Raw genomic sequence first — 71,729 nt, 5'->3', positions numbered from 1 at the left:
TTGATACCAATGCATACATATGTAGTATAGCTCCTTGCTTGCGAGTACTTTGGATGAGTACTCACGGTTGCTTTCTCCCTCTTTCCCCCCTATCCCTTCTACCTGGTTGTCGCAACCAGATGTTGGAGCCCAGGAGCCAGACGCCACCTTCGACGACGACTCCTACTACACCGGAGGTGCCTGCTACTACGTGATGCCCGCTGACGACGACCAGGAGTAGTTAGGAGGATCCCAGGCAGGAGGCCTGCGCCTCTTTCAATCTGTATCCTAGTTTGTGCTAGCCTTCTTAAGGCATACTTGTTTAACTTATGTCTGTACTCAGATATTGTTGCTTCCGCTGATTCGTCTATGATCGAGCTCTTGTATTCGAGCCCTCGAGGCCCCTGGCTCGTAATATGATCCTTGTATGACTTATTTTATTTGTAGAGTTGTGCTGTGATATCTTCCCGTGAGTCCCTGATCTTGATCGTACACGTTTGCGTGTATGATTAGTGTACGATTAAATCGGGGGCGTCACACTCGTTCTCCCTGTGCCGCCACAAACACGCAAGAGCCCCGTGCTCGGTCCCGATCCCGCATCCCCCGCTCGCGCCGCTGCAGCGCCCGACCTCCCTTCCCCTGCTCGTAAGCACCTCCAGCCGCCTCCCATGGCGCCCTCACCTGTGCCGTGAGATCTCCCCGTCGCCGGCACCGCTGCCCTGCCGCGCCTAAGTCTCCTTGTGCACCTCCCTGCTTCGTCCGGCCGCCGCGCCGCCAAGCACCTCCACCAGGCCCCGCCCTCAACCTCGGATTCTGCGCCCCATGGCCACGAGCGCCACCAGCAGCAGTTCAGGCGTCCCCGTCGCCGAGCCCCTCGCCGCCCTTCTACACCTCGTCTCCGGCCCTGCCCGTCGAAGCCCCGCCTCCCGGTGCCCGCAACTGAGTCGCGCCCGTTGACTAGCGACGCTCCGGCCGCTTTCGCCGGAGTACCACCAGGGAGCCGGGCCCCTATGCGCCAGCGCCGCGACTCCCTCCTATGCTCGCGAGCCTTGCTTCGCTACTCCACCTCCCTGGCCTCGCTGCCTCCGCAAGGCACCAGTAGCTCGTCCACTTCGCCGTTCAAAGCCGCTGCGCCTTCGGCCTGTCACATGGTGAAGGAAACGAGCAGGAGCAAGCCCCATCAAGCTCCTTCAAAAGTTGCCCGAGTCCTGGACAAAAACCGCCCAAGTCGTCGCCTCCTTGCACCATGCAGTGTCACCGTGGACGCATGCACCACTGGATCGGAACCGCGAGCACCAAGTACCACTACAAACCCGAGGAATTCAGAAGCATCAAGTCCCCGAGAAGACCCGTTTTTCGTCAAGTTCGACTACCCCGCAAGACCCGGAGTGCCAAGTACCTCTACCGCCTTCTTCGGAATCCTAAGAATGCCAAGTACTTCGTCACCCGGCACCTAAAACGACTCCCGACGCCGAAGACCCATAAACCAAAAACCGTCAAGTTTGACTACCGTCGACCTCCGAAGAACAAGGTTTTGCCAAGTACCCCTTCGTTTTGTCAAGACCATCAAGTCCCTCGATGACAAGTGCACGACTACGCGGATTGTACCAAGTACACCTTCATTTCGACAAGACCAGCAAGTCCGAAGAATGCCAAGTTCGACGACGCTCTCCGCCCGAACGACTACCGCCGACGTGTACCTCTCTGTCGCCGTGGGTTTCATCAAGTTCAACGGTGAACCCCGAAGCCCTCGGATTCGTCAAGTCCGAAGGTGCAAGTACCTCTCCGAACCATGTACGACGACCATCGCCGAAGACCTGTGTAACGCGAATGTCAAGTTCGACTACCGTCGCGTGAACCGCTACTTCCTATGACGACCCCGTGAACAACTACTTCCCCTTCGACACGTGTACCCCTACCGCCGAACTCGATCCGTTCCGATAATTCACGCTTCGAAGGTATAACCCTGAGACGACCACCCGTGGACCGTGTGCAAAAGTTGTATGAGATGCATGTTTGTTGTTGTAATCCGCCCGTGAACGTTAGTTGTTCCCTCGTTTGACACCGTCATCCACATGTGGGAACACGGTATCCGAGATCACCCCATCTTGTTGCATGACACACTCACACCCACTTCCTTTTGCACCGGTATCCCCGTGAGCTACCGGATCATCGGAATGTTGCCGCGGCATCATTTCTGTTTTGTCTCAGTGGCACCCCTTTCTTTCCACCAGGATGGCCAATGCTTCATAATGTTCTTATCAACTTTTTCATAGAAAATTGCATAAAACTTGCTCATGTCATGCGCATCATGATAATAACATTTAAATGTTTAAAATTGTTGTTGTACCAAGTTGATAAATGCATATGGGGATTTACCGGGTTTGTTGTTTATTATATCCGGCCCCATTTAAATTGTTTTGGTGGTTTAGTCTTGTTATGTTTCACCTCTTGCCATGTTAACCAACATTTAATATTGTTGAGTACCAAAACAAGAGAGAACTAAATAAGTCATGTGGTGTTCCGTCAATATGCAACTAGTTGCATATTGAGCTCCACTTAATTTGTAGCTTTGTTTTGTGCACTTTGCCATGCCATGTTTCTTTAAACCGGACATGCATCATACTTGGTTGTGCATCATGCCATGATTATGTGGTGGTTGTTTACTATGTTTTTTGTTTCTTTCCGGTGTTGCTTCCTAGGGTTAGTTCCGATAACGTCGCGTTTGTGAGGAGTCGTTCGACTACGTGTTTGTCTTCTTCATGGACTCATTCTTATTCCTTGCGGGATCTTAGGCAAGATGACTATACCCTCGAAATCACTTCTATCTTTGCTTGCTAGTTGCTCGCTCTTTTGCTATGCCTATGCCGTGATACCTACCAATTGTTTATCATGCCTCCCATATTGTTGAACCAAGCCTCTAACCCACCTTGTCCTAGCAAACCGTTGTTTGGCTATGTTACCGCTTTGCTCAGCCCCTCTTATAGCGTTGTTAGTTGCAAGTGAAGATTGGAGCTTGTTCCATGTTTGGAACATGGATATTTTGTTGGGATATCACAATATCTCTTATTTAATTAATGCATCTATATACTTGGTAAAGGGTGGAAGGCTCGGCCTTATGCCTGGTGTTTTGTTCCACTCTTGCCGCCCTAGTTTCCGTCATATCGGTGTTATGTTTCCGGATTTTGCGTTCCTTACGCAGTTGGGTTATAATGGGAACCCCTTGACAGTTTGCCTTGAATCAAACTCCTACAGCAAGGCTCAACATTGGTTTTACCATTTGCCACCTAGCCTTTTTTCCCTTGAGTCGACCGGCTCAAGGGTCATCTTTATTTAACCCCCCCCCCCCGGGCCAGTGCTTCTCTAAGTGTTGGTCCAACTGAGTGATGTCCGAGGCTACCAGGGGCAACTCTGAGCTGGCTTACCCGACGTCTGGCTCATCCGGTGTGCCCTGAGAACGAGATATGTGCAGCTCCTATCGGGATTTGTCGGCACATCTGGGTGGATTTGCTGGTCTTGTTTTACCATTGTCGAAATGTCTCGTAACCGGGATTCCGATCCTGATCGGGTCTTCCCACTAGAAGGAATATCCTTCATTGACCGTGAGAGCTTGTGATGGGCTAAGTTGGGACACCCCTACAGGGATTTGAACTTTCGAAAGTCGTGCCCGCGGTTATGGGCAGATGGGAATTTGTTAACGTCCGGTTGTAGAAAACCTGAAGTTGACCTTATTTAAAATACATCAACCGCGTGTGTAACCGTGATGGTCTCTTTCCGGCGGAGTCCGGGAAGTGAACATGGTGTTGGAGTAATGCTTGACGTAGCTTGTTCTAGGATCACTTCTTGATCATAGTTGTTCGACCGTGCTTTTGCCTTCTCTTCTCGCTCTCTTTTGCGAATAGGTTAGCCACCATATATGCTAGTCGCTTGCTGCAGCTCCACCTCATACCTTTTACCTTACCCATAAGCTTAAATAGTCTCGATCGTGAGGGTGTGAGATTGCTGAGTCCCCGTGACTCACAGATACTTCCAAAACCAGCTTGCAGGTGCCGATGAGACCGTGTAGATGACGCAACCAAGCTCAAGGAGGACCTCGATGAAGATCTTGTCCTTTGTGTTGTTTCGTTCTAGTTGATCAGTAGTAGTGGAGCCTAGTTGGCGTCGATCGAGGATCTGTGTAGCATTTGGGGTAGTCTTCTTTTATTTTGGTTCCGTAGTCGGACCTTGATTGTATCTGGTTGATGTAATGCTTTATTCATGTAGTTGTGTGAAGTGGCGATTGTAAGCCAACTATGTATCTCTTTCCCTTGTGTATTACATGGGTTGTGTGAAGATTACCTCACTTGCGACATTGCTTTCAATGCGGTTATGCCTCTAAGTCGTGCTTTGACACGTGGGAGATATAGACGCATCGAGGGCGTTACAAGTTGGTATCAGAGCCTTCCCCGACCTTAGGAGCCCCCTGCTTGATCGAATCGTTGGCGATATTGAGTCTAGAAATGTTTTGAGTCATTTAGGATTATATATATCGGAGAGCTTAGGAATTCTTTTTACTCCTCAGTCCCTTCGTCGCTCTGGTGAGGCATCCTGACATAGAGTTTTGACTCTTCTCTTCTCAAATTTCACTAAAAAAAATTTAGGATCACGCGGGTATCTTGGAATCGTTCCGATGGTTTTGTGACGAGAACATTGTTCTTGGTGCCTCCTGTCATTTAGGGGTTGTGGCAGTGTCCCGGGGAGTTGAGCTCCGAGGTGTTGTCATCACAATTTTATCGTTGCAGTTCTGGAATACCTGAGTTTAGTTTCGCCGACATCAAAAATCTCTTTTATGCAGTTGTTGGTGAGATAACCTCGACGCCACCCAGTACTAGGGCGGGAGTTCGGGAGTATTGCCATAACTCGTATAACGGATGCTTTTCGAAGGTTGAGGTAGATGATTTCCGAAGGTTTCTTGGTTATGTGTTGAAGGATGGATACAGCTGGATGTAGGATTTGCTAGCTTTGGGTGAGATATTATGCTTTCCCTGTATCCCCAACACCTGATTGCATAACTGGAAAATTTCGGGAGTTTATAAGTGGGAATTCAAGTAGCTCTTAGGATATCTTTCCGACAGATGTATGATATGAAATTGGGGTTCGACGTTTAGGGGTCCACCTATTCACGGTTGGTTTTACAGTGGTCTCATTGTGTCTTAAAGAGTCCTTGGCTATGCCGACTCGGGGATGCTTCGTATGTCATGTGCACTGCCTTGTACATGATGGTGTTGTACGATCGAGCCCGTGTAGGCCCCACCATGAAAACTTCGGACGAAATCTCTATCATATGTTTGTTCTGGCTTATTTTGAAAGCCAGTCCTTTGTTTTGTTTTGAGTTGTGGTATTCGAGTTGCTTCAGAGACAAATGTGGATTCCATCCCTTTTCTAAGCGGGTTCTCATATTTGTATGTGAATACTAATCCTTCATGATCATCGAGATTTCCATGTCAATCCGTTTTAACCGGTGTACTTCTCTTCAAGTGGATCCGATCATTGCAACATCCGCAAGATCAAGTATCAGTTCTTCTCAACGGTGTTTGTTTCATCCATCCCCAAGTTATCTTTGTTTTCCCACCCACCCACCCTTTTTCTTCGAGGACTCGAATTTCTTAATCAAGTATCCTTTTATTATTGTGAAGTCTCTCCATTCCTTTTTCCGTCAATGTTCTTACCCGGTGGTTTTCATGAAGATGTTCTACTAATTCGTCACTTTTCATTCTTTTTCTTCTCCGGTGGATTCAAATCAAGCTTTGGTGTTGATCAGATCCTTTTTCCTTGTTTCAAATACCTTCTCATGCTGGTGCACCTCATATTCATTCACTTCTCGCTATTTAATTGTTCCGGAGTGCTCAAGATATCTCGAAGATTCGTGTTTTCCACTCTGCATTCATTCAAGATTTTTCGAGGTTGTTATCTCATTCAAGTCATTTAATTCAACCGGTGCTTTCTTTCTTTTAAATCGTTCTACGGTGTTTTCTTTTGAGTGGGCCCTAACCCACAGGTCTTTTTCCAGGATCTTACCTGACTCTTTTTATTTTCCCGGAGTTATTCTCAATTCTTTTTCGAAGTCTGACGTAAGAATGATTCATCATCAGTCATATGTATTTCTCCAAGATCTTTCAAATTCTTTTCCTCGTTGGTTCAACTTTTCCATTCTTCTTTATTCCAGAGTATCTCAACAATTTGGTGGTGTTTCTCGTCGTAATTCTCAGATTTTGATGACCAAAGAAGAGTTTTCCTCCATATCTTATCTGCTCTCTCAGAGATTCATGGTTCTAGTTCGAGGCCATCCTCTCATAATTGTTTTGATCATGAGAATTCTTTTCACCCATCCGGAGCATTTCATGAGTTGTTTTCCATTTCTTTCCTCCGAAGGCCATCTTTTCAAATATTATTCATTTCAGCTGGCAGCTCACATTCTCCAAATCTTACCGGTGCATCAATCAAATATCCTCTAATCAGTTCTTTATCTCTTCGTTCTGATGTATCTAAATCCCCTCAAGCTTCTTCGTTCATTTGCTAATTCTTTCCGGTGTTTCTTTATCTTTTCTTCATTCATTTTCAATTCTTACGGTGGTTTGTTCAAGATTCCTCTTCTTACGTTATCATACTTCCGTTCTTTCAAATCCTACCGGTGGATCATCGAAGGCCTCTTCAAGTTTGCGCATTATCTATCTTAATCCTTTCTACGAGAATAAGTAGTATGCCAATTCCATTGGTTGTCATCAATTTGAATTGGTGAAGGATAAGCATAATGTAATTCTTATTCTTGTTTCATCGAGTTGATTCAATTCCTTATTTCGGTGTGGTTCATCATACATATTCTTGGTTTCAAGTGCTCATCTTTCTTTCCCAGAGTTCCAAGCTCTCGCAATTATGTTATCACGGAGATCTATCTAAATCTTTACAAGGTTCCACCTTGGGTTTTCAACTACCCTTTCTTTCCGTTTGATCATTCTTTTGTTTAACGGAGTTCTTCATGGAGGTTCTACATGATGGTTCTTCAAGGGTTTAACTCCTTCTCGAAGGGTTCATCAAGATTCTTTTCAGAGGAGCTCAAGCATTCTTCTTCTTGTAATCCGGAGTGTATTTTTTTCTTCCGTACCATTGGAGGTGGCATTACGTCATTCTTGATAATTTGAGTTCATGTTCCATGATTCACATGTTGTTAAGAATGAGATACTTTAAATCCATCAATCTCATCATTGGAGTTATCTTGGGTTATATTTCACCTAAAGCCTTCCCTAAGGATTGTTGCTATTATGGTGATTATAAATAACCCAAGTTCTTCATTTATCCTCCCGGTGAAATAAGTTTCTCGTCTCCTTGTTGATATCAATCCAATCTATTATTTTTCGTTAGTGGCAGAATTTCACCTCATAGCTTTGATATGTTTTCTATAAGTCCACTACAACGTTGTTCTTTTCATTGTTGGTTTTCCAACAACTCCGTTCAACCCTTCTCCTAAAGATGCCTTTTCAAGCTCTTTTGTAGCAGAAGTTGGCATTGTCTTCTACATTCTTTTGTCTCAATTATCTTTATTCTATTCTTTCTCTTGGAGGTCTATTGATGTTGCTCTTTTCATTCCTCATCTCGGTTTGTCAAGATCATGTTCAATTTCTTCCATTTACAGTCGAAGTGTTGTCCAAATTATATCAGTCTTATTCCTTCTTTATCTTGTTTAATCGGAGTGTCGTGTCCTGTGCTCAAGTTCTTTTCATCCTATTAAGTTTTTGCCTCCCTTCTCAACCGGAGTGCTACCCGAATCGGTTCTTTCTTATTCCTCTTTCTTAACGGAGTGCTTTCAACTTTGTTCATCTCCGTTGCTTTCTTTCTTTCAATTTTCTCAACCTCGCAAGGTTCCTTGGTTTCACTCATTGGTCAAAGAAGCAACTTAGTTTTACCTCTTCTCTTTCTCTTCCGTTTTTTCCTCCGGTGCCATCCTGGATCTCGGGACAAGATCCTCTCGTAGTGGTGGAGTGTTGTAACGCACCAAGACCGGAGCTTCAGTTGCCTTCCAGGGTTTCCAGGTTTCGTCGTGTGATTTGTTTGGTTCATTTCATTCATCATTGCATCATGTCATCATGCCATCATCTCTTACATTTTTTGCAACCCATCTAAATAGTGGCATGGACCTTTGATCCATTTAAACCGAGGGAATTCACATGGTGATTCTCTTTACAACATATCCTCCCAATATTAGGGAGCTATATTAAATATTCCATTTTCGGAATCACCTATAACACACTTGCAATTTATCACATGCCCTTTTCCGCTTCAAGTTTGGTCCCCAAACTTGTCTTGTTATTTCTTTCGTCACTTTCCGGAGCTCCACCTAAATTCCCAACATTTTTGGACCTATCGAATACCGACTTCCTTCTCACACTCATTTGAACTAAATTCAAATGAGTTTGAATTCAAACTTCACATGTGTGCTCTTTCCTATTTTCGCGGAACAAGCTCATTTTTATGAGTCCGGGGAAATTAACCTCCCGCGCAAATTCTATCCCTAACACTTCCTTTATTCTCCTTTTCTTTTTTTCCTGATTTGGGGAGATAAGAGAAGATATATGAGGGAGAGAGAAAGAGCCCAGCTGGCTGGCCCATCTGCAGCCCACTGAACCGGCCCACCTCCTCTTTAACCTAACCTAGCCCGACTCCTCCCTCCTCTCGTCTCCCTGCTCGCGCCGCCAGAGAGCATCGCCCGATCCCATCTCCCTCTCCCTCGTTCTCCCTGTGCCGCCACAAACACGCAAGAGCCCCGTGCTCGGTCCCGATCCCGCATCCCCCGCTCGCTCCGCTGCAGCGCCCGACCTCCCTTCCCCTGCTCGTAAGCACCTCCAGCCGCCTCCCATGGCGCCCTCACCTGCGCCGCGAGATCTCCCCATCGCCGGCACCGCTGCCCTGCCGCGCCTGAGTCTCCTTGTGCGCCTCCCTGCTTCGTCCGGCCGCCACGCCGCCAAGCACCTCCACCGCGTCCTGCCCTCAACCTCGGATTCTGCGCCCCATGGCCACGAGCGCCACCAGCAGCAGTTCAGGCGTCCCCGTTGCTGAGCCCCTCGCCGCCCTTCTGCACCTCGTCTACGGCCCTGCCCGTCGGAGCCCCGCCTCCCGGTGCCCGCAACTGAGTCGCGCCCGTCGACTAGCGACACTCCGGCCGCTTTCGCCGGAGTACCACCAGGGAGCCGGGCCCCTATGCGCCAGCGCCGCGACTCCCTCCTATGCTCGCGAGCCTTGCTTCGCTACTCCACCTCCCTGGCCTCGCTGCCTCCGCAAGGCACCAGTAGCTCGTCCACTTCGCTGTTCAAAGCCGCTGCGCCTTCGGCCTGTCACATGGTGAAGGAAACAAGCAGCAGCAAGCCCCATCGAGCTCCTTCAAAAGTTGTCCGAGTCCTGGACAAAAACCGCCCAAGTCGTCGCGTCCTTGCATCATGCAGTGTCACCGTGGACGCATGCACCACTGGACCGGAACTGCGAGCACCAAGTGCCACTACAAACCCGAGGAATTCGGATGCATCAAGTCCCCGAGAAGACCCGTTTTTCGTCAAGTTTGACTACCCCGCAAGACCCAGAGTGCCAAGTACCTCTACCGCCTTCTTCAGAATCCTAAGAACGCCAAGTAGTTCGTCACCCGGCACCTAAAACGACTCCCGACGCCGAAGACCCATGAACCTCTCCGTCGTCGTGGTTTCATCAAGTTCAACGGTGAACCCCGAAGCCCTCAGATTCGTCAAGTCCGAAGGTGCAAGTACCTCTCCGAACCATGTACGACGACCATCGCCGAAGACCCATGTAACGCGAATGTCAAGTTCGACTACCGTCGCGTGAACCGCTACTTCCTACGACGACCCCGTGAACAACTACTTCCCCTTCGACACGTGTACCCCTACCGCCGAACTCGATCCGTTCCGATAATGCACGCTTCGAAGGTATAACCCTGAGACGACCACCCGTGGACCGTGTGCAAGAGTTGTATGAGATGCATGTTGGTTGTTGTAATCCGCCCGTGAACGTTAGTTGTTCCCTCGTTTGACACCGTCATCCACATGTGGGAACTCAGTATCCGAGATCACCCCATCTTGTTGCATGACACACTCACACCCACTTCCTTTTGCACTGGTATCCCCGTGAGGTACCGGATCATTGGAATGTTGCCGCGGCATCATTTCCGTTTCGTCTCAGTGGCACCCCTTTCTTTCCACCACAGTGGCCAATGCTTCATAATGTTCTTATCAACTTTTTCATAGAAAATTGCATAAAACTTGCTCATGTCATGCGCATCATGATAATAACATTTAAATGTTTAAAATTGTTGTTGTACCAAGTTGATAAATGCATATGGGGATTTACCGGGTTTGTTGTTTATTATATCCGGCCCCATTTAAATTGTTTAGGTGGTTTAGTCTTGTTATGTTTCACCTCTTGCCATGTTAACCAACATTTAATATTGTTGAGTACCTAAACAAGAGAGAACTAAATAAGTCATGTGGTGTTCTGTCAATATGCAACTAGTTGCATATTGAGCTCCACTTAATTTGTAGCTTTATTTTGTGCATTTTGCCATGCCTTGTTTCTTTAAACCGGACATGCATCATACTTGGTTGTGCATCATGCCATGATTATGTGGTGGTTGTTTACTATGCTGTTTGTTTCTTTCTGGTGTTGCTTCCTCGGGTTAGTTCCGATAACGTCGCGTTTGTGAGGATTCGTTCGACTACGTCCATTTGTCTTCTTCATGGACTCGTTCTTCTTCCTTGCGGGATCTCAGGCAAGATGACCATACCCTCGAAATCACTTCTATCTTTGCTTGCTAGTTGCTCGCTCTTTTGCTATGCCTATGCCGCGATACCTACCAATTGCTTATCATGCCTCCCATATTGTTTAACCAAGACTCTAACCCACCTTGTCCTAGCAAACCGTTGTTTGGCTATGTTACCACTTTGCTCAGCCCCTCTTATAGAGTTAGTTGCAGGTGAAGATTGGAGCTTGTTCCATGTTTGGAACATGGATATTTTGTTGGGATATCACAATATCTCTTATTTAATTAATGCATCTATATACTTGGTAAAGGGTGGAAGGCTCGGCCTTATGCCTGGTGTTTTGTTCCACTCTTGCCGCCCTAGTTTCCGTCATATCGGTGTTATGTTCCCGGATTTTGCGTTCCTTACACGGTTGGGTTATAATGGGAACCCCTTGACAGTTCGCCTTGAATAAAACTCCTCCAGCAAGGCCCAACATTGGTTTTACCATTTGCCACCTAGCCTTTTTTTCCCTTGATTCGGCCGGCTCAAGGGTCATCTTTATTTAACTCCCCCCCCAGGCCAGTGCTTCTCTAAGTGTTGGTCCAACTGAGCGATGTCCGAGGCTACCAGGGGCAACTCTGGGCTGGCTTACCCGACGTCTGGCTCATCCGGTGTGCCCTGAGAACGAGATATGTGCAGCTCCTATCGGGATTTGTCGGCACATCTGGGTGGCTTTGCTGGTCTTGTTTTACCATTGTCAAAATGTCTCGTAACCGGGTTTCCGAGCCTGATCGGGTCTTCCCGCTAGAAGGAATATCCTTCATTGACCGTGAGAGCTTGTGATGGGCTAAGTTGGGACACCCCTACAGGGATTTGAACTTTCGAAAGCCGTGCCCGTGGTTATGGGCAGATGGGAATTTGTTAACGCCCTGTTGTAGAAAAACCTGAAGTTGACCTTATTTAAAATACATCAACCGCGTGTGTAACCGTGATGGTCTCTTTCCGGCGGAGTCCGGGAAGTGAACACGGTGTTGGAGTAATGCTTGATGTAGGTTGTTCTAGGATCACTTCTTGATCATAGTTGTTCGACCGTGCTTTTGCCTTCTCTTCTCGCTCTCTTTTGCGAATAGGTTAGCCACCATATATGCTAGTCGCTTGCTGCAGCTCCAGCTCATACCTTTTACCTTACCCATAAGCTTAAATAGTCTTGATCGCGAGGGTGTGAGATTGCTGAGTCCCCATGACTCACAGATACTTCCAAAACCAGCTTGCAGGTGCCGATGAGACCGTGCAGATGACGCAACCAAGCTCAAGGAGGACCTTGATGAAGATCTTGTCCTTTGTGATGTTTCGTTCTAGTTGATCAGTAGTAGTGGAGCCCAGTTGGGGTCGATCGGGGATCTGTGTAGCATTTGGGGTAGTCTTCTTTTATTTTGGTTTCGTAGTCGGACCTTGATTGTATCTGGTTGATGTAATGCTTTATTCATGTAATTGTGTGAAGTGGCGATTGTAAGCCAACTATGTATCTCTTTCCCTTATGTATTACATGGGTTGTGTGAAGATTACCTCACTTGCGACATTGCTTTCAATGCGGTTATGCCTCTAAGTCGTGCTTCGACATGTGGGAGATATAGACGCATCGAGGGCGTTACAAGTTGGTATCAGAGCCTTCCCCGACCTTAGGAGCCCCCTGCTTGATCGAATCGCTGGCGATATTGAGTCTAGAAATGTTTTGAGTCATTTAGGATTATATATATCGGAGAGCTTAGGAATTCTTTTTACTCCTCAGTCCCTACGTCGCTCTGGTGAGGCATCCTGACATAGAGTTTTGACTCTTCTCTTCTCAAATTTCACTAAAAAAATTTAGGATCACGCGGGTATCTTGGAATCGTTCCGATGGTTTTGTGACGAGAACATTGTTCTTGGTGCCTCCTGTCATTTAGGGGTTGTGGCAGTGTCCCGGGGAGTTGAGCTCCGAGGTGTTGTCATCACAATTTTATCGTTGCAGTTCTGGAATACCTGAGTTTAGTTTCCCCGACATCAAAAATCTCTTTTATGCAGTTGTTGGTGAGATAACCTCGACGCCACCCAGTACTGGGGCGGGAGTTCGGGAGTATTGCCATAACTCGTATAATGGATGCTTTTCGAAGGTTGAGATAGATGATTTCCGAAGGTTTCTTGGTTATGTGTTGAAGGATGGATACAGCTGGATGTAGGATTTGCTAGCTTTGGGTGAGATATTATGATTTCACTGTATCCCCAACACCTGATTGCATAACTGGAAAATTTCGGGAGTTTATAATGGGAATTCAAGTAGCTCTTAGGATATCTTTCCGACAGATGTATGATATGAAATTGGGGTTCGCCGTCTAGGGGTCCGCCTATTCACGGTTGGTTTTATAGTGGTCTCGTTGTGTCTTAAAGAGTCCTTGGCTATGCCGACTCGGGGACGCTTCTTATGTCATGTGCACTGCCTTGTACATGATGGTGCTGTACGATCGAGCCCGTGTAGGCCCCACCACGAAAACTTCGGACGAAATCTCTATCATATGTTTGTTCTGGCTTATTTTGAAAGCCAATCCTTTGTTTTGTTTTGAGTTGTGGTATTCGAGTTGCTTCAGAGAAAAATGTGGATTCCATCCCTTTTCTAAGCGGTGTTCTCATATTTGTATGTGAATACTAATCCTTCATGATCATCGAGATTGCCATGTCAATCCTTTTTAACCGGTGTACTTCTCTTCAAGTGGATCCGATCATTGCAACATCCTCAAGATCAAGTATCAGTTCTTCTCAACGGTGTTTGTTTCATCCGTCCCAAGTTGTCTTTGTTTTCCCGCCCACCCACCCTTTTTCTTCGAGGACTCGAATTTCTTAATCAAGTATCCTTTTATTATTGTGAAGTCTCTCCATTCCTTTTTCCGTCAATGTTCTTACCCGCTGGTTTCCATGAAGATGTTCTACTAATTCGTCACTTTTCATTCTTTTTCTTCTCCGGTGGATTCAAATCAAGCTTTGGTGTTGATCATATCCTTTTTCCTTGTTTCAAATACCTTCTCATGCTGGTGCACCGCATATTCATTCACTTCTCGCTATTTAATTGTTCCGGAGTGCTCAAGATATCTCAAAGATTCATGTTTTCCACTCTGCATTCATTCAAGATTTTTCGAGGTTGTTATCTCATTCAAGTCATTTAATTCAACCGGTGCTTTCTCTCTTTTAAATCATTCTACGGTGTTTTCTTTTGAGTGGGCCCTAACCCACAGGTCTTTTTCCAGGATCTTACCTGACTCTTTTTATTTTCCCGGAGTTATTCTCAATTCTTTTTCGAAGTCTGACGTAAGAATGATTCACCATCAGTCATATGTATTTCTCCAAGATCTTTCAAATTCTTTTCATCGTTGGTTCAACTTTTCCATTCTTCTTTATTCCGGAGTATCTCAACAATTTGGTGGTGTTTCTCATCATAATTCTCAGATTTTGATGACCGAAGAGGAGTTTTTCCTCCATATCTTATACGCTCTCTCAGAGATTCATAGTTCTAGTTCGAGGCCATCCTCTCATAATTGTTTTGATCATGAGAATTCTTTTCACCCATCCGGAGCATTTCATGAGTTGTTTTCCATTTCTTTCCTCCGAAGGCCATCTTTTCAAATATTATTCATTTCAGCTGGCAGCTCACATTCTCCAAATCTTACCGGTGCATCAATCAAATATCCTCTAATCAGTTCTTGATCTCTTTGTTCTGATGTATCTAAATCCCCTCAAGCATCTTCGTCCATTTTCTAATTCTTTCTGGTGTTTCTTTATCTTTTCTTCATTCATTTTCAATTCTTACGGTGGTTTGTTCAAGATTCCTCTTCTTACATTATCATACTTCCGTTCTTTCAAATCCTATCGGTGGATCATCGAAGGCCTCTTCAAGTTTGCACATTATCTATCTTAATCCTTTCTACGAGAATAAGTAGTATGCAAATTCCATTGGTTGTCATCAATTTGAATTGGTGAAGGATAAGCATAATGTAATTCTTATTCTTGTTTCATCGAGTTGATTCAATTCCTTATTTCGGTGTGGTTCATCATACATATTCTTGGTTTCAAGTGCTCATCTTTCTTTCCCGGAGTTCCAAGCTCTCGCAATTATGTTATCACGGAGATCTATCTAAATCTTTACAAGGTTCCACCTTGGGTTTTCAACTACCCTTTCTTTCCGTTTGATCATTCTTTTGTTTAACGGAGTTCTTCATGGAGGTTCTACATGATGGTTCTTCAAGGGTTTAACTCCTTCTCGAAGGGTTCATCAAGATTCTTTTCAGAGGAGCTCAAGCATTCTTCTTCTTGTAATCCGGAGTGTATTTTTTTCTTCCGTACCATTGGAGGTGGCATTACGTCATTCTTGATAATTTGAGTTCATGTTCCATGATTCACATGTTGTTAAGAATGAGATACTTTAAATCCATCAATCTCATCATTGGAGTTATCTTGGGTTATATTTCACCTAAAGCCTTCCCTAAGGATTGTTGCTATTATGGTGATTATAAATAACCCAAGTTCTTCATTTATCCTCCCGGTGAAATAAGTTTCTCGTCTCCTTGTTGATATCAATCCAATCTATTATTTTTCGTTAGTGGCAGAATTTCACCTCATAGCTTTGATATGTTTTCTATAAGTCCACTACAACGTTGTTCTTTTCATTGTTGGTTTTCCAACAACTCCGTTCAACCCTTCTCCTAAAGATGCCTTTTCAAGCTCTTTTGTAGCAGAAGTTGGCATTGTCTTCTACATTCTTTTGTCTCAATTATCTTTATTCTATTCTTTCTCTTGGAGGTCTATTGATGTTGCTCTTTTCATTCCTCATCTCGGTTTGTCAAGATCATGTTCAATTTCTTCCATTTACAGTCGAAGTGTTGTCCAAATTATATCAGTCTTATTCCTTCTTTATCTTGTTTAATCGGAGTGTCGTGTCCTGTGCTCAAGTTCTTTTCATCCTATTAAGTTTTTGCCTCCCTTCTCAACCGGAGTGCTACCCGAATCGGTTCTTTCTTATTCCTCTTTCTTAACGGAGTGCTTTCAACTTTGTTCATCTCCGTTGCTTTCTTTCTTTCAATTTGCTCAACCTCGCAAGGTTCCTTGGTTTCACTCATTGGTCAAAGAAGCAACTTAGTTTTACCTCTTCTCTTTCTCTTCCGTTTTTCCCTCCGGTGCCATCCTGGATCTCGGGACAAGATCCTCTCGTAGTGGTGGAGTGTTGTAACGCACCAAGACCGGAGCTTCAGTTTCCTTCCAGGGTTTCCGGGTTTCGTCGTGTGATTTGTTTGGTTCATTTCATTCATCATTGCATAATGTGCATTGCATCATGTCATCATGCCATCATCTCTTACATTTTTTGCAACCCATCTAAATAGTGGCATGGACCTTTGATCCATTTAAACCGAGGGAATTCACATGGTGGTTCTCTTTACAACATATCCTCCCGATATTAGGGAGCTATATTAAATATTCCATTTTCGAAATCACCTATAACACACTTGCAATTTATCACATGCCCCTTTCCGCTTCAAGTTTGGTCCCCAAACTTGTCTTGTTATTTCTTTCGTCACTTTCCGGAGCTCCACCTAAATTCCCAACATTTTTGGACCTATCGAATACCGACTTCCTTCTCACACTCATTTCAACTAAATTTAAATGAGTTTGAATTCAAACTTCACACGTGTGCTCTTTCCTATTTTCTCGGAGCAAGCTCATTTTTATGAGTCCGGGGAAATTAACCTCCCGCGCAAATTCTATCCCTAACACTTCCTTTATTCTCCTTTTCTTTTTTTCCTGATTTGGGGAGATAAGAGAAGATATATGAGGGAGAGAGAAAGAGCCCAGCTGGCTGGCCCATCTGCAGCCCACTGAACCGGCCCACCTCCTCTTTAACCTAACCTAGCCCGACTCCTCCCTCCTCTCGTCTCCCTGCTCGCGCCGCCAGAGAGCATCGCCCGATCCCATCTCCCTCTCCCTCGTTCTCCCTGTGCCGCCACAAACACGCAAGAGCCCCGTGCTCGGTCCCGATCCCGCATCCCCCGCTCGCGCCGCTGCAGCGCCCGACCTCCCTTCCCCTGCTCGTAAGCACCTCCAGCCGCCTCCCATGGCGCCCTCACCTGCGCCGCGAGATCTCCCCGTCGCCGGCACCGCTGCCCTGCCGCGCCTGAGTCTCCTTGTGCGCCTCCCTGCTTCGCCGGGCCGCCGCGCCGCCAAGCACCTCCACCGCGCCCCGCCCTCGACCTCGGATTCTGCGCCCCATGGCCACGAGCGCCACCAGCAGCAGTTCAGCCGTCCCCGTCACCGAGCCCCTCGCCGCCCTTCTGCACCTCGTCTCCGGCCCTGCCCGTCGGAGCCCCGCCTCTCGGTGCCCGCAACTGAGTCGCGCCCATCGAGTAGCGACGCTCCGGCCGCTTTCGCCGGAGTACCACCAGGGAGCCGGGCCCCTATGCGCCAGCGCCGCGACTCCCTCCTATGCTCGCGAGCCTTGCTTCGCTACTCCACCTCCCTGGCCTCGTTGCCTCCGCAAGGCACCAGTAGCTCGTCCACTTCACCGTTCAAAGCCGCTGCGCCTTCGGCCTGTCACATGGTGAAGGAAACGAGCAGGAGCAAGCCCCATCGAGCTCCTTCAAAAGTTGTCCGAGTCCTGGACAAAAACCGCCCAAGTCGTCGCCTCCTTGCACCATGCAGTGTCACCGTGGACGTATGCACCACTGGATCGGAACCGCGAGCACTAAGTACCACTACAAACCCGAGGAATTCGGATGCATCAAGTCCCCGAGAAGACCCGTTTTTCGTCAAGTTCGACTACCACACAAGACCCGGAGTGCCAAGTACCTCTACCGCCTTCTTCGGAATCCTAAGAATGCCAAGTACTTCATCACCCGGCACCTAAAACGACTCCCGACGCCGAAGACCCATGAACCAAAAACCGTCAAGTTTGACTACCGTCGACCTCCGAAGAACAAGGTTTTGCCGAGTACCCCTTCGTTTTGTCAAGACCATCAAGTCCCTCAACGACAAGTGCACGACTACGCGGATTGTACCAAGTACACCTTCGTTTCGACAAGACCAGCAAGTCCGAAGAATGCGAAGTTCGACGACGCTCTCCGCCCGAACGACTACCGCCGACGTGTACCTCTCCGTCGCCGTGGGTTTCATCAAGTTCAACGGTGAACCCCGAAGCCCTCAGATTCGTCAAGTCCGAAGGTGCAAGTACCTCTCCGAACCATGTACGACGACCATCGCCGAAGACCCATGTAACGCGAATGTCAAGTTCGACTACCGTCGCGTGAACCGCTACTTCCTACGACGACCCCGTGAACAACTACTTCCCCTTCGACACGTGTACCCCTACCGCCGAACTCGATCCGTTCCGATAATGCACGCTTCGAAGGTATAACCCTGAGACGACCACCCGTGGACCGTGTGCAAGAGTTGTATGAGATGCATGTTGGTTGTTGTAATCCGCCCGTGAACGTTAGTTGTTCCCTCGTTTGACACCGTCATCCACATGTGGGAACTCGGTATCCGAGATCACCCCATCTTGTTGCATGACACACACACACCCACTTCCTTTTGCACCGGTATCCCCGTGAGCTACCGGATCATCGGAATGTTGCCGCGGCATCATTTCCGTTTCGTCTTAGTGGCACCCCTTTCTTTCCACCACAGTGGCCAATGCTTCATAATGTTCTTATCAACTTTTTCATAGAAAATTGCATAAAACTTGCTCATGTCATGCGCATCATGATAATAACATTTAAATGTTTAAAATTGTTGTTGTACCAAGTTGATAAATGCATATGGGGATTTATCGGGTTTGTTGTTTATTATATCCGGCCCCATTTAAATTGTTTAGGTGGTTTAGTCTTGTTATGTTTCACCTCTTGCCATGTTAACCAACATTTAATATTGTTGAGTACCTAAACAAGAGAGAACTAAATAAGTCATGTGGTGTTCTGTCAATATGCAACTAGTTGCATATTGAGCTCCACTTAATTTGTAGCTTTGTTTTGTGCATTTTGCCATGCCTTGTTTCTTTAAACCGGACATGCATCATACTTGGTTGTGCATCATGCCATGATTATGTGGTGGTTGTTTACTATGCTGTTTGTTTCTTTCCGGTGTTGCTTCCTCGGGTTAGTTCCGATAACGTCGCGTTTGTGAGGATTCGTTCGACTACGTCCATTTGTCTTCTTCATGGACTCGTTCTTCTTCCTTGCGGGATCTCAGGCAAGATGACCATACCCTCGAAATCACTTCTATCTTTGCTTGCTAGTTGCTCGCTCTTTTGCTATGCCTATGCCGCGATACCTACCAATTGCTTATCATGCCTCCCATATTGTTCAACCAAGACTCTAACCCACCTTGTCCTAGCAAACCGTTGTTTGGCTATGTTACCACTTTGCTCAGCCCCTCTTATAGCGTTAGTTGCAGGTGAAGATTGGAGCTTGTTCCAGGTTTGGAACATGGATATTTTGTTGGGATATTACAATATCTCTTATTTAATTAATGCATCTATATACTTGGTAAAGGGTGGAAGGCTCGGCCTTATGCCTGGTGTTTTGTTCCACTCTTGCCGCCCTAGTTTCCGTCATATCGGTGTTATGTTCCCGGATTTTGCGTTCCTTATACGGTTGGGTTATAATGGGAACCCCTTGACAGTTCGCCTTGAATAAAACTCCTCCAACAAGGCCCAACATTGGTTTTACCATTTGCCACCTAGCCTTTTTTTCCCTTGAGTCGGCCGGCTCAAGGGTCATCTTTATTTAACCCCCCCCCCCAGGCCAGTGCTTCTCTAAGTGTTGGTCCAACTGAGCAATGTCCGAGGCTACCAGGGGCAACTCTGGGCTGGCTTACCCGACGTCTGGCTCATCCGGTGTGCCCTGAGAACGAGATATGTGCAGCTCCTATCGGGATTTGTCGGCACATCTGGGTGGCTTTGCTGGTCTTGTTTTACCATTGTCGAAATGTCTCGTAACCGGGATTCCGAGCCTGATCGGGTCTTCCCGCTAGAAGGAATATCCTTCGTTGACCGTGAGAGCTTGTGATGGCCTGGACACCCCTACAGGGATTTGAACTTTTGAAAGCCGTGCCCGTGGTTATGGGCAGATGGGAATTTGTTAACGTCCGGTTGTAGAAAACCTGAAGTTGACCTTATTTAAAATACATCAACCGCGTGTGTAACCATGATGGTCTCTTTCCGGCGGAGTCCGGGAAGTGAACACGGTGTTGGAGTAATGCTTGATGTAGGTTGTTCTAGGATCACTTCTTGATCATAGTTGTTCGACCGTGCTTTTGCCTTCTCTTCTCGCTCTCTTTTGCGAATAGGTTAGCCACCATATATGCTAGTCGCTTGCTGCAGCTCCATCTCATACCTTTTACCTTACCCATAAGCTTAAATAGTCTTGATCGTGAGGGTGTGAGATTGCTGAGTCCCCGTGACTCACAGATACTTCCAAAACCAGCTTGCAGGTGCCGATGAGACTGTGCAGATGACGCAACCAAGCTCAAGGAGCACCTCGATGAAGATCTTGTCCTTTGTGTTGTTTTGTTCTAGTTGATCAGTAGTAGTGGAGCCCAGTTGGGGTCGATCGGGGATCTGTGTAGCATTTGGGGTAGTCTTCTTTTATTTTGGTTTCGTAGTCGGACCTTGATTGTATCTGGTTGATGTAATGCTTTATTCATGTAATTGTGTGAAGTGGCGATTGTAAGCCAACTATGTATCTCTTTCCCTTATGTATTACATGGGTTGTGTGAAGATTACCTCACTTGCGACATTGCTTTCAATGCGGTTATGCCTCTAAGTCGTGCTTCGACATGTGGGAGATATAGACGCATCGAGGGCGTTACAAGTTGGTATCAGAGCCTTCCCCGACCTTAGGAGCCCCCTGCTTGATCGAATCGCTGGCGATATTGAGTCTAGAAATGTTTTGAGTCATTTAGGATTATATATATCGGAGAGCTTAGGAATTCTTTTTACTCCTCAGTCCCTTCGTCGCTCTGGTGAGGCATCCTGACATAGAGTTTTGACTCTTCTCTTCTCAAATTTCACTTAAAAAAATTTAGGATCACGCGGGTATCTTGGAATCGTTCCGATGGTTTTGTGACGAGAACATTGTTCTTGGTGCCTCCTGTCATTTAGGGGTTGTGGCAGTGTCCCGGGGAGTTGAGCTCCGAGGTGTTGTCGTCACAATTTTATCGTTGCAGTTATGGAATACCTGAGTTTAGTTTCGCCGACATCAAAAATCTCTTTTATGCAGTTGTTGGTGAGATAACCTCGACGCCACCCAGTACTGGGGCGGGAGTTCGGGAGTATTGCCATAACTCGTATAACGGATGCTTTTCGAAGGTTGAGGTAGATGATTTCCGAAGGTTTCTTGGTTATGTGTTGAAGGATGGATACAGCTGGATGTAGGATTTGCTAGCTTTGGGTGAGATATTATGATTTCACTGTATCCCCAACACATGATTGCATAACTGGAAAATTTCGGGAGTTTATAATGGGAATTCAAGTAGCTCTTAGGATATCTTTCCGACAGATGTATGATATGAAATTGGGGTTCGACGTCTAGGGGTCCGCCTATTCACGGTTGGTTTTACAGTGGTCTCGTTGTGTCTTAAAGAGTCCTTGGCTATGCCGACTCGGGGACGCTTCGTATGTCATGTGCACTGCCTTGTACATGATGGTGTTGTACGATCGAGCCCGTGTAGGCCCCACCATAAAAACTTCGGACGAAATCTCTATCATATGTTTGTTCTGGCTTATTTTGAAAGCCAATCCTTTGTTTTGTTTTGAGTTGTGGTATTCGAGTTGCTTCAGAGACAAATGTGGATTCCATCCCTTTTCTAAGCGGTGTTCTCATATTTGTATGTGAATACTAATCCTTCATGATCATCGAGATTGCCATGTCAATCCTTTTTAACCGGTGTACTTCTCTTCAAGTGGATCCGATCATTGCAACATCCGCAAGATCAAGTATCAGTTCTTCTCAATGGTGTTTGTTTCATTCGTCCCCAAGTTGTCTTTGTTTTCCCGCCCACCCACCCTTTTTCTTCGAGGAATCGAATTTCTTAATCAAGTATCCTTTTATTATTGTGAAGTCTCTCCATTCCTTTTTCCGTCAATGTTCTTACCCGCTGGTTTCCATGAAGATGTCCTACTAATTCGTCACTTTTCATTCTTTTTCTTCTCCGGTGGATTCAAATCAAGCTTTGGTGTTGATCATATCCTTTTTCCTTGTTTCAAATACCTTCTCATGCTGGTGCACCTCATATTCATTCACTTCTCGCTATTTAATTGTTCCGGAGTGCTCAAGATATCTCGAAGATTCATGTTTTCCACTCTGCATTCATTCAAGATTTTTCGAGGTTGTTATCTCATTCAAGTCATTTAATTCAACCGGTGCTTTCTCTCTTTTAAATCATTCTACGGTGTTTTCTTTTGAGTGGGCCCTAACCCACAGGTCTTTTTCCAGGATCTTACCTGACTCTTTTTATTTTCCCGGAGTTATTCTCAATTCTTTTTCGAAGTCTGACGTAAGAATGATTCATCATCAGTCATATGTATTTCTCCAAGATCTTTCAAATTCTTTTCATCGTTGGTTCAACTTTTCCATTCTTCTTTCTTCCGGAGTATCTCAACAATTTGGTGGTGTTTCTCATCGTAATTCTCAGATTTTGATGACCGAAGAAGAGTTTTTCCTCCATATCTTATCCGCTCTCTCAGAGATTCATGGTTCTAGTTCGAGGCCATCCTCTCATAATTGTTTTGATCATGAGAATTCTTTTCACCCATCCGGAGCATTTCATGAGTTGTTTTCCATTTCTTTCCTCCGAAGGCCATCTTTTCAAATATTATTCATTTCAGCTGGCAGCTCACATTCTCCAAATCTTACCGATGCATCAATCAAATATCCTCTAATCAGTTCTTGATCTCTTTGTTCTGATGTATCTAAATCCCCTCAAGCTTCTTCGTTCATTTTCTAATTCTTTCCGGTGTTTCTTTATCTTTTCTTCGTTCATTTTCAATTCTTACGGTGGTTTGTTCAAGATTCCTCTTCTTACGTTATCATACTTCCGTTCTTTCAAATCCTACCGGTGGATCATCGAAGGCCTCTTCAAGTTTGCGCATTATCTATCTTAATCCTTTCTACGAGAATAAGTAGTATGCCAATTCCATTGGTTGTCATCAATTTGAATTGGTGAAGGATAAGCATAATATAATTCTTATTCTTGTTTCATCGAGTTGATTCAATTCCTTATTTCGGTGTGGTTCATCATACATATTCTTGGTTTCAAGTGCTCATCTTTCTTTCTCGGATTTCCAAGCTCTCACAATTATGTTATCACGGAGATCTATCTAAATCTTTACAAGGTTCCACCTTGGGTTTTCAACTACCCTTTCTTTCCGTTTGATCATTCTTTTGTTTAACGGAGTTCTTCATGGAGGTTCTACATGATGGTTCTTCAAGGGTTTAACTCCTTCTCGAAGGGTTCATCAAGATTCTTTTCAGAGGAGCTCAAGCATTCTTCTTCTTGTAATCCGGAGTTCATTTTTTTCTTCCGTACCATTGGAGGTGGTATTACGTCATTCTTGATAATTTGAGTTCATGTTCCATGATTCACATGTTGTTAAAAATGAGATACTTTAAATCCATCAATCTCGTCATTGGAGTTATCTTGGGTTATATTTCACCTAAAGCCTTCCCTAAGGATTGTTGCTATTATGGTGATTATAAATGACCCAAGTTCTTCATTTATCCTCCCGGTGAAATAAGTTTCTCGTCTCCTTGCTGATATCAATCCAATCTATTATTTTTCGTTAGTGGCAGAATTTCACCTCATAGCTTTGAGATGTTTTCTATAAGTCCACTACAATGTTGTTCTTTTCGTTGTTGGTTTTCCAACAACTCCGTTCAACCCTTCTCCTAAAGATGCCTTTTCAAGCTCTTTTGTAGCAGAAGTTGGCATTGTCTTCTACATTCTTTTGTCTCAATTATCTTTATTCTATTCTTTCTCCTGGAGGTCTATTGATGTTGCTCTTTTCACTCCTCATCTCGGTTTGTCAAGATCATGTTCAATTTCTTCCATTTACAGTCGAAGTGTTGTCCAAATTATATCAGTCTTATTCCTTCTCTATCTTGTTTAATCGGAGTGTCGTGTCCTGTGCTCAAGTTCTTTTCATCCTATCAAGTTTTTGCCTCCCTTCTCAACCAGAGTGCTACCCGAATCGGTTCTTTCTTATTCCTCTTTCTTAACGGAGTGCTTTCAACTTTGTTCATCTCCGTTGCTTTCTTTCTTTCAATTTGCTCAACCTCGCAAGGTTCCTTGGTTTCACTCATTGGTCAAAGAAGCAACTTAGTTTTACCTCTTCTCTTTCTCTTCCGTTTTTCCCTCCGGTGCCATCCTGGATCTCGGGACAAGATCCTCTCATAGTGGTGGAGTGTTGTAACGCACCAAGACCGGAGCTTCAGTTGCCTTCCAGGGTTTCCGGGTTTCGTCGTGTGATTTGTTTGGTTCATTTCATTCATCATTGCATCATGTGCATTGCATCATGTCATCATGCCATCATCTCTTAAATCTTTTGCAACCCATCTAAATAGTGGCATGGACCTTTGATCCATTTAAACCGAGGGAATTCACATGGTGATTCTCTTTACAACATATCCTCCCGATATTAGGGAGCTATATTAAATATTCCATTTTCGAAATCACCTATAACACACTTGCAATTTATCACATGCCCCTTTCCGCTTCAAGTTTGGTCCCCAAACTTGTCTTGTTATTTCTTTCGTCACTTTCCGGAGCTCCACCTAAATTCCCAACATTTTTGGACCTATCGAATACCGACTTCCTTCTCACACTCATTTGAATTAAATTCAAATGAGTTTGAATTCAAACTTCACACGTGTGCTCTTTCCTATTTTCTCGGAACAAGCTCATTTTTATGAGTCCGGGGAAATTAACCTCCCGCGCAAATTCTATCCCTAACACTTCCTTTATTCTCCTTTTCTTTTTTTCCTGATTTGGGGAGATAAGAGAAGATATATGAGGGAGAGAGAAAGAGCCCAGCTGGCTGGCCCATCTGCAGCCCACTGAACCGGCCCACCTCCTCTTTAACCTAACCTAGCCCGACTCCTCTCTCCTCTCGTCTCCCTGCTCGCGCCGCCAGAGAGCATCGCCCGATCCCATCTCCCTCTCCCTCGTTCTCCCTGTGCCGCCACAAACACGCAAGAGCCCCGTGCTCGGTCCCGATCCCGCATCCCCCGCTCGCGCCGCTGCAGCGCCCGACCTCCCTTCCCCTGCTCGTAAGCACCTCCAGCTGCCTCCCATGGCGCCCTCACCTGCGCCGCGAGATCTCCCCGTCGCCGGCACCGCTGCCCTGCCGCGCCTGAGTCTCCTTGTGCGCCTCCCTGCTTCGCCGGGCCGCCGCGCCGCCAAGCACCTCCACCGCGCCCCGCCCTCGACCTCGGATTCTGCGCCCCATGGCCACGAGCGCCACCAGCAGCAGTTCAGCCGTCCCCGTCACCGAGCCCCTCGCCGCCCTTCTGCACCTCGTCTCCGGCCCTGCCCGTCGGAGCCCCGCCTCTCGGTGCCCGCAACTGAGTCGCGCCCATCGAGTAGCGACGCTCCGGCCGCTTTCGCCGGAGTACCACCAGGGAGCCGGGCCCCTATGCGCCAGCGCCGCGACTCCCTCCTATGCTCGCGAGCCTTGCTTCGCTACTCCACCTCCCTGGCCTCGTTGCCTCCGCAAGGCACCAGTAGCTCGTCCACTTCACCGTTCAAAGCCGCTGCGCCTTCGGCCTGTCACATGGTGAAGGAAACGAGCAGGAGCAAGCCCCATCGAGCTCCTTCAAAAGTTGTCCGAGTCCTGGACAAAAACCGCCCAAGTCGTCGCCTCCTTGCACCATGCAGTGTCACCGTGGACGTATGCACCACTGGATCGGAACCGCGAGCACTAAGTACCACTACAAACCCGAGGAATTCGGATGCATCAAGTCCCCGAGAAGACCCGTTTTTCGTCAAGTTCGACTACCACACAAGACCCGGAGTGCCAAGTACCTCTACCGCCTTCTTCGGAATCCTAAGAATGCCAAGTACTTCATCACCCGGCACCTAAAACGACTCCCGACGCCGAAGACCCATGAACCAAAAACCGTCAAGTTTGACTACCGTCGACCTCCGAAGAACAAGGTTTTGCCGAGTACCCCTTCGTTTTGTCAAGACCATCAAGTCCCTCAACGACAAGTGCACGACTACGCGGATTGTACCAAGTACACCTTCGTTTCGACAAGACCAGCAAGTCCGAAGAATGCGAAGTTCGACGACGCTCTCCGCCCGAACGACTACCGCCGACGTGTACCTCTCCGTCGCCGTGGGTTTCATCAAGTTCAACGGTGAACCCCGAAGCCCTCAGATTCGTCAAGTCCGAAGGTGCAAGTACCTCTCCGAACCATGTACGACGACCATCGCCGAAGACCCATGTAACGCGAATGTCAAGTTCGACTACCGTCGCGTGAACCGCTACTTCCTACGACGACCCCGTGAACAACTACTTCCCCTTCGACACGTGTACCCCTACCGCCGAACTCGATCCGTTCCGATAATGCACGCTTCGAAGGTATAACCCTGAGACGACCACCCGTGGACCGTGTGCAAGAGTTGTATGAGATGCATGTTGGTTGTTGTAATCCGCCCGTGAACGTTAGTTGTTCCCTCGTTTGACACCGTCATCCACATGTGGGAACTCGGTATCCGAGATCACCCCATCTTGTTGCATGACACACACACACCCACTTCCTTTTGCACCGGTATCCCCGTGAGCTACCGGATCATCGGAATGTTGCCGCCGCATCATTTCCGTTTCATCTCAGTGGCACCCATTTCTTTCCACCACAGTGGCCAATGCTTCATAATGTTCTTATCAACTTTTTCATAGAAAATTGCATAAAACTTGCTCATGTCATGCGCATCATGATAATAACATTTAAATGTTTAAAATTGTTGTTGTACCAAGTTGATAAATGCATATGGGGATTTATCGGGTTTGTTGTTTATTATATCCGGCCCCATTTAAATTGTTTAGGTGGTTTAGTCTTGTTATGTTTCACCTCTTGCCATGTTAACCAACATTTAATATTGTTGAGTACCTAAACAAGAGAGAACTAAATAAGTCATGTGGTGTTCCGTCAATATGCAACTAGTTGCATATTGAGCTCCACTTAATTTGTAGCTTTGTTTTGTGCATTTTGCCATGCCTTGTTTCTTTAAACCGGACATGCATCATACTTGGTTGTGCATCATGCCATGATTATGTGGTGGTTGTTTACTATGTTGTTTGTTTCTTTCCGGTGTTGCTTCCTCGGGTTAGTTCCGATAACGTCGCGTTTGTGAGGATTCGTTCGACTACGTCCATTTGTCTTCTTCATGGACTCGTTCTTCTTCCTTGCGGGATCTCAGGCAAGATGACCATACCCTCATAATCACTTCTATCTTTGCTTGCTAGTTGCTCGCTCTTTTGCTATGCCTATGCCGCGATACCTACCAATTGCTTATCATGCCTCCCATATTGTTCAACCAAGACTCTAACCCACCTTGTCCTAGCAAACCGTTGTTTGGCTATGTTACCACTTTGCTCAGCCCCTCTTATAGCGTTAGTTGCAGGTGAAGATTGGAGCTTGTTCCAGGTTTGGAACATGGATATTTTGTTGGGATATCACAATATCTCTTATTTAATTAATGCATCTATATACTTGGTAAAGGGTGGAAGGCTCGGCCTTATGCCTGGTGTTTTGTTCCACTCTTGCCGCCCTAGTTTCCGTCATATCGGTGTTATGTTCCCGGATTTTGCGTTCCTTATACGGTTGGGTTATAATGGGAACCCCTTGACAGTTCGCCTTGAATAGGGGTGGAATTTGAGCCGAGTCGAGCCAGCTCGACTCGACTCGCTAAAGCTCGTTTCATTAATGAGCTAGCTCGACTCGACTCGTTACTATAACGAGCTCAAATCCAAGGTTGGCTCGACTCGTATAACTCGCGAGCTGGCTCGTTTAGCTTGTTAAGCTCGTTAAAGATATGAACATTAGACCTTACAAATACGATAAAAAGATTAACTAAGAATTTAACATGTGCATATGTGGTCTTGTATGTGTGATTCCCCTGGGTGGCTCGCCCTTGAGCGGCTGGGCCTTGTGTTGGGACGCAAGGTGTTTAGAGGCTGTATTTTACTATCCCTAAAAATCATTGATTTTTTATTGAGCTTAACGAGTTACCCGAGTACTCGTGAGATCGGCTCGTTTAACTTGGTATGTAAACGATCTTAAACTAAAGCTCGGCTCGGCTCGTTATTCTTCGAGTTCGAGTCGATTCGAGCCGAGGCACGAGCTACTCGTTTAGCACGCGAGCTTCGAGTTTTTTTCCAGCCCTAGCCTTGAATAAAACTCCTCCAGCAAGGCCCAACATTGGTTTTACCATTTGCCACCTAGCCTTTTTTTCCCTTGAGTCGGCCGGCTCAAGGGTCATCTTTATTTAACCCCCCCCCCCCAGGCCAGTGCTTCTCTAAGTGTTGGTCCAACTGAGCGATGTCCGAGGCTACCAGAGGCAACTCTGGGCTGGCTTACCCGACGTCTGGCTCATCCGGTGTGCCCTGAGAACGAGATATGTGCAGCTCCTATCGGGATTTGTCAGCACATCTGGGTGGCTTTGCTGGTCTTGTTTTACCATTGTCGAAATGTCTCGTAACCAGGATTCCGAGCCTGATCGGGTCTTCCCGCTAGAAGGAATATCCTTCGTTGACCGTGAGAGCTTGTGATGGGCTAAGTTGGGACACCCCTGCAGGGATTTGAACTTTCGGAAGCCGTGCCCGCGGTTATGGGTAGATGGGAATTTGTTAACATCCGGTTGTAGAAAACCTAAAGTTGACCTTATTTAAAATACATCAACCGCGTGTGTAACCGTGATGGTCTCTTTTCGACGGAGTCCAGGAAGTGAACACGGTGTTGGAGTAATGCTTGACGTAGGTTGTTCTAGGATCACTTTTTGATCATAGTTGTTCGACCGTGCTTTTGCCTTCTCTTCTTGCTCTCTTTTGCGAATAGGTTAGCCACCATATATGCTAGTCGCTTGCTGCAGCTCCACCTGATACCTTTTACCTTACCCATAAGCTTAAATAGTCTTGATCGCGAGGGTGTGAGATTGCTGAGTCCCCGTGACTCACAGATACTTCCAAAACCAGCTTGCAGGTGCCGATGAGACCGTGCAGATGACGCAACCAAGCTCAAGGAGGAGCTCGATGAAGATCTTGTCCTTTGTGTTGTTTCGTTCTAGTTGATCAGTAGTAGTGGAGCCCAGTTGGGGTCGATCGGGGATCTGTGTAGCATTTGGGGTAGTCTTCTTTTCTTTTGGTTCCGTAGTCAGACCTTGATTGTATCTGGTTGATGTAATGCTTTATTCATGTAATTGTGTGAAGTGGCGATTGTAAGCCAACTATGTATCTCTTTCCCTTATGTATTACATGGGTTGTGTGAAGATTACCTCACTTGCGACATTGCTTTCAATGCGGTTATGCCTCTAAGTCGTGCTTCGACACGTGGGAGATATAGCCGCATCGAGGGCGTTACAATGGGGCACTCCTCTCCGGCAACGGCAGCACTCCAAACGGCGGCGGTGGCGCTCGTGGCTCCAGCGTGGAGGCCTCGGGCTCCTCGAGCGGGCACACATCTGACTGCTGGCGGTTGCGGGAGCTCAGGGGGCTCCCCTGGCCGTTAGATGCAAGATCCGACAGTCAGGATTGACAGGAGGGGCTGGATCTGGTTTGGTGGATTGGACAAAACGAGATAGGAAGGCTGGCTGCGCGTGGGTTGGCTCGGGTGGGATCCGGAGGAAGATGCTGCTGGCGGCGGCGTGAGGGGCAACTGCCTAGTATTTAGGGTTTGTCTAGAAATGGACAAAGGGGACACTATATATAGCAATTCAGATTAGTTTAGGGCGGTTAGGTCCCTCCGATCGTAATCGGACGTTCCGAGATAATTAGGTTAGGAGTGTCAAAGAAGAAACCGAAGATGTTTTATAGATGTTTGGGGATGATCCGGACCCATTGGTGACGACTGTCCGGGTCGGGTTCGAGGAAGTTTTCGGACGCGCGAGGGGGTTTGAGAACTGTGCGGAGAGGAGGTCTAACAAAATGCCATGGAGGCAAGGGGGTTTGATGGGCTCAGAAAAGAGAGAGAAGAGAAGGAGAGGCCCGACGGCAGTTTCGGGGACCGAAACGTCCGACGTTTGACCGGCTATAATGCCGTTATAGTTTAACGGTTGGGCTATCAAACGAGCTCCGAATGCGATGAAACTTGGCAGGTGGCCTACTGAAAACAAAACAACACCGCACGCCAACTTTCATCCCATTCTGAGAACATTTTCCGGCCACTTATAAAATACTATTTCGGAGGTGCTGCGGGCACGTGCGAGTGTGTCTGGGCTCAGAACGGACAACGGAAGGAACGGGAAGACTGGGACGGATGCAAGTTTTTGAAAACATGATGATGCAATGCACATGATGACATGGCAAGATGCAACACGCAAGCAAAAGACAAGGCAACAACAACGGATAACTGGAAGACACCTGGCACATCGGTCTCGGGGCGTTACAACACTCCACCACTACAAGAGGATCTCGTCCCGAGATCTAGGATGGCATTGGAGAGAAACAGAAGAGGAAGAGAAGAGGTAAAACTAAGTTGCTTCTTGGACAAACGAGTGAAACCACAAACCTTGAGAGGTTGAACAAATTGAAAGGAAGGAATACAACGAAGATGAACAAAGTTGAAAACACTCCGTTAGAAAAGAGGAACAAGGAACAATACTAGAGCCTTGTAGGTTGAAAGACATAAGAAAAGGGTTGCAATGGACAAGACGTACATGCAAGCACTCCGGTAGAAACGAGATGCACAAGGAACAATAAAGATCGATTACGACAACACTTCGGATGGAAATGGAAGGTAAAGAATATGAGCTTGGCAAAATGAAAACACTTGGATGAGAGTCCGGTTAGAAGAGGAATGATAGACACAAAACTCCAGTTAAAACAAGATAGAGAAGGAATAAGAATGATATAATTTGGACAGCACTCCGACTGTAAATGGAAGGAATTGAACATGATCCTGACAAAACAAGATGATGGTTCGAAGAGAGCAACATCACAATTCCTCTGGAACAAATGAGTGGAATGAAAACAACGGAGAAGAAAAAAGCCAGCTTCTGTCACAAATGAGTTTGGAAATCACCCTTCCAAGAAGGTTATAACGAATTTGTTGGAAAACCAACAATGAAAAGGACAAGCTTGTAGTGGGCTTATGGAGAACATCTCAAAACTACGAGGTGAAATTCTGCCACTAGCAGAAACAACAGATTGAATTAACATCAACAAGGAGACGAGAAACTTATATCACCGGGAGGATGAATGAAGAACTTGGGTCATTGATAAGCACCATAATAGCAACAATCCTTAGGGAAAACTTTAGGTGAAATATAACCCAAGATAACTCCAATGAAGAGGTTGATTGGTTGAAAAGATGTCTTGAGCAAAGAGAAAAAGATGGATTTAGATATGTCACTCTTGAAAACTTGTGAATCATGAAACACGAAGGGAAATTATCAACAATGACATAACACCACCTCAAAAGATGAGATATGAAAGAATTGCACTTCGGAATGCAAGATGAAGAATGCTTGAACTCTTCAAAACAAGACATGCATTGAGCACCATGTTTATTTTAGAGTATAGCTTGGCGGATCTTAACTCTGAGAGAAATCTTGAAGAACAGTTGAAGAATGAAAGAAAGCCTTGATGAACCACCAAGTTGAGCCATCGTGAGAACTACGGTAACAAAAGAATGATCCAACGAAAGGAAAGTTGAAAAGAACTTCGGGAGAAGCCTTGCAATGATTTAGATGAAACTTCGTGATGATGAGAGCTTGGAACTTCGGGAAAGAAAAGATGAAACAATGAGATCAAGAATTTTGGTGAACCTCCGGAATAAGGAATTAATCGCTTGAAAGAAAACAAGAATAAGAATTACATTATTCTTATCCTTCATCAATTAAATTGATGACAAGCAATGGATTTGGCATACTACTTATTCTTCTTGAAAAAGAATTGAGGAGAGATATAGCGTAAACTTGGGAAAAACCTCTACGAACCACCGGTAGGATTGAAACAACGAATGAATTAATATGATAACCATGGAAGAGAATCTTGAGCAAACCACCGTAAGAATTGAAAATGAACGAAGAAAAGATAAAGAAACACTGGGAAGAATTAGAGAACGAATGAAAATACTTGAGAGAATTTAGATACATAAGAACGAAGAGATCCCGAGCTGATTAGATAATACTTGAATGATGCACCGGTATGATTTGGAGAACGGGAGCTGAAAGTTGGAATGAATAATCCTGAAATGATGGCCTTCGGAGAATCAAACTGAAAAGAATCTTGAATTGCTCCGGATAGGTGAAAAAATTCTCACAATCAAAAACAATTATGAGAGGATGGCCTCAAACTAGAACCATGAATCTTCGAGAGAACGGACCAAGATTTAGAGGAAACACTTCTTATGTCTTCAAATGTTGAGAATGACGATGAGAAACACCACCATGAATTGTTGAGGCCATCCGGAATGAATATTGGAAAGTTTGAACCGACGATGAAAAGAATTTGAAAGATCTTGGAGAAGGACATTTGACTGATGACAAATCATTCTTACGTCAAACTTTGAAATGAATTTCATAGTTACACCGGCAAAATAGAAGAGTCAGGTAAGATCCTGGGAAAAGACCTGTGGGTTAGGGCCCACTCAAAAGAAACACCGTTGAAAATATTGCTTGGAAAGAGAGATTGGACCGGTTGAATTAAATGGCTTGAATGAGATAACAACCTCAAGATATCTTGAATGATTGAGAATGGCAACGCAAATCTTTCGAGATATCTTCAACACAACAGAACAAATGAATAGCGAGAAATGGATGATTAAGAGGTGCACCGGTATGAGAAAACATTTGGAACGAGGGAAGGATATGATCGACAAAGCTTTACTTGAATCCACCGAAGAAGAAAGAGAACGAAGAATGATGAACTTGTAGAGCATCTTCATGAGAACCACCGGGTAAGAACATTGATTGAAAAGAATGAAGAGACTTCACATGAATAAAATGGATACTTGATTAAGACATCTGATTCCTTGAAGGAAAGGGGTTGGGAGGGCGGGAAAAACAAAGGTAACTTGGGACGGATGAAATAAACACCGTCGAGAAAACTTAGAGTTGATCTTGCGGATGTTGAAATGATCGGATCCACTTGAAGAGAAACACACCGGTTGAAAAAGATTGACATGACAATCTCGATTATCATGAAGGATTAGTATTCACATAGAAATATGAGAACACCACTTAGGAAAGGTATGGAATCCACATTTGACTTCGAAGCAACTCGAATACCACAGCTCAAAACAAAACAAAGATTGGCTTGCAAAATAAGCCGGAAACAAACATATGATAGACCCCATATCATATCATGTGTCTGTTGGAAAGATATCCTACGAGATACTTGAATTCCCACTTATAAACTCCCGAAACTTTCTGGTTATGCAATCAGGTGTTGGGGATACATGGGAAGCATAATATCTCCCCAAAACTAGCAAATCCTACATCCAGCTGTATCCATCCTTCAACACATAACCAAGAAACCTTCGGAAATCATTTACCTCAACCTTCGAAAAGCATCCGTTATACGAGTTATGGCAATACTCCCGAACTCCCGCCCAGTACTGGGTGGCATCGAGGTTATCTCACCAACAACTGCATAAAAAATACTTCCGATGTCGGCAAACTCAGGTATTCCAAAATTGCAACGATAAAATTGTGACGACAACACCTCGGAGCTCAACTCCCCGGGACACTGCCACAACCCCTAAATGTCAGGAGGCACCAAGAACAATGTTCTCATTGCAAGACTATCGGAACGATTCCAAGATACCCGCGTGATCCTAAAAAAATCATGAAATTTGAGGAGAGAAAAGTCAAAACTCTACGTCAGGAGGCCTCACCAGAGCGACGAAGGGACTGAGGAGTAAAAAGAATTCTACTCTCTGATATATATAATCCTAAGACTCAAAACATTTTGTTCTAGACTCAACAACATCAGCGATTCGATCAAGCAGGGGGCTCCTAAGTCGGGGAAGGCTCTGATTACCAACTTGTAACACCCACAATGCGGCTATATCTCCCACGTGTCAGGGCACGACTTAGAGTCATAGCCGCATGATAGTTTTGTCGCAAGTGGGGTAATCTTCACACAATCCCATGTACTGAATAAGAAAGGGATAAAGAGTTGGCTTACAATCGCCACTTCACACAAATACAAGTTAAACATACATCATCCAGAATACAATCAAGGTCCGACTATGGAACCAAAATAAAAGGAAGACAACCCCGAATGCTAGATCCCCGATCGTCCCAACTAGGCTCCACTACTGATCAACAGAAAACGAAACAACACAACGAACACGATCTTCATCGAGCTCCCACTTGAGCTGGGTTGCGTCACCTGCACCGGTATCATCGGCACCTGCAACTGTTTGGAAGTATCTGTGAGTCACGAGGACTCAGCAATCTCACACCCGCGAGATCAAGACTATTTAAGCTTATGGGTAGGAAAGGGTAGTGAGGTGGAGCTGCAGCAAGCACTAAGCATATATGGTGGCTAACATACGCAAATGAGAGCGAGAAGAGAAGCAACACAATGGTCGAGAAGCTAGAAGTGATCATGAAACTACTTACGCACAAACATAACTCCAAAACCGTGTTCACTTCCCGGACTCTGCCGGAAAAAGACCATCATAGCTACACACGCGGTTGATGCATTTTAATTAAGTTAAGTGTCAAGTTCTCTACAACCGGACATTAACAAATTCCCATCTGCCACATAACCGCGGGCACGGCTTTCGAAAGTTCAAACCCTGTAGGGGTGTCCCAACTTAGCCCATCACAAACTCTCACAGTCAACGAAGGATATTCCTTCTCCCAGGAAGACCCGATCAGACTCGGAATCCCGGTTACAAGACATTTAGACAATGGTAAAACAAGACCAGCAAAGCTGCCCGATGCGTCGACAATCTCGATAGGATTCACACGTATCTCATTCTCAGGACACACTGGATAGGTCAAGCTACAAGTAAAACCAGCCCTCAAGTTGCCCCGAGGTGGCCCCGCAGGTTGCCCGGTTCGGACCAACACTTAGAGAAGCACTGGCCCGGGGGGGTTAAAATAAAGATGACCCTTGGGTTGGCCGACCCAAGGGAAGGGTAATAGGTTGTTAGGCAAATGTAAAACCAAGGTTGGGCCTTGCTGGAGGAGTTTTATTCAAAGCGAACTGTCAAGGGGTTCCCATAACACCCAATCGCGCAAGGAACGCAAAATCAAGGAACATAACACCGGTAAGACGGAAACTAGGGCGGCAAGAGTGGAACAAAACACCAGGCATAAGGCCGAGCCTTCCACCCTTTAGCAAGTATATAGATGCATTAATTAAAATAATAGATATTGTGATATCCCAACATATCCATGTTCCAACATGGAACAAACTTCAACTTCACCTGCAACTAACAATGCTATAAGAGGGGTTGAGCAAAAGCGGTAACATAGCCAAACAACGGTTTGCTAGGAAGGTGGGTTAGAGGCTTGACATGGCAATATGGGAGGCATGATATAGCAAGTGGTAGGTATCGCGGCATAGCAATAGAGCGAGCAACTAGCAAGCAAAGATAGAAGTGATTTCGAGGGTATGGTCATCTTGCCTGAGATCCCGCGAGGAATAAGAATGAGTGCATGAAGAAGACAAGCAGATGAAGTCGAACGAATCCTCAAAAATGTGACATTATCGGAACTAACCCGAAGAAGCAACACCGGAAAGAAGCAAACAACATAGTAAACAACCATCACATAACATGGCATGATGCACAATCAAGTATGATGCATGTCCGGTTTGATGAGGCATGGCATGGCAAAGTGCACAAATAATACTACAAGTTAAGTGGAGCTCAATATGCAACGAGTTGCATATTGACGGAACACCACAAGACTTATTTAGTTCTCTCTCATTTAGGTACCCATCAATATTAAATGTTTTTAAACATGGCAAGAGGTGAAGCATAATAAAACTACCTATCTAGGCAAGTTTAAATGAGGTCAGAAATAACAAACAACAATTCCGGAAAAACCTCATGTGCATATTTTAGGTTTGGTACTGTTCTGCCCTAAGCATAATTTTAGAGTTGTTAAACATGCAAGATGAGTGCACCATGTTAAACTAGGCATTTTTCTACCCCATTTACATATAAAGTTTATTAAATTTGGAGCTATGATTATTAAGTTATGAATTAAAACATTTTAGCATGGCATTATGCAAAAATAAACACAAACAACATTTTTAACATTTTTAACATAGATGAAAGTGGCAAAAATATTAATCTACACAAAATTCTAAGCATTTTTCATATTTAAATCATTTTAATCCGAAGCATGGTCTGAGAGTTATTATATGCATGAACAGCAGGGGGTTTTCTGCAAAACTGCTCTCTCTGAAAAAATAGGAAAAACGTTCTATGGAAAAAACATGAAACGTGCCGTATCTGTTGGCCCAAAAGAGCACAGAGAGTTTGGGCTGGCTGCTCACATTGGGCCATGGGCCTGGTCGGTGGAGCAGCGGCTCGAGCGCTGGGCCTCACGCAGGGCGCGGCTGGCTGGATCTCACGAAGGGAGGGGTGTTGGTCAACGCGGATGCTGGGCGCTCGATGACTCGCGCGAGCTCGATGCAGAGCACGACGCGGCAGCGGCTGCAGGCGAGCTGAGCAGGGGACGGTTTGACGCGGGCAGCGAGATGACGAGCGAGCGGCTCCTGGCGAGGCTGGTCCAACCACGGATGCTGCAGGGCTTCGAGCGTGGGGAGTCAACGCGTTGTCTTCGAGCTCGCTGATGGCGACGACAGTGCATGATGGGTGAGGACAGAGGAGATCTGGGGCGACACGGTCTTGGGCATTCGGATCCACCGGCCAAGACGAGGCAAGGGAGGTGCCATGGATGAAGTAGCTCCGACGGGGCATGGGACTCTGGCAACGAGATCCGCGGGGATCATGAGGCGGGCGACGATCTTGATGGCCGGCAGCGCCATGGGGCTCCTGTGCAGAGAACGAGAGAGACTTGAAGGCAGGGAGCTAGAGAGCCAAGAGAAAATGAACGAGAGGAGAGAGAGAAGGAGCATGGGCAGCGGGGCACTCCTCTTCAGCAACGGCGGCGCTCCAAACGGCGGCGGTGGCGCTCGTGGCTCCAGCGTGGAGGCCTCGGGCTCCTCTCGAGCGGGCACGCATCTGACTGCTGGCGGTTGCGGGAGCTCAGGGGGTTCCCCTGGCCGTTAGATGCAAGATCCGATGGTCAGGATTGACAGGAGGGTCTGGATCTGGTTTGGTGGATTGGGGAAAACGAGATAGGAAGGCTGGCTGCGCGTGGGTTGGCTCGGGTGGGATCCCGAGGAAGATGCTGCTGGCGGCGGCGCGAGGGACAACTGCCTAGTATTTAGGGTTTGTCTAGAAATGGACAAAGGGGACACTATATATAGCAATTCAGATTAGTTTAGGGCGGTTAGGTCCCTCCAATCGTAATCGGACGTTCCGAGATAATTAGGTTAGGAGAGTCAAAGAAGAAACCAAAGATGTTTTATAGATGTTTGGGGATGATACGGACCCATCGGTGACGACTGTTCGGGTCGGGTTCGGGGAAGTTTTCGGACGCGCGAGGGAGTCTGAGAACTGTGTGGAGAGGAGGTCTGACAAAAGGCCACGGAGGCAAGGGGGTTTGATGGGCTCAGAAAAGAGAGAAAAGAGAAGAAGAGGCCCGGCGGTAGTTTCGGGGACCGAAACGTCCGACGTTTGACCGGCTATAATGCCGCTATAGTTTAACGACTGGGCTATCAAACGAGCTCCGAATGCGATGAAACTTGGCAGGCGGCCTACTGACCACAAAACAACACTACACACAAACTTTCATCCCATTCCGAGAACATTTTCCGGCCACTTATAAAATACTATGGCGATGGATTCCCCTCTCCGGAGCCCCGAGAAGGTTGATGATGACGATGGCGACGGATTCCCCTCTCCGGAGCCCCGAACGGACTCCAAATCAGCCCTCCCGAGAGAGTTTAGGGCTTGGCGGCGGCTCCGTATCGTAAAACGCGATGAATCATTCTCTCTGATTTTTTTTCTCCCCGAACACGAATATATGGACTTGGAGTTGAGGTCGGTGGAGCATCAGGGGGCCCACGAGGCAGGGGGCGCGCCCAGGGGGGGTAGGCGTGCCCCCCACCCTCATGGACAGGGTGTGGGGCCCCTGACGTGGATTCTTATTCCATCATTTTTTATATATTCCAAAAATAATCTCCGTTGATTTTCAGGTCATTCCGAGAACTTTTATTTCTGCACAAAAATAACACCATGGCAATTCTACTGAAAACAACGTCAGTCCGGGTTAGTTCCATTCAAATCATGCAAGTTAGAGTCCAAAACAAGGGCAAAAGTGTTTGGAAAAGTAGATACGACGGAGACATATCAGGTCCCTAGTTGCATGTCAACCACCGACTCGCAACTAGGGGAGTGTGTGTTTTATCGAGGGTCACTAGTTGCATGTCGGCCATCGACTCGCAACTAGAGGGTGTCTGTGTTTCTTCGGGCCCCCAATTGAATGTCAACCATCAACTCCCAACTACGAGGAGTGTGTGTTTGTTGGGGCCGTGAATTGCAAGTCGACCATTGACTCACAACTAAGGGTGTTTTGTGTTGTGTTTGTCGTGGCCCCCAGTTGCAAGTCAAGCATCAACTCATAAGTAGGGGTTGCGTGTGTTTGTCGAGGGTCCCCAGTTGCAAGGCCATCGACTCGCAAGTAGGGGCGTGTGTGTGTTTTGTCGATGGCGCCTAGTTGCAAGCCAACAATCGGCTCGCAACTAAGGGTGTGTGTGTTTGTTTGTTGAGGGCCCCCAATTGCATGTCAACCCATCGATTCGCAACTAGGGAGTGCGTGTTTATGTCGAGGGTCCCTAGTTGCATGTTGACCATAGACTCGCAACTAGGGGGGGCTTGTTTTCATTGATTTTTGTTGTTGTTGAACTAGTTCCAAGTAAACCCTCGACTCGCAACCGTCCCTGGTTGCAAGTCAACCCTCAACTTGTAACTCGGACGCGTCATACTCTTTTTTTGTAGTTTCCATAGTTGCAAGTCGAGTGTCGACTCGCAACTAGGGGCACGTTGGTGTTTGTAGGTTGGGCCCGAGTTACAAGTCCACTATCGACTCGCAACTAGGGCGGGGGCTTTTTTTATTGATTTACTGTTGTTGAACCAGTTGCAAGTAAACCCTCGACTTGCAACTGTGCCTGGTTGCCAGACAACCCTCGACTTGCAACTCGCATGTCCGTACTCTTTTTGTATAGTTGCCACAGTTGCAAGTCCACTATCAACTCGCAACTGGGGGGGCCTTGTTTTGATTCATTTATTTGTTGCTGAACCAGTTGCAAGTAAACCCTTGACTCGCAACCGTGCCCGGTTGCAAGTCAACCCTCAACTTGCAACTGGGGCCGGGTCGCAGTACAATATCGACTCGCAACTAGGGGATTGGGTCGCCTAGCTGTTTGTAGGTAGGGCCCGACTTGCATGTCAACCATCGACTCACAACTAGGGTCTGGCTTGTTTTGATTGATTTACTGTTGTTGAACCAGTTGCAAGTAATCCCTTGACTCACAACCGTGCGTGGTTACAAGTCAACCCTCGACTTGCAACTCGGGCACGCCGCACTATTTTTCTTTTGTAGTTGAAATAGTTGCAAGTCGATCATCGACTCGCAAATTAAGGAGGGAGGGGCTTGTTTTGATTCATTTATTTTGTTGTTGAACCAGTTGTAAGTAAACCCTCGACTTGCAACTTAGACGTTTTGCACTCTTTTTTCGTAGTTACCACAATTGCAAATCCACTATCAACTCAGAACTAGGCGGTCACATGGTTGTTTGTAGGTAGGGCCCAGTTGCATGTCAACCATCGACTCACAACTAAGGGGGGTGCATTTGATTTTGATTGATTTACTATTATTGAACCAGGTGCAAGTAAACCGTCGATTCGCAACGGTGCCCGGTTCCAAGTCAACCCTTGACCTGCAACTAGGGGGCGCATGTTTTTGATGATTTTATTTGTTTGTTGAACAAGTTGCTACTCAACCATTTGACTTGCGACTGTGGCTAGTTGCAAGTCAACCCTCGACTTGTAACTAGGGCACGATTGCAAGTCAAATAACTTTTTTTAACGTGATTGTTACTGTATAATCATTTATTTTCACAAAACTACCTGACACTTTTCTTGTAAGAACATACAGGCCAATTTTGTTGTCAATTGCATTTTTTAATTTTCGAAAGGGTTTTCCAAAAGACTTCTAAAACGGTGAGGATAACAAGTGTAGAAACTTATGTGCCTCAGCTTTTTTTGGCTTGCACTGTTTGAATCGGCGGAAGAGAGAGGTGGGCAGAGACGGGGACGAGTAGGTCGAAGAGGATGGCCTCCGATGTGGCCGCCGACGAGCCTCCCGCCATCGGCAAGATCCACGAGGTCTGCGCGGCCTACGAGCTGCCCGCCATCGGCACCGTTCAGGAGCTCTACGCAGGGTCCCTGATCTCTGCGCCGCCGACGCGCTGCACGAGCGAGTAAGGAACTCACCTTGTCTCCCTCACGCTATTTGATTCCGCTCAGTTCAATTTGGTGACACGCTTACACGGTAGATTTTGTTGGCTTGGCTCGAGGAATGGCGGGCGTTAGCTTGGGGACGATGGGGTGGGGCAGCGAGTGGGATCTGGACTTGATTCAGACTGAATTCTGAGTCTGAATTTTGTTTGTTATACAGACCCAATTTTTTCAGACTGAATTTGTTGTTCGTTTAGATTGAAATGGTTTGATTTAAACTGAAATTCTACCCGTGCACTGAAAAACGGCTTGAGGAATTGTTTGATTCAGTATGAAATTCTCAATGGCCATTCACACGCTTTGTATTCAGACTGAATTTGTTTTGATTCAGACGTGCAAAACCAGGGGCCGCACAATTCTGATTCTAGGTGCTTCTGTATTCCTTTTGTTGTTTGTTTTGTAGCAACTAGCAAAATTATTCTGTTGCTTATTCTTCTGCAGGACCTGCTTTCAAATTTTGTACAAGTACCTGTTGCTGTCTAAATATGTATGTGCTCATCAAGATCTGATTCAGTTGCAGCGGCGATGATAGAAGAGCATGGTACAAATAAACTTTTTGATCAGTGAAATCAAGCATTTACTCCAAGGAGACGGAGCACATAAAATTGTTGCTATATCTCGTGATGAAAATGTTTGATAGCCATAGGTTTGCTCAGTTGTGGCCTGTGGGCGTTCTTTCTGTTGTTTTTTACCCATATATATGCTTGCTCAGTAGGGGCCTTCTTCTCCCCGTGCAGTTCTCTGGTTTGTGCTCAGGTTCTAATGAGATTGTAGTCTCTGTGCCCAAACCAATATTCTGGCCATGCACGTGTGTTTAAACTAGTCTTTGTTTTTCCAGCTGGGAACCATGCGAACACCACTTATACTAGTTAAAATAATCATGGTTTTTGTCAACTTTACTTGTTACCAGCAGCACATAGCTACTACACTAGTTTATGGTGAAAATCAGTTTATACTGTTAACTTTACCACATACTGAAGTTTTCAGACTGAATTTTGTTTCACTCTATACTGTTAGTGCCACGCCGGTGCACACTCATGCGACATGGCTATTTTGTCTTGTTTTGCCGGTGGCCTGGCGCTTTCACTTGGCGTCGTTGTTCGGTTGAGCACTTTGTTTGCCAGCCCTATTTTCTGTTGTGTCTTTTCTGGTTCAATTATTTTGTGATTTCACAGAGTGGTGGAAAAAAATTCAGACTATTTTCTAATATCCTTGCCCACTGTCCAAAATGCAACCAGCACTTCTGAATTTATTTTTGTTTTCATTCAGACTGAATTTTGTTCATTTTCAGACTGATTTTGTTCATTCACACGGAACCGGAGTATGTTGTATTAGAAGGTGCAACCGTTCGATCCATTTCGATGCAACCGATCAGAAGTCTAGTGTAATAAGGCCCTTACTGTAGCTTCATTGGCTGTATTATTATCGAAGTAAGTAATCGATTATGAGGATTTTTTTCAGAACATAGCAGAGAGAGAGAGAGAGAGAGAGAGAGAGGTATGATGCTGGTGTTGCTTGGTAGTAGTACCATAATTCTTGGTGTTGATACTGAGAATGCAAGGGGAAAAGAATGTCAAGAACTTGCTTGATGTTGTAGTATCTTCAGACAGGGAATACTAGTGTCTAGTGCTCAGTGCTGCTCATGCACATTTGTCAAGTGGACTTGTTTTCAATCTTCATGGGTCCCGCTTTCGAGTCAGCTCATGTTATTGGAAACCTTACTCATGCAGCATCTCACACATACATACCTATACACATATGTCGTTCATTCATTCATTCAAGTATATATAACCTGTCTCGGCAACTCACATATGTCGTTCATTCATTCAAGTACATATTTGCAGGAACAGTTACAATAAGCTTTGTATTTTTTGGTCATGAGACAGGCAACTCAAGGACCTGAGGAGGAAATGAGTTGGGGTAAAACATCGGCACAAAACTCGCTCCATTGTTTTGCATTCCAAAGAGACTGGGGTCAAACAATGCTCCAGGATATTGGGATTGTCCAGGCTGCGAATATAAATACATTGTAAGTTTCTTTTTTGTCTGCACTTTTGTTTGTTCATTTCAATTATGGAAGTAGGAGTCAAAAAAGAGGGAGAAAACACTTGCCTGTTTACCAATGTACTCCCCCGCAAAGTTATCTTCATGTCCTGCAGCCATTTTTTAGTGTCAAAATTATGATATCCAATATCTTCTCTAGTTCTCTAGGCACTGCTGCTTAGTTTGTCATACAGAAGTAGTGTTGAGAACCATTTGCAGCTTTCTGTGGTAATCAGGCAAGATGCTTTTCATACCAGCTCAACATCATGTTTGTGATACTTTTTGTCCATCATATAACACAATAATGGGAGGAATATATATGAATAACTAAAGTTTTTGTCCCCCTTTTGTTCTCACTTACTGCATACTGTATCTAACTGCACATACACTGTATGTAAAAGATTCAGAAAACTGAATGATTTGTTCAGTCAATTTATCTAGATCTTTCAATCTCTGCTACAGCTACCACTTCTAAAATCTAGCTAAAAACCTGCCACGCACTGGAACTAGATATGAGTTTTTTTTGTCTCTCTTTATTTTTGCCACAACACAACTGCCCACGCTCTGATCTAGATGCTGTTAACTATCAATTTTTTGTCACAGACCAACCGCCAAATTCTTTGTCCCATCAAGAAAGAAGCAAGCAAAAGCATGCTGATTTTCGGATGGGGTTCAGAAGAAGCAAATCACACAGAAGGATCTTGAGAGGAAGATTCAGAAAACTCACCCTGGTAAGAGGCACCACTGCCCGACATTCTTTTCTCTCCTGCAACTTGCTTTGTTCCTTTTCCCAGATCTTCAATTTCTTGTCTGTGTGTTATTTCTTTCCCTTTTCATCCACCCATGGCGGCTGTGGTAGATGAGGTTGGGAAGAAGGGGATGGAATGGATGGGGATGAGGGGCAAGGGTTATCGGGGGGAGAGGAGTTGGGGCTGGGGTGGTGACAGGGGCAATATCATCATCAGAGCAACTCTAGCAGACCCCTTATATCGCGGACCCTTATAACGCGTTTACAGTTTGCAAGAAACGCATTTTAAGGGTCGGTTTGAGGTGAGGCCGAGCAGACCCCTTAAACTTAGACTGTAAAACCGAATATTCGCGTATGTTCTTCCCCACGTCTTCTTCTTCCTCTCGCCCGTGTCCACGGTCAGCTAGCTCGCTCCTACGAAGCAGGTGAACAGCGCACGAAGCGGGCGCCCAGAACGGCTCGCACGAAGCGCCCCAGCGTCGCGTCGCCGTTGCTGCTCGAATCGGTCCAGAAGCTAGCTAGCGCCGACGTCGAATCGGTCCAGGAGCTAGCTAATCGATCGACCCAGGAGCTAGCTCGCTAGCTCCCGTCGTGGCCAATCGATCCAGAAGCAAGCTAGCTAGCTAGCTAGCTCCTGTCGCCATAGCTCCCAAATACGGAGCCGCCGCATCCCATTCCTCTTCCTCGCGTCAAGCACGAACGGGATCAGCCATGGCCGCAGGCACGCGCTCGATCCTTTTGCAGTGCAGAATTTTGTTGGAGCAGGGAGAAATCGACGGCTGGAGATGGATGGTACGGATGGCAGCGCGCGGGGAGAGGGCGGCGGAAGGACCCGGTTCATGGCCTGTATACTGTCCTCGGACGTGTAGAAGTAGGGGTCGGAGGCTCGTGTTTTCGGTGGCCCGTAAAACGTTTACGGTTCCGCGAACTTTTACGGGTTCTGTTCTGGACATAAAATTAGTCCGGAACCGTAAACCCGCTGGAATTTTACAGGTTTGGCGTTTTTAAGGGGTCTGCTAGAGTTGCTCTCACCTGACAAAAAGAACGCCCCACTTTTTTGCCATCGTTTCTATCAAGCTTGTTTTACAAGCAAAGTGCCCAGACCTGGACTCGCACAAGGCCTACAGCTTGTCCCAAGTTTTTGTTTAGAACAAACAAACAATTAAGCCCACAAACACAAGACCCGGGCCCAGGAAACTTGTCGGAGTGTGGGTGGTGGAGGAGGAGGGGGATGGCCCAGCCCTGGAAGCGTCAAACAAAAAAGGAGGAGCAACGACGGGGGGAAGGCCTGGGTGACAAACAATCTTTCCCTATTTTTTTTTAATAATAATAAAGCACAGATTGACTCCATGGGTTCACTGTCACAATACGCTTCTTCCCGTAAGTTTACGCTTTCACTTTGAATTTAAAACATATACGCGAGGTGGTACTAAAAAACCGTTTCGTTGGCCGGTGACAATTATTTCCAAACCAAGTAATGTGCATGCGTACAACGACGTATACAACTTGGACTGCGTACGAGAATAAAAATCTGCCTCCTGATCACATCGTGTAACATGAGAACAAATCGAATCGAAATAACTGTTGGGTATCGGCTGCATCAACGAGGGCAACGCGGAACAACTCCTGCTGTTGGGCGCCTGGGCCTCACGTGTCTCAGCGCCGACAGGGGATGCATCCTCCAGGCCGTCGATCTCAGGCTGCCTGCTGGTAATTCCAGACACTGCTGGCCAACACCAGACGCAAGGAGCGGCAATGGCCGCCACTGAGCCCGGTGGTGGTTATCAGTAGAACGAGGACGACGGAAGCCAGGCGCGGCATCGCTGGTCCGTGCAAAGACGATGGCGCCCATTGGAGGGCCTTGATCCGCCGCCCAATCGAGCTAGCATCGACCCCTCTTCTCCTCCACATCTCTAGCTTGTGCTCCTTGGTGCTGCCGTTCCCGCGTATGAGGTGGCCCGGCTTCCGGCGTTTGCCTAGGTGTTTGCCTGGCGTTCTCCTTTTCCCCTCTCTTTGTATAACGGTGGCGTCAGACGGAGGTGCTGGCGGTGTCTGGAGCTAGGGAGACATTAGCAGAAGGAGCGTGTGCACCTCCTGGATGGCAGGAGCCCCTGTCCATGCTCGGTCCTCCTCCGCTGGAACAGAATGCGACCTCCCAAGAGAAGCGGGTCAGGCGCACCGTCTTAGGGCGAGAAGATCTTCTTATCTACAATGGTGATGCATGAACCGACGACGAACTGAAGCTGCGACCCATGGGCTGGCCCTGCCTGCGTGCGTCCGCCAGAACCAGAAACAGACCAGAAAAGGGGAGCAACTAAGGCATCCGGCTGCCTGAAACTTGCTCAGGGGGCAGCCTATGGGCACGGCGTACAAGCTCTCTACTCTCTGTCATCTTATATCTCTGAATTTTCTTTTGCTGCATGTGCAGGTGTATGACAGGAACAATAACTAGCATGAACCTGGAGGAGTAAGAAGCAGCGACATCTGGGTTTGCAATGGCCAAAGAACTCAACAATTCATAGTTGGGTCACTTATTTCTCCCCAGCTCGGTGACTTGGTCAACTGCGCACTTCAGAAGAATAAGTACTTCTGAATGTTAAAGCCAATGTGGGCTAGCAAACTGTAGAGATAATTGATTTGTTTCCATGTCTACCTTACAGTATTCAGACTTGGGAGAGAAGGTGCCTCATGGTAGAAGCTTGACATAGGTGTGGCCTTGAATGCCAAGATTTTTATGAGTAGCCTCAGCCTTCTGTTCTCCCTACAGATTCAGGATTCAAAAGATCAATGGGAGTTTGTTTCACACAGTACAAGAGCAATGTACTGATGCATTTTAACTGTCGTTGTGTGTTTTAACAGAAGAATACTTTCTGATGTTTTAGTGACCAAGTGTTACTGATCTTGAGGTGTGTTATTGATCTCTGTTTCTATATAGATGGTGCTTTTTTGTACTTTCTGAAGAACAATTCCATGCAAGACACCATCAAAAAGCCTGCTACTGCAGATGCTTCCTCGCCGAATCACAGCTTGATGGAGCTTGCTGCACCTCTGGAACAAGCAGCCGCTTACAAAGAGAAGCTTGAAGGCTCAAACAGATGTACATAACGAAATTCAGAGTTCCAACAGTGCATATGTGCAAGAGCGTAGTTCACTTGGAATTTGCTCGTGGTGGAGACGTTCCACCCACAAAAAAAAAGGTGAAGACGTCCTGAAACTTCATGAGGTAATTTAGTAACTCGGTTCGGTGAGTACATTTATGCGTAAATAGAAAAAATGTCCATATAATCAAGACAATGAGTTTGTTGTAGGCATGTAAAATTGTGTATTAATTTTTTTATTAATCCTATAACTTGACAAATCTGATTTATATCGCATGTGATGTTGTAATAGGAGAGGGCTGGACATCATTCTATCTGATAATGAATTGATTCCAAGAATGGATCTTGGTAGTTTTGAGTAATTTCATACTATTGTTTTGCTACTTGCAAAGTTATTTGAGTGGTAGTATGTGCAAAAAAAATGTATTCGAGTGTTAATTTGTTTTATAGGTTTCAAACCATAAATATGTTTGTTTATTTTGTTGGTACTTGCCATGACCCCAAGAAGTCCATCTATGCAGGCATGGGCGATACAGATAGGGCGGAGTCGAAACCATGTGCAAGATAGAGACACTATCAATCATCGGTGAATCCGGTCCAGGAACTCAAATGTTGGCGTCCATGGCGCAAGGAGGTGCTTTTCGGAGCAAGCAACCTAGCAAGTGCATCAGTGATCATTGTCAATTTGGCTAGAAGTATGTACATTTCCCTACTACAATTCCTTCAAACATGCTGACACATATATGCTTACGGACATGTGATTTTTTCTCCGTTGCAACGCACGGGCTCTTTTGCTAATCGAACTAGAGAACGAACAGGGGTGATCGAGAGGGCTACAAACAGGGTGACGTCGCCGATGAAGAGAGTTGTAGATCGGAAAATCAAACCTGGAACCACACGAACGAAGACGTACACAAACTGGATCCAAATAGATCCACCCAAGACCAGCACCGACCGAATCCCATGAGATCCGACGGAGACACACCTCCACACATCCTCCAACAATGCTATTTGCACCATCGGGGCGGGAATAGGACGTGGGAGACATTATTGCCACCGAGGGACATCGCCACGGCCACATAGCCCCAACCAAGACGTTCAACCTAGCAAAAACGAGAACGGAGTCCCTCCCGCCGGCGGGGGGCTGAGATCCTCCGCACCTCCACAGCCCAAAGGCCATCGGAGGCGGGGTGGATCGGAGGCCGCGCCGACGGGAGGAGGAAGGAGACTTTTCTTGGGGAGGAGGATAGAGTTTGTTTTTATTAGTTTTTATTATCTAAAACTCCCGAACCTTGTTTCCACTGAGTGAATCCACTCATATGTAGGATATTGTTTGTTGCTTAGCCTCTCTGATAGTATTACCATTGACGACTTTTCCGGTCGCGAACGTGGCGGAGAAAATTATGGCAGGAAGGCGGCGGCGTTCGAGGCGGCGGACATGGGCCGTGGTGGAGGCGGAGAACGGCGTGACGGCGGTGGAGGCGGACGACGCGACGACGGGCCAATCAAGCGGCGGACGAATGGAAGGAGCCTCAGGCGGGTCGGAGTGATGGAGGGTCGAGGCGTAGGATGGCGTGGAAGGGGAGAGGACAGGAACCGATCGAGAGAAAAGAAACGGTGGAAATGAAAATAGACCGGGGACGATTAGGCGGGCATGGAAGGGTAACTGTCTGTGCAGATCAGTAGAGGGCGACCACGGCCGCCTGCCACTGGGAACTTTTTCAGATTGATTTATTTGGCGCGGCTTGTCAAAATGTAGTTGTGGCGGGCGCAACGCAACGCACCCCACTGATTTATGATGAAGTAATGGGCGGGCACTCTTACTGCCAGCCACTATACTTTCCATCCCGCGGGCTAATTTGAAAGAACCTACCTATGACGGGCACTAGCTCGCGCCCGCCACTGGATTGTCTCTAGCTGTGATGGGTACGTTCAGTTAGCCGCCACAATTATTTTGAAAAAGTAGCAGTGGCGGATACCTATGTTGCCGCCACTAATTTGAGTTTACATATAGGGCTTTTCACGATAATGGTGTGTCCAGAGGGAGTAGTGACACAAGGTGGGCAAGAGGCGGTGCTATGTGGCGTGGTGGGAACGGAGCTAGGGAAGGACAATCAGGACACAAAGCCACAGAGGTAAACGAACCGACTCCGGCGCCGGCGCCTCCTCTTCAAAGACAACATCGTCAAGGTCCTCATCTTTGAGGCCTAGTTCCTCCATCATCTCCATTACATCCTTGGGAGTCCACCGCCGCCTTCGATCCTAAAGCTTTGGCCGCCATGCCTGATAACCCAGCCCGAAGAAATTTGTCTATGAGCTATTTGGTGGAACCCTAGATCGCCTCGCTCCAACACCCGCGCTCGTTCCCAGAGACGATCGGGATGCGTCCCTAGAAGATCGAGGGAGGTAGAAGTCAGCAAGGCGGCAGGGGAGTTCGTTCTCTACGCTGGCGAAAGAATCGCCGCCGAGAGTAGAGAACCCTACGAGGAGGGGAGCGATACTGGGGTCGGGTTACCTGAGGTTTTGGAATACTATGGTTTTGAAAACACGGTATTGGCTAACTAGGCAAGGGCCTGGGTTCGAGAATCATGGAACATGTATTTGCTTATTATTTATCCTTCACTAGTAAATGTGCCCGTGAGTTGCAACGGGTGAAACAAGTTATCGCATGTACTGGGGACACATCCGTGTTGCCACTTCTCCCGTTCGCCATCGTCATGGATGTTGGTCATATTTTCCACCTAATAATCATGATAAACGTGACCGATCTAAGGGGGTGAGCTTGACCATTACACTATAGCACGCCGCATCCGTGGGACCCTTCTTGCACCGACACGTAGATGTAGTTTCGCGGATGACATGTCTCCATTGATATTTACACACGAGTACAATTAAAATATAGGGTCTATCTACGTCTCAGTTGACTGAGACTTCGTGAAGTCTCAGTCGGCTGATGTCATCACATGTAGATTAGGCCTGTTAACTAGCTCTATTTCTGCTGGGTTGAATCGGCTTAACACTTGGGCTTATTTCATTTTACTTGTTTGTTTGTCCGTTATTTTTGGGTTGGGCTGCCCACTTTTTCTGTTGTCACTAGGCCCGGCCCTTTTCTTTCTTTTCTTCAGCGGTCGCGGACGTATGGTGCCAGCCCACGTACAGATGCATGTGCATGCAGATGGATGGATATGGGTCTGTAGAGTGTACTATACGTGATTAGCATGTCTACGTGTGTCATCTTGTCACATATGTACGTATGTGTGTCACTGTGAGAACACGTGTCATTTGACTCGCCCGCCTCCTTTCGGCGCCCCCTCCGACAAAACAAAAAAGTCCACTTGCGGTCGATTAAAAGACGTGCAGTTGCGGTCGGGTGCGGCACTTGCAGGTGCGGGGCTGTTGTCGGGCTTGCAACTGGCCCGCCCCCTCTCCAGCCACCCACTTTGACAAAACAAAAGCCGAGTTAGAACCATGTTGGGGAACATGCAGTTGCGGAAGGGTGCGACACTTGCAGTTGCGGGGCTGTTGTTGGGTTTGCAACTAGCCCGCCCCCTATCTAGGCGCCCCCTTTGACAAAAGAAAAGTCGAGTTGCAACCATGCTGGGGGACATGCAGTTGCAGTCGGGTGCGGCACTTGCAGTTGCGGGGTTGTTGTTGGGCTGGCAACTGGCCCGCCCCCTCTTCCGCCACCCACTCTAACAAAATAAAAGTCGAGTTACAACCATGTTGGGGAACATGCAGTTGCGGAAGGGTGCGGCACTTGCAGTTGCGGGGCTGTTGTTCGGCTTGCAACTAGCCCGCGCCCTCTCCAGGCGCCCCCTTTGACAAAAGAAAAGTAGAGTTGCAACCATGTTGGGGGACATGCAGTTGCGGTCGGATGCAGCACTTGTAGTTGCGGGGCTGTTGTCGGGCTTGCAACTGGCCCGCCCCCTCTGCCGCCACCACTCTGACAAAACAAAAGTCGAGTTACAACCATGTTGGGGAACATGCAGTTGCGGAAGGGTGTGGCACTTGCATTTGTGGGGCTTGCAACTAGCCCGTCCCCTCTCCAGGCGCCTCCTTTGTCAAAAGAAAAGTCGAGTTGCAACCATGTTGGGGGACATGCAGTTGCGGTCTGGTGCGGCACTTGCAGTTGCAGGGCTATTGTCAGGCTTGCAACTGGCCCACCCCCTCTCCCAACGCCCCCTCTGAAAAACAAAAGTTGAGTTGCAACCATGTTGGGGGACATGCGGGGCTGTTGTCGGGCTTGCAACGCCCCCCCCCCTTCCGACGCCCCCTTCGACAGAACAAAAAAGTCAAGTTGCGGTCGGGTTGGAAGACATATAGTTGTGGTCGGGTGCGACATTGTAGTTGCGGGGCTGTTGCGGGCTTTGCAACTGGCCCGCCCCCTCTACCGGAGCCCCCTCCGACAGAAGTCGAGTTGCAACCATGTTGGGGGGCATGCAAGTTGCGGGCAGGTGCAGCACTTGCAGTTATGAGGCTGTTGTCTGGCTTGCAACTTGCCCGCCCCCTCTAACGGTGCCCCCTCCGACAAAACAAAAAAGTCCAGTTACGGTCGGGCTAGAATACATGCAATTGATTCAACCTACTGATTCTCTACTTAATTCAACCTTCTGGTACCCTACTTAATTCAACATGTAGATCTCGATAACTACAGTTGCGTGTTAGAGACACGAGATTTGTTTCAAGGAAAATAAAAAGAAAAGGCAGCTTCTTCTCTATCAACCCACGCTAGAAAAAATTAGGGCATATAAACACGATGAAAATGTATTTTTGTGTAATACATGAATAAAATTAAAACAAAAAACATGTAGAAAAGACAACAAGTGAGAATAAAAAATGTTCATGCTTGTCAAAATGTATCTTCTACAAAACTTAAATCTTCCAAAGATGAATGATAAAAATAGACAAAAGTAGAAATAAAAGTAAAAAATAGACAAATAAAACATATTAAAATAATTACACAAAAAGAGAAATAAATAATAAAGAGGGAAAAAACTAGATAAATACGCGTATCTTCTTTCTGTACACACAAGCCTAACAGAAAAACAAGAAAGAAAATACAAAATATTTACGTGGGATACCTATTAAGAAAATAAATAAGAAAACATGAAAGGAAAAATGAGAAGGACCACAAACGGTAGCCCACAGCCCACGTAACGGAAGGCACCCTGCCAGCCGCCAGCTGCTCAAATAGAGAAAGCCCAATAGGTTTTGAACAACGGGAATACATCAGCGACAAATACAGATCAATCGAATCGTATGGTTAATCCTGTCGACTGAGACTTCACTAATTCTCAGTCGACTGAGAATTAGCAGAACCCTAAAATATAATATTGTAAGATATACAGTTCTAGTACTGTTATTTGCTTACGTATTAATTCTACATTATGGCTTTAATATATTGATCATCAAATATGTACAATAGTTTAGTATCTCTCCTAGCATGGCAAATTCCAGTAGCAAAAGTTTCAATTTTTGCCGAAGAAAATCTAGTCATATTCGAAATTTAATCCACAATTTAAATACTATATAATGAATCGGACAACTTAAAACCAAAATAATAGCCTTTTTATCCTTCCTTAAGAATAAGATTGGTAGATGCTTTTGAGGGAAGATCGTCATATTTGTGAAATAGACACGGTAGCAGATACCTACACAAATGATGCCGTCATCTTGTATAAACTTGATCTACTAAATTAAGGAGAGATATCATGGGGTCAAAGAATATGCAAGATGGCTATGCATTCAAGCTAATGATTGAGCTTAGCAAGTAGACGCATATGTGTGTGCTGCTTTTGTTTCACTGTATGGATATTCAAATGGCAAAACCGCTCCAGCTACGGCCTATCATAATTGAAGACACATGCATCAGCGAGCAAGCATAGTAAGTAGAACAGTAGGATTAATAAGCTGCTGCCTTTCATCATTGAAATCGTTTTTTAATATAAAAAAACTTGCAGACTACAAATCTCGCGGACATCTAGAACTGACTCGAGATATATTTAAATTTGGAAGTGTGTATGACAGGGATCTTTTTTTGATGTAGCAGATCTTGGCCGGATCAGAGCGCGGGCAGCGGCAGGCGAAGGGCTGCAGGATTAGATGATGATCTCACCTGCAGAAAAAAGATGATGATCTGACATGCGCCAACAGGTATCGAGCTCCATGCCCTGTCCCAAAGCTTGCAGCCATCGGGCGACCAGTCCCTCCGCTGCTGGCCATCGATTCAGATGTTAGCGGACGGCTGAGCTGGCGCCCGTCATCCTGCCGGTGATCACGCCTCACGCTCCACACCTCGACGTACGAGCAGGCGCAGTTGCTCGAGATCATCCGTGCCTTCGACCGCAACGACAATATCATCTCTGCTGCCAAGCCTGTGCGCTCCATGGTGACACTGGGCCAGCCGCTCACCTTCGAAGAGCTAATGATGCCGGACGCGGACTTGGATGGGGATGGTTTGGCGGACTCCTTGGTGACTCTCAAGCTTCTCCCGACGAGCCGCAGGCTGCTGCTGGAGCTTTTGCACTTCCGAATTTTTTGCGTTCGGGTTCGGAACTGGTGGAACATACCCTGACGGACGCGGACGGTGCCATGACACCAAGGCCCAGCCTGAGATAGTCCTGTCGGCTTGTCGCCACCGTCCTCATAGTCCGACTCCAGACCATCCTCCGGGAGCTCGTGCCGGTCGCCGCCTCCTCGCCTCAATGCCCCTTGTCATTTTGCACGGCTTGCTAGAATCGCAACCTTGACGGCTGCAACTTTAGCTTGTCCGGGCGGTTGCCGAGGGAGCCTCCAGTACGGCTACGACGATTGCTTGCTGTTTTTGCCGGAAATCGGGGGGGGGGGGGGGGGGGGGGGGGGGGGGGGGAGGGTACAGGTTTATAGTACAGGTTGGTTCCTGAGTTGGTGAGTTGTACACGAATAAAACAAACTATCGTTCCCGTGTGTGATAGATTTTTTTAGGGAAAGAGAGAGATCCCTTTATTAGTAGCTAATAGAGCTTGTATAACCTTTTTCCTATAAAAAATTACCTGTCAAAAAAAGCTAATAAATATTGTTTTCCTCTTTCTTCATCAAGTGGGACGCAGTGTTCGATTTCCTTTTTTTCATCAAGCCGGACGTGTAGACATTGTTCCGCCGTGTCTTTTTTTTTTCCTTATTACCTGTTTGTAGATCTATTATTAAATCTTAGTCGTCAATCTTTATAATTAACACAAAATCAATGGATATAAAAATGTGACGTATAAAAAACTATGAAAGCTTCCGCCCTTTATTATATTAGATAAAGATAAAGATTCATTATCTTCGTTCTGATTGTCGTTTGCAAAAAACACCTTCCACAAATTAATCAAAGCGCCAACGGTCTAAGCTATGCTGACCTGACAGTCACGTAGCCTTATTTGAGCAAATAAATGAGTTTACTAATTGGTTTCTTAGTTATTGACCTAAAGTGTGCAATCAGTTTGAGTTAATGGATTAATGACCATTTCACTTTATATCTGATATGATTTTTAACACACATTCAAAATATGATACATAGAGACGTTCATTTAAGGGTAACTGTGTTTGCAGTTACATGCCTCCTAAACTATACGTGGCTTTCTCAAAACGAATATATGGACATATGAGGCTTTCCTCACAAAGTAATGGAGCGAACTTGTAGCCATCTCGAGCCCCGGCCAGACGGTGAATGGTCTCTATTGTTTTTGTCATTGGACTATAATACCCTAGTGCCTTGCCTGTGCTAAGTAGCAACCTCTTGCTCGTAGGATCGACAATCAACGGCGTAGTCTCTTCCGGCGAGTACTCCTTTGAAAACTCCCCAAGCTCTACTCGGCACCCAATATACCATACGTCGCCTTCCAACGTCCAAATGTCCATTGCGTTCGCACTCCTATCCGAGCACACGACGCAAATAGTACTATGGAGCTCCACGATGGGCGTGATCTGATCATAGTTGCATTGGGGACCTGGAACCACCTCAAACTCTTCCGTGCTAATGTCCAATGCCAACATTTCATACCCTAGAGAAGACTTTGTCCCAAGATTTGGATCAACCATCCAGTAGAGCTTGCCATCAACAAAGACAGGCTGCATTTCGGCCACTGGCCTAGGCGGAGGGCTGATTGGCCTCCATGTTTCTGTGTCGGTGAGATGGACAAAACACCCCAATCGATAATTCCGAGTCTCCATGTTCCTCTCGTGGTACGCAAGACGTACTCGTACATGCTTATTCATCCTTGAACCGTACCCTAGTCCGATCCTGCCAGCAGCAAAAGTTGAGTCTGCGTCGGGATCTAGATCCATCCGCTTGTAATAACCCATGGTAGGATTGCATATAAAATCAAACGAAAAGCACGGCATGGTGCAACTACCAACAACGAGACCATGGCATGGCTTAGAGCACACCACTTTCATGCGGCTACAAACCATGAATGCAGCAATTTCCCTCTGCCGAAGCTCCCTCCGACCTAGAGGCGTGAATAACCCGTCGACAGCCGAGATGAGCATGACCCGGGGTGTCTTTAGGCCCATGTTTGCGTGGATAGTGTGTAGCTTTATGAACCAATCGCTCTTAATTAGCGCACACCAGTCTTTGCACACACACCTCAATGGAACAACAGAGCTTGCTGGCAACCACTTGAGAACGTTTGACCAATCCTTGTTAGACAGCGAAGAGAAGATGATTTCCTCACTTGGACGACCTACGGGCACAAGGCACTCCTCCAGCAGACCAACGGTATGGGAGCTGGAATTGATCCCGATGAAGCTATCCATGACAGGATCGCCTATCCGCGGCGAGAGTAGGGTGTCCGGTGGACAATCACCATTAAGCTCAATGTCTACTGTGAACACCGTGAGAGTGCAAGTGGTGAACATAATCTTCATGTGTCCGTCAACACCGCGGTAGATTTCAAGGGGAGCGATCCAGTCTAAGTGCAACAGAGCTTCTGGCCAAGCCTGTCGGTGGATGCAGCAGAGCTGCTCCCATTGCTCAGCCCCATGACCATGATATGGCGGTGTTAGTCGCCAGATGTAAAAACTAGTGTCGTTGCCACTAGTAGCATCATTTCCATAATTAAGGCACAAGTATCCATCCAACACTGTCACCTCGAATGGGACATTGTGTAGACCGGATGGGGGCATCAACGAACCGAAAGTCTCGTTGCATATGTCGAAAGTGACGATGCAGTTGCAGTGACCACGTTCCTGCTGGACAAAGTGAAGGCGCCCACTGAAGAACACAGCAGCCGTCTATGGACGCACAGTGCACGAGGGGGCACGTTGAGCGGCGGGCCTCCAGTGCGCGCGTGCATGGCTCCCTCCGATCGAGTAGACCTCACAGGTAGTGACGGCAGGTGTGCGGCCTCTTTCGTTGAGGTAGAAGAGCCGTACCACTTTGTGTTCCTTGGCGTCTGGATCGTAACCCAGGTCGTAGGAGACGCAGTTTACGTCTGTGCCTGGTAGGCTGTAGTTGTACCGCCAGCACATCCTGATCGGTATCTTGGTGTCGGGAAGAGACAAGAGTGTGCCTGTGCTCGGGTTGCACACATAGTGACCATGATAGAGCCAGCGGTGGAGCAGGACCAGACCGTGGCAGGGCTTGGGGGTGAGCACCCGAAGAGCACGGTCGCTTTCCAGCTGTGGAAGAAGAGAGAGCGCCGTGGCGCCGGTCAGCCGATGCATTACCGGCAGATCATCGTCATGGCGCCACCGCCACGCGTGGAGGCAGCGCTGCGCGGTCGTGAAGAAGAGATTGGGCGGCATGCCTGCCGACCGCTGCTGCTGGCGATTCACTTGCTGGTGGTGGAGGTCGACAAAGGAGGCCGACGAGAGTGAGGCGGCCCACGAGCGCGACAGGCAGCGGCAGCGGCCAACTGACTTGACTGGCAGCCGGGCAAAGATCTCGACGAGCATCTCGTCCGGTAGAAACGGCGATGGTGGAGCGTACTGCTGCTGGTTCTTGCTCCGCTTTGTCGGCCTCCTCGCTGAGGATGCCGGCTGCGAAAGCCCCAAGTTCGCCGTGCGTTTCATGTCGATCTCGTCAAAAAAATTGCCGAGGGCTCCAATCGTATCCCTCTGGTTTTTCCTATAATTATTTTCTCCCGATCTGGTTCTTATTACAAGCTGCCATGGCTTGCTTATATAGACGTACAGCTAGATCTCCACGGCAAACTTGCCATACTAATTAATTAGGAGACGGAGCAAACTATATCCGACTTAGACTATGCCACCAGTTTCCGACTTAGACTAGGACACTAATTTAATTAGGACTTGCAAGTACATGCATGCTACGTACTATTCCTTCCGTTCATTGTAGTTCTATAACAACCTTTTCCTAATGGGATATATGTAGAGTTGTAGATACGTTTCAGCGTATTTGTTTACTCATTTCAGTTTGTATGTACTCCTTCCATCTATCTATCTATACATAAGGCAGAAGTTAAACACCCCACCACGAGTTCATTCACATAGTCTAAAAAAAGTACAGTATAGACCATTGATTTAGATTATAATGTTAAGATTTAAAAGATCTAAAACGCGCCACCACATTCATCCACATAGCCTAAAAAAATATAGACCTTTGATTTAGATGATAAGAGCAACTCCAACGGGCCGACCCAAAGGACAGCGATTTCGTTCGCTTTTTGTCCGTTTGGATCGGCCAGACGGACACGGATGCCCGCTTTCGCATTTGGGTCGGCGCGTGCGTCCAATGCTAGCCTGAGACCCATTTTGACGGCGTCAAAAAAAATGAATGCATGCATATTAAAAAAAAGAAAAACAACATTAATTAAACATTAAAGCCGGCCACGAAGGCCGGCGAGAGTCCACGCGTCCACATTTGCATTAAAAAAAACAGCCTAAACTACGAGGCAGCGCGCTGCCCTAGGCGGCGTCGTCGTCGTCGTCCTCGGGGTCCATGAGGTCGATGAGCGTCGGCGCCGACCCTACGCAGGAGAACGTCGTGTTCCAGAGCGACGCCATGTCGGGCTGTGCCGGCGCAGGCAGTGCCGGGGCGGGGGTGGGGGGGGGGGGTGGGGCCGTCTGTGCAGCCGTGGCCTGGCGCGCCTCCTCTTTGGCCTTGAGTTGCTCCTCCTCGAGGTCGTGCTCGAGCATCTCCTCGTACTCGCCGCGACAGTGCTCCTCTGCCAGCCGGCGCTGGCGGCACATCTCGAGGTACGCCTGCTCCTGCGCCGACGTCGCCCCCAGCCAAACCGGTGGCGCGGACACCCACTCGCGCATCACTCCCCTTCAGGAGAAGCGCGCGATGGGCTCGGGCTCGGGCTCCAGCTGCGGCTCCGGCTTGATGGGGGACGGCGGGGCCACCGGCGGCACTACGCTGTCGCCCGCCGCGGAGAGGGCAAGGGCCTGCGCCATTGCCGCTTCGTACCGGGACTCCTCTTCCGCCTCCGCCGCCTTCGCTCGTCCTCCTCGCTTTCCCGGTAGACGGCCGCAAGGGCCGCCTGGTAGGCGTGTTGGAAATATGCCCTAGAGGCAATAATAAAAGCATTATTATTATATTTCCTTGTTCATGATAATTGTCTTTATTCATGCTATAATTGTGTTATCCGGAAATCGTAATACATGTGTGAATAATAGACACCAACATGTCCCTAGTAAGCCTCTAGTTGACTAGCTCGTTGATCAACAGATAGTCATGGTTTCCTGACTATGGACATTGGATGTCATTGATAACGAGATCACATCATTAGGAGAATGATGTGATGGACAAGACCCAATCCTAAACATAGCACAAGATCGTATAGTTCGTTTGCTAGATTTTTCCAATGTCAAGTATCTTTTCCTTAGACCATGAGATCATGTAACTCCCGGATATCGTAGGAGTGCTTTGGGTGTACCAAACGTCACAACGTGACTGGGTGACTATAAAGGTATACTACGGGTATCTCCGAAAGTGTCTGTTGGGTTGACACGGATCAAGACTGGGATTTGTCACTCCGTATGACAGAGAGGTATCACTGGGCCCACTCGGTAATGCATCATCATGAGCTCAAAGTGACCAAGTGTCTGGTCACGGGATCATGCATTACGGTACGAGTAAAGTGACTTGCCGGTAACGAGATTGAACGAGGTATTGGGGTTCCGACGATCGAATCTCGGGCAAGTAACATACCGATTGACGAAGGGAATTGTATACGGGGTTGATTGAATCCTCGACATCGTGGTTCATCCGATGAGATCATCGAGGAGCATGTGGGAGCCAACATGGGTATCCAGATCCCGCTGTTGGTTATTGACCAGAGAGCCGTCTCGGTCATGTCTACATGTCTCCCGAACCCGTAGGGTCTACACACTTAAGGTTCGGTGACGCTAGGGTTGTAGGGATATGTATATGCAGTAACCCGAATGTTGTTCGGAGTCCCGGATGAGATCCCGGACGTCACGAGGAGTTCCGGAATGGTCCGGAGGTAAAGAACTATATATAGGAAGTGCTATTTCGGCCATCGGGACAAGTTTCGGGGTCACCGGTATTGTACCGGGACCACCGGAAGGGTCCCGGGGGTCCACCGGGTGGGGCCACCTATCCCGGAGGGCCCCATGGGCTGAAGTGGGAAGGGATCCAGCCCAAAGTGGGCTGGGGCGCCACTTCCCCTAGGGCCCATGCGCCTAGGGTGGGGGAAACCCTAAAGGGGGGCGCCCCCTTGCTTGGGGGGCAAGCCCCCACCCCTTGGCCGCTGCCCCCCTAGGAGATTGCATCTCCTAGGGCCGGCGCCCCCCCTAGGCCCCCCTATATATAGTGGGGGAGATGGAGGACCTCTTACCTTTGCCTTTGGTGCCTCCCTCTCCCTCTCCAACACCTCCTCCTCCTCCATAGAGCTTGGCGAAGCCCTGCCGGAGTACTGCAGCTCCACCACCACCACGCCGTCGCGCTGCTGCTGGAGCCATCTTCCTCAACCTCTCCTTCCCCCTTGCTGGATCAAGAAGGAGGAGACGTTACGCTGACCGTACGTGTGTTGAACGCGGAGGTGCCGTCCGTTCGGCGCTAGGATCTCCGGTGATTTGGATCACGTCGAGTACGACTTCCTCATCCCCGTTCTTTGAACGCTTCCGCGCGTGATCTACAAAGGTATGTAGATGCAATCCAATCACTCGTTGCTAGATGAACTCCTAGATGGATCTTGGTGAAACCGTAGGAATTTTTTTTATTTTCTGCAACGTTCCCCAACAGTGGTATCAGAGCTAGGTCTATGCGTAGTTCTCTTGCACGAGTAGAACACAATTTGTTGTGGGCGTTGATGTTGTCAACTTTCTTGCCGCTACTAGTCTTATCTTGCTTCAACGGTATTGTGGGATGAAGCGGTCCGGACCAACCTTACACGTACGCTTACGTGAGACCGGTTCCACTGACTAACATGCACAAGTTGCATAAGGTGGCTGGCGGGTGTCTGTCTCTCCCACTTTAGTTGGAGTGGATTCGATGAAAAGGGTCCTTATGAAGGGTAAATAGAAGTTGACAAATCACGTTGTGGCTTTCACGTAGGTAAGAAAACGTTCTTGCTAGAACCCTATTTCAGCCACGTAAAACTTGCAACAATAATTAGAGGACGTCTAACTTGTTTTTGCAGCAAGTGCTTTGTGATATGATATGGACAAAGTTGTGATGAATGATGAATGATATATATGTGATGTATGAGATGTTCATGCTATTGTAATAGGAATCACGACTTGCATGTCGATGAGTATGACAACCGGCATGAGCCATAGGAGTTGTCTTTATTTTTTGTATGACCTGCGTGTCATCGAGAAACGCCATGTAAATTACTTTACTTTATTGCTAAACGCGTTAGCCATAGTAGTAGAAGTAATAGTTGGCGAGCAACTTCATGGAGACACGATGATGGAGATCATGATGATGGAGATCATGGTGTCATGCCGGTGACAAGATGATCATGGAGCCCCAAGATGGAGATCAAAGGAGCTATGTGATATTGGCCATATCATGTCACTATTATTATTTGATTGCATGTGATGTTTATCATGTTTCTGCATCTTGTTTACTTAGAACGACGGTAGTAAATAAGATGATCCCTCATAATAATTTCAAGAAAGTGTTCCCCCTAACTGTGCACCGTTGCGACAGTTCGTTGTTTTGAAGCACCACATGATGATCGGGTGTTAGATTTCAACGTTCACATACAACGGGTGTAAGATAGATTTACACATGCAAACACTTAGGTTGACTTGACGAGCCTAGCATGTACAGACATGGCCTCGGAACACAGAAGACCGAAAGGTCAAGCATGAGTCGTATAGAAGATACGATCAACATGAAGATGTTCACCGATGTTGACTAGTCCGTCTCACGTGATGATCGAACACGGCCTAGTTAACTTGGATCATGTTATACTTAGATTACTGGAGGGATGTCTATCTAAGTGGGAGTTCATTGAATAATTTGATTAGATGAACTTAATTATCATGAACTTAGTCTAAAATATTTACAATATGTCTTGTAGATCAAATGGCCAACGTAGTCCTCAACTTCAACGCGTTCCTAGAGAAAACCAAGCTGAAAGACGATGGTAGCAACTACACGGACTGGGTCCGGAACCTGAGGATCATCCTCATAGCTGCCAAGAAAGATTATGTCCTACAAGCACGCTAGGTGACGCACCTGTTCTCCCTGCAGAACAAGACGTTATGAACGCTTGGCAGGCACGTACCGATGACTACTCCCTCGTTCAGTGCGGCATGCTTTACAGCTTAGAGCCGGGGCTCCAAAAGCGTTTTGAGAGACACGGAGCATATGAGATGTTCGAAGAGCTGAAAATGGTTTTCCAAGCTCATGCCCGGGTCGAGAGATATCAAGTCTCCGACAAGTTCTTCAGCTGTAAGATGGAGGAAAACAGTTCTGTCAGTGAGCACATACTCACTATGTCTGGGTTGCATAACCGCTTGACTCAGCTGGGAGTTAATCTCCCGGATGACGCGGTCATTGACAGAATCCTTCAGTCGCTTCCACCGAGCTACAAGAGCTTCGTGATGAACTTCAATATGCAGGGGATGGAAAAGACCATTCCTGAAGTATTTGCAATGCTGAAATCAGCAGAGGTAGAAGTCAAAAAGGAACATCAAGTGTTGATGGTGAATAAAACCACTAAGTTCAAGAAGGGCAAGGGTAAGAAAGCTTTCAAGAAGGACGGCAAGGGAGTTGCCGCGCCCGGCAAGCAAGCTGCCGTGAAGAAGCCAAAGAATGGATCCAAGCCCGAGACTGAGTGCTTTTATTGCAAGGGAAGTGGTCACTGGAAGCGGAACTGCCCCAAATACTTGGCGGACAAGAAGGCCGGCATCACGAAAGGTATATGTGATATACATGTAATTGATGTGTATCTTACCAGTACTCGTAGTAGCTCCTGGGTATTTGATACTGGTGCGGTTGCTCACATTTGTAACTCAAAACAGGAGCTGCGGAATAAGCGGAGACTGGCAAAGGACGAGGTGACGATGCGCGTCGGGAATGGTTCCAAGGTCAATGTGATCGCCGTCGGCACGCTACCTCTACATTTACCTTCGGGATTAGTTTTAAACCTTAATAATTGTTATTTAGTGCCAGCTTTGAGCATGAACATTGTATCAGGATCTCGTTTAATTCGAGATGGCTACTCATTTAAATCCGAGAATAATGGTTGTTCTATTTATATGAGAGATATGTTTTATGGTCATGCTCCGATGGTGAATGGTTTATTCTCAATGAATCTCGAGCGTAATGCTACACATGTTCATAGTGTGAGTACCAAAAGATGTAAGATTGATAATGATAGTCCCACATACTTGTGGCAGTGCCGCCTTGGTCACATAGGTGTCAAACGCATGAAGAAGCTCCATGCTGATGGACTTTTAGAGTCTCTTAATTACGAATCATTTGACACGTGCGAACCATGCCTCATGGGTAAAATGACCAAGACTCCGTTCTCAGGAATAATGGAGCGAGCAACCAACTTATTGGAAATCATACATACTGATGTGTGCGGTCCAATGAGTGTTGAGGCTCGCGGTGGCTATCGTTATGTTCTCACCCTCACTGATGACTTGAGTAGATATGGGTATATCTATTTAATGAAACACAAGTCTGAGACCTTTGAAAAGTTCAAGGAATTTCAGAGTGAGGTTGAGAATCAACGTGATAGGAAAATCAAGTTCCTGCGATCAGATCGTGGAGGAGAATACTTGAGTCACGAGTTTGGCACACACTTAAGAAAATGTGGAATAGTTTCATAGCTCACGCCGCCTGGAACACCTCAGCGTAATGGTGTGTCCGAACGTCGTAATCGCACTCTATTAGATATGGTGCGATCTATGATGTCTCTTACCGATTTACCGCTATCTTTTTGGGGCTATGCTTTAGAGACTGCCTCATTCACTTTAAATAGGGCTCCGTCGAAATCCGTTGAGACGACACCGTATGAATTATGGTTTGGGAAGAAACCTAAGCTGTTGTTTATAAAAGTTTGGGGATGCGATGCTTATGTCAAGAAACTTCAACCTGAAAAGCTCGAACCCAAGTCGGAAAAATGCGTCTTCATAGGATACCCTAAAGAAACTATTGGGTATACCTTCTACCTCAGATCCGAAGGCAAGATCTTTGTTGCCAAGAATGGATCCTTTCTAGAGAAGGAGTTTCTCTCGAAAGAAGTAAGTGGGAGGAAAGTAGAACTTGATGAAGTATTACCTCTTGAACCGGAAAATGGCGCAACTCAAGAAAATGTTCCTGAGGTGCCTGCACCGACTAGAGAGGAAGTTAATGATGATGATCAAGATACTTCTGATCAAGCTCCTACTGAAATTCGAAGGTCCACAAGGACACGTTCCGCACCAGATTGGTACGGCAACCCTGTCTTGGAAATCATGTTGTTAGACAACGGTGAACCTTCGAACTATGAAGAAGCGATGGCGGGCCCGGATTCCGACAAATGGCTGGAAGCCATGAAATCCGAGATAGGATCCATGTATGAAAACGAAGTATGGACTTTGACTGACTTGCCTGAAGAGCGGCGAGCCATAGAAAATAAATGGATCTTTAAGAAGAAGACAGACGCGGATGGTAATGTGACCATCTATAAGGCTCGGCTTGTCGCTAAGGGTTATCGACAAGTTCAAGGGGTTGACTACGATGAGACTTTCTCACCGGTAGCGAAGCTAAAGTCTGTCCGAATCATGTTAGCAATTGCCGCATTCTATGATTATGAGATATGGCAAATGGACGTCAAAACGGCATTCCTTAATGGTTTCCTTAAGGAAGAATTGTATATGATGCAGCCGGAAGGTTTTGTCGATCCTAAGAATGCTGACAAGGTGTGCGAGCTCCAACGCTCGATTTATGGGCTGGTGCAAGCATCTCGGAGTTGGAACATTCGCTTTGATGAGATGATCAAAGCGTTTGGGTTTACGCAGACTTATGGAGAAGCCTGTGTTTACAAGAAAGTGAGTGGGAGCTGTGTAGCATTTCTCATATTATATGTAGATGACATACTTTTGATGGGAAATGATATAGAACTCTTGGACAGCATTAAGGCCTACTTGAATAAGAGTTTTTCAATGAAGGACCTTGGAGAAGCTGCATATATATTAGGCATCAAGATCTATAGAGATAGATCAAGACGCCTCATAGGTCTTTCACAAAGCACATACCTTGATAAGATATTGAAGAAATTCAATATGGATCAGTCTAAGAAGGGGTTCTTGCCTGTGTTACAAGGTGTGAAATTGAGCTCAACTCAATGTCCGACCACGGCAGAAGATATAGAAGAGATGAGTGTCATCCCCTATGCCTCAGCCATAGGCTCTATTATGTATGCCATGCTGTGTACCAGACCTGATGTAAACCTTGCCGTTAGTTTGGTAGGAAGGTACCAAAGTAATCCCGGCAAGGAACACTGGACAGCGGTCAAGAATATCCTGAAGTACCTGAAAAGGACTAAGGAAATGTTTCTTGTTTATGGAGGTGACGAAGAGCTCGTCGTAAAAGGTTACGTCGACGCTAGCTTCGACACAGATCTGGATGACTCTAAGTCACAAACCGGATACGTGTATATTTTGAATGGTGGGGCAGTAAGCTGGTGCAGTTGCAAGCAGAGCGTCGTGGCGGGATCTACATGTGAAGCGGAGTACATGGCAGCCTCGGAGGCAGCGCATGAAGCAATTTGGGTGAAGGAGTTCATCACCGACCTAGGAGCCATACCCAATGCGTCGGGGCCGATCAAGCTCTTCTATGACAACACTGGAGCTATTGCTCTTGCCAAGGAGCCCAGGTTTCACAAGAAGACAAGGCACATCAAGCGTCGCTTCAACTCCATTCGTGAAAATGTTCAAGATGGAGACATAGATATTTGTAAAGTACATACGGACCTGAATGTAGCAGATCCGTTGACTAAGCCTCTCGCTAGAGCAAAACATGATCAACACCAGAATTCCATGGGTGTTTGATTCATCACAATGTAACTAGATTATTGACTCTAGTGCAAGTGGGAGACTGTTGGAAATATGCCCTAGAGGCAATAATAAAAGCATTATTATTATATTTCCTTGTTCATGATAATTGTCTTTATTCATGCTATAATTGTGTTATCCGGAAATCGTAATACATGTGTGAATAATAGACACCAACATGTCCCTAGTAAGCCTCTAGTTGACTAGCTCGTTGATCAACAGATAGTCATGGTTTCCTGACTATGGACATTGGATGTCATTGATAACGAGATCACATCATTAAGAGAATGATGTGATGGACAAGACCCAATCCTAAACATAGCACAAGATCATATAGTTCGTTTGCTAGAGTTTTCCAATGTCAAGTATCTTTTCCTTAGACCATGAGATCGTGTAACTCCCGGATACCGTAGGAGTGCTTTGGGTGTACCAAACGTCACAACGTGACTGGGTGACTATAAAGGTATACTACGGGTATCTCCGAAAGTGTCTGTTGGGTTGACACGGATCAAGACTGGGATTTGTCACTCCTGTATGACGGAGAGGTATCACTGGGCCCACTCGGTAATGCATCATCATGAGCTCAAAGTGACCAAGTGTCTGGTCACGGGATCATGCATTACGGTACGAGTAAAGTGACTTGCCGGTAACGAGATTGAACGAGGTATTGGGATTCCGACGATCGAATCTCGGGCAAGTAACATACCGATTGACGAAGGGAATTGTATACGGGGTTGCTTGAATCCTCGACATCGTGGTTCATCCGATGAGATCATCGAGGAGCATGTGGGATCCAACATGGGTATCCAGATCCCGCTGTTGGTTATTGACCAGAGAGCCATCTCGGTCATGTCTACATGTCTCCCGAACCCGTACGGTCTACACACTTAAGGTTCGGTGACGCTAGGGTTGTAGGGATATGTATATGCAGTAACCCAAATGTTGTTCGGAGTCCCGGATGAGATCCCGGACGTCACGAGGAGTTCCGGAATGGTCCGGAGGTAAAGAATTATATATAGGAAGTGCTATTTCGGCCATCGGGACAAGTTTCGGGGTCACCGGTATTGTACCGGGACCACCGGAAGGGTCCCGGGGGTCCACCGGGTGGGGCCACCTATCCCGGAGGGCCCCATGGGCTGAAGTGGGAAGGGATCCAGCCCAAAGTGGGCTGGGGCGCCACTTCCCCTAGGGCCCATGCGCCTAGGGTGGGGGAAACCCTAAAGGGGGGCGCCCCCTTGCTTGGGGGGGCAAGCCCCCCACCCCTTGGCCGCCGCCCCCTAGGAGATTGCATCTCCTAGGGTCGGCGCCCCCTAGGCCCCCCTATATATAGTGGGGGAGATGGAGGACCTCTTACCTTTGCCTTTGGTGCCTCCCTCTCCCTCTCCAACACCTCCTCCTCCTCCATAGAGCTTGGCGAAGCCCTACCGGAGTACTGCAGCTCCACCACCACCACGCCGTCGTGCTGCTGCTGGAGCCATCTTCCTCAACCTCTCCTTCCCCCTTGCTGGATCAAGAAGGAGGAGACGTTACGCTGACCGTACGTGTGTTGAACGCGGAGGTGCCGTCCGTTCGGCGCTAGGATCTCCGGTGATTTGGATCACGTCGAGTACGACTTCCTCATCCCCGTTCTTTGAACGCTTCCGCGCGTGATCTACAAAGGTATGTAGATGCAATCCAATCACTCGTTGCTAGATGAACTCCTAGATGGATCTTGGTGAAACTGTAGGAAATTTTTTTGTTTTCTGCAACGTTCCCCAACAAGGCGTCCTCCGCCGCCTGGTCCTCCTCGTGGACGACGAGCGGTGTTGGCCTCCGGTCGACCTCGCGCACGCCCTGCCGCCTCGCCTCCTCGTGCTCGACGGCGAACCATCTCGCCCAGTTGGGCGAGTCGGTTGCGTAGGCCTTGTCGAGGCGCTGCTCCGGCGTCAGCAGCGCCCGCCGGCGCCGCACCTCCTCCGCGTGAGCACGAGCCGTCCGTGGCGCCGCCGGCACTGGGATCCTATCTGGATCCAGATGCCAGTCGTGCGACAGCGTCACGTTCGGATACGGCAGAGGCTGGCGGTTCTGCCAGTGCCACTCCGCCTGGTGCACTGGCACGTTGACGCGCTGCCTTTGCCGGCAAGGCGCCGGCGGAGGTGGGAGGAACTCTGAGGGGAAAGGGGTGGCGGGGGACTTGCCCTTGGCCTTGCTCCCGCTGACGCCGGAGAAGATGCCCATCTCGCTGTGGTTGTGGTGGCTAGGGTTTGCCGGCGACGAGGGAGCAAAGGTGGGCAGATGTGGACGGCCCCGCCGCACGGTCGGCTTAAAAAAGGACGAGAGTCGTCGCTGACGCGTGGGCCCGTCGTCATAAATTAAGCTGACCACGTGGGCAACGGGTAGTTGGACAGCCGCCATGTGGGGACGCGGCGGATAGCGAGAAGACGTGTAAAGCGTCTGTTCAGCGTCCGCGCCGACGCATTTTGAGCGTAAATTTGGGCCGCAAATGAGTCGACGCGGACGCGACGTGAACGTGATTTGAGTTTGGGTCGGCGCGTTGGGCCGCCACTTTTGTCCGCGCCGACCCAAACGGATGCAGGCGGACGAAATAGGTCAGCCCTTTGGAGTTGCTCTAATGGTTGAGATTTAAAAGATCTAAAAGTTACGTAAAACTATAACTTGTACAAGTTTTACGTGTTGACACATAATGAGAAATAGAAGAGTCCTACGTAAGGTAAGGACGGGTCCACATAAAACAAGGTACATGTGCTATGGCCTGGTGTCTGTATCGATCGGATGACAAACCAATCGTGCTGGACAGTTTTTTGTAGCCGCACAATAAAATTAGCATGCACACGTCATAGAGAACCCCTTCCGTTATTCCCTCTCTGACCCAACGTGAAGCTGAAGATCCCGGCCATACATGTGCTGTCTTCTATGGAAGATTTGTCAGGCCAAAGCCCAACATGTCAGGAACATAAAGGGGAAAGCCCACCACGAGAGACCCAGAAATCAGAGCCGTTGGCAACAATATTGTCGGCGTTGACCTGTTAGACCGTCGACATAGGTACCTATGCCGATGGCTTTTGCCTGGCCGTCGGCATAGAATCACCATCGGCGAAGAAAATAGGCGGCACCATCCGCCTGCTACCGTCCGAACACATGCAGGCACCTGCCAGCGCCAGGTGGCAAACCTATGCCGACGGCCAAGGCCATGGGCATAGGTTTTCCATGTGGCATCGCCTGGGAGCTCTAGTGGCAATCTATGACGACGGTTATGCCGTTCGCATACTTGCTGACCAGAACCAACAAAAAAAGATTAGCCAAAAATGCTAACAATTTGCAAATACAATTATACAGACATGATTCAACAACCATGGATTTGCAAACACATACCGTAAATTATTTTTGATGCACATTTCCATTCTAAGAATCCACTACAGCATTAGTGGAGGCAGAGGGGTGGTGTCGGTGGTGGGGGAGACGAGGCTGCACGACGATGACGAAGGTGGCATGCAGTCAGTATAACAAACCGAAGATCCTATACATAAGGATGAATATGTAATCTATACAATGAATCTACCAAAAGAAAATAGCCTAGAAGAGGGGCATCTAAATAAAAGGCAAAAAAATATTGCTTTAGTTGAAGATAACTTGTCATGTTGGTGCTTAACCTCAAACTGTAGCCAATCAAGGTGATTAACGTCAAACTGCAGCAACACCCAACTTGCCATGTAACATCCATGGATGGATGGATCTGAAACAGAGCATGGTAGAACTCAAAGCAAAGGAGAGGGGAGCAGCGGTAGGGGGTGGGGCTTGAGAAGAAGTCATCGGAGAAGGAGGGAGGCTCCATGGGACCTCTGCGTGGTGGCGAGAAGGAGCTCCATCTCCATGGGGGCGTCCCGTTCCACAGATGTGCGCGCCTCTCCTGTCGCCGTCTGCACCATGGCGACCTACAGAAAAGTGAAGACAAGATAGCGTGAGGTGAGGAGGAGAGGGTGGGTGAAGGAGGGGATAGAGCAACCTGTGCCCGATCCGGCCACCTCTGGCCTCGCCATTGCCTGTTGTGGCGGATCCCGATGAAGTTTTGAGGAGGCGCCCGAGTCCTAGTCGTGGGGGAGGGTGGAGCCTTCGAGCGCCAGATCTGGACGGAAGGTGTAGGATCGGAAGTATGTCTAGAGGGGGTACTTAGACTATTTGACCAAATAAAAACTTATCATTTCCCCAATTTTAGTTGTATGCAAGTTTTAGTAATGCTACCAAGTCAAGTAATACCCTACACATGCAACTCTAAGAGTAGTGCAACGGAAAGTAAAGACTTTGCATATGAACGTAAATGAGGGATCGGAGAAATCAAACACAGTGAATACACGGTGATTTTTGATGTGGTTCCGGTAGATAGTGCCATCGTACATCCACGTTGATGGAGAGTTCAACCCACCGAGGGTAACGACTGTGCAGTCCATGAAGGGCTCCACCCATGAAGGGTCCACGAAGAAGCCACTACTGCAGGAATGGCTAGCAGTGGCGGGCGAGCCTCTTAGGGCCGCCCGCCACTAACCTCCTACCACTTCTAAGCTGACATCAGTGGTGGGTGCCTGCTCGCCAGTGGTGGCAGGCGGTGGGAATTTCCCGCCAGTGTAACAAATCTTCTAGCGGTGGCTGATATGTCTCCAACGTATCTATAATTTTTTATTGTTCCATGCTATTATATTATCTGTTTTGGATGTTTTATATGCATTAATATGCTATTTTATATTATTTTCGGGACTAACCTATTAAACTAGAGCTCAGTGCCAGTTTTTGTTTTTCCTTATTTTTGAGTTTTACAGAAAAGAATATCAAACAGAGTCCAAATGAGCTAAAAATTTACGGTGATTTTTTATGGACCAGAACAAACCCACGAAGCATCAGAGTTGGGTCAGAAGAGTCACGAGGCGACCACAAGCCTAGGGGGCTGGCTTATGGACTCCTCGGGAACCCCCTAGCTTGTTTCCGATGCCAAAAATTCCTATACATATAGAAACCTCCGAAAAGAAACCAAGATCGGAAGTTTTGTCGCCGCAAGCCTCTATAGCCACGAAAAACCAATCGGGAGCCCGTTCCGGCACCCTGCCGGAGGGGGAAACTATCACCGGAGGCCATCTTCATCATCCCGACGGTCTCCATGATGAGGAGTGAGTAGTTCACCCTCGGGGCTGAGGGTATGTACCAATAGTTGTGTTTGATCTCTCTCTCTCTCGTGTTCTTTATTTGGCACGATCTTGATGTACCGCGAGCTTTGTTATTATAGTTGAATCATATGGTGTTTCTCCCCCTCTACCTTCTTGTGATGAATTGAGTCTTGCACTTTCAGGTTTCATTATGTTGGATTGAGTATTGGATTTGAGAACACTTGATGTATGTCTTGCGATGGGATATCTGTGGTGACAATGGGATGTTCTATTGATTCACTTGACGTATGTTTTGGCACTCAACTCACAGATTCCTGAGATGATATTGGGGTAATCTATGCATAGGGGTTGACGCACGTTTTTCTCTTACGTTCTCCGATAGAAACTTTGGATTGATTCTTTGTTGCACGTTAAGGGATTGTCATATGATTTAATTATGTTATCATTGTTGAGAGACTTTGCACTAGTGAAAGTATCAACCCCAGGCCTTGTTTTCAAGCATTGCAATATCGTTTTTGCTCACTTTTGTTATTAGTTACCTTGCTGTTTTTATATTCTCAAATTACAAAAACCTATATCTACCATCTATATTACACTTGTATCACCATCTCTTCGTCGAACTAGTGCACCTATACAATTAACCATTGTATTGGGTATGTTGGGGACACAAAAGACTCTTTGTTATTTGGTTGCAGGGTTGTTTGAGAGAGACCATCTTCATCCTACGCCTCCCACGGATTGAGAAACCTTAGGTCATCCACTTGACGGAAATTTGCTAATATCCTACAAAACTCTTCACTTGGAGGCCCAACAACGTCTACAAGGATAAAGTTGCGTATTAGACATCAAGCTCTTTTCTGGCGCCGTTGCCGAGAAGGTGAGTGCTTGAAGGTATATCTTTAGATTTTGCAATTGAATCTTTTAGTGTATTGTTTATCATTAGTTTGGTTTTATAAAAGAAAATTACAAAAAAATTGAATTGAGATTGCCTCATATATTTCATCTTTTTAATGTCTTTTGTGAAAATGATGGAAAGAAAAATTGTGCTCAAGTGTTAGAAGAAGTCAATAAAATGTTTGGCACTAAATCTTTGAATGACGAGCTTGATTGCAATGTTGTTAGTATGAATTCCTTGAATATCCATGATGCTAATGATATGCAAAGCCATAAGCTTGGGGATGCTATGTTGATAAACATGATATTTTTTGTCCCCTAAATTTTAATGAGAAAATTTATTATGATGATAGCATGCCTTCTATTTATGATGATTATATTGATGAAAGTGGATTTGGAAGAGTGTCAACTCTAGAAAATAATGATCCCACTATTTTGGAGGGTGTTGAATCTTATTGTTATAATTATGAAAGTAGATTTTTAGAGGTCATGAGTTTATTTAGTGATGATTCCATTATTTCGAAAGAGGTTCGAATTGATTATAAGAACAAAGTTGCTATCTATGATGATTATATGATGACATGTATGCTATAAAGAATTAAAGAATAATGATAACCATGAAACTTTTCATCATGATTTTAAATTTTAATTAGATTATGCCTCACATGATATTTATTTTGTTCAGTTTGCTCCCACTACTATTTATGAGAACAAATTTGCTTATGTGGAAAATAGTAAAA

General features: G+C 46.9%; 3 protein-coding genes across 10 annotated transcripts; 1 reads left to right on the top strand and 2 right to left on the bottom strand.

Annotated features, from left to right (window-relative positions):
* The first annotated feature begins 40,329 nt into the window (after positions 1-40,329).
* Positions 40,330-48,332, top strand: LOC125545271 (uncharacterized). Of its 8 annotated transcripts, XR_007299961.2 has the most exons (7): positions 40,330-40,563; positions 41,042-41,141; positions 41,892-42,030; positions 42,487-42,629; positions 43,247-43,374; positions 45,820-46,614; positions 47,011-47,259. XR_007299961.2 is itself a non-coding variant. In XM_087513474.1 (6 exons), exons 1-3 carry the CDS (start codon positions 40,415-40,417, stop codon positions 43,299-43,301), a joined length of 351 nt encoding a protein of 116 aa, XP_087369600.1. In that variant the 5' UTR covers positions 40,330-40,414; the 3' UTR covers positions 43,302-43,374; positions 45,820-46,614; positions 47,011-47,184; positions 47,308-48,332. The 8 variants fall into 8 exon arrangements, 4 of the variants coding, with proteins under 4 accessions (XP_087369600.1, XP_087369601.1, XP_087369602.1 ...); XR_015598590.1 differs by lacking the exon at positions 41,042-41,141; XR_007299958.2 differs by lacking the exon at positions 41,892-42,030.
* Positions 48,333-54,061: 5,729 nt separating this feature from the next.
* Positions 54,062-55,267, bottom strand: LOC147980686 (F-box/LRR-repeat protein At2g43260-like). The gene has a single exon (XM_087515712.1). The coding sequence runs from the start codon at positions 55,265-55,267 to the stop codon at positions 54,062-54,064; it is 1,206 nt and encodes a 401-aa protein (XP_087371838.1).
* Positions 55,268-55,744: 477 nt separating this feature from the next.
* On the bottom strand, positions 55,745-56,524 carry LOC147980685 (putative F-box protein At2g16220). The gene has a single exon (XM_087515711.1). It carries the CDS (start codon positions 56,522-56,524, stop codon positions 55,745-55,747), a length of 780 nt encoding a protein of 259 aa, XP_087371837.1.
* Positions 56,525-71,729: the final 15,205 nt, after the last annotated feature.

The sequence above is a fragment of the Triticum urartu genome, chromosome 3A (assembly GCF_056163025.1).
Source record: "Triticum urartu cultivar PI428250 chromosome 3A, HENAU_Tu73, whole genome shotgun sequence".
Taxonomy (NCBI): Eukaryota; Viridiplantae; Streptophyta; class Magnoliopsida; order Poales; family Poaceae; genus Triticum; species Triticum urartu.
Note: the sequence above shows the minus strand (reverse complement) of the source record. Positions and strands in the feature narration are given on the sequence as shown.

What these genes read in the sequence shown, in the direction of transcription:
- LOC125545271 (XM_087513474.1), top strand. Translation starts at nt 40,415, where the DNA reads ATGGCCTCCGATGTGGCCGCCGACGAGCCTCCCGCCATCGGCAAGATC. An exon ending in CCGACGCGCTGCACGAGCGA is followed by an intron (nt 40,564 to 42,482) that starts GTAAGGAACTCA and finishes TTTGGTCATGAG; the next exon opens with ACAGGCAACTCAAGGACCTG. An exon ending in GCTGCGAATATAAATACATT is followed by an intron (nt 42,630 to 43,246) that starts GTAAGTTTCTTT and finishes TTTTTGTCACAG; the next exon opens with ACCAACCGCCAAATTCTTTG.
- LOC147980686 (XM_087515712.1), bottom strand. Translation starts at nt 55,267, where the DNA reads ATGGATAGCTTCATCGGGATCAATTCCAGCTCCCATACCGTTGGTCTG.
- LOC147980685 (XM_087515711.1), bottom strand. Translation starts at nt 56,524, where the DNA reads ATGAAACGCACGGCGAACTTGGGGCTTTCGCAGCCGGCATCCTCAGCG.